Source organism: Equus przewalskii, chromosome 9, assembly GCF_037783145.1.
Source record: "Equus przewalskii isolate Varuska chromosome 9, EquPr2, whole genome shotgun sequence".
In the NCBI taxonomy this organism is placed as follows: domain Eukaryota; kingdom Metazoa; phylum Chordata; class Mammalia; order Perissodactyla; family Equidae; genus Equus; species Equus przewalskii.
This window is the reverse complement of record NC_091839.1, coordinates 80,853,034-80,925,122: the sequence shown is the minus strand read 5'-3', so window position 1 is coordinate 80,925,122 and position 72,089 is coordinate 80,853,034. Positions and strand designations below refer to the sequence as shown.

The following is a 72,089-nucleotide window of genomic DNA, read 5'->3' as shown; positions in this document are numbered from 1 at the left end:
TCTTCCTTTCCCCCCACACCAAACCCCCAGTACGTAGTTGTGTAGGGTCATAAGTTCTTCTAGTTCTGTGTGAGCCACCACCACAGCATGGCTACTGACAGATGAGTGGTGTGGTTCTGTGCCCAGGGAGCAAACCTGAGCCACCAAAGTGGAGCGCACTGAACTTTAACTGCTAGGCCATCAGGGCTGGCTCAGAAACACTTATTTTCAAATAACATTTGTTTATTGTTTTCAAACTACTGTTCCATGGAATATATATTGGGAATTATTGCTCTACAGGATCCCAAACTCAAATGCGTATAGGTACATTGTGTGATACCTATGTATGATACAGATTCTGTGTAAGAAAATACGTATTAATCTGCTCACACCTGCCAGTAACATTGCTTTTTAATCATGTGCAGGACAAACAAAATGATCAATAGGATATATCTTTATTCTATAAGGGCACAGCCCTTAGGCATCGGTTTGCAACCGTTGATAGATAGACTTATATGTGGTGGAAGTGACATCAGTGTTTTGAAACTCATTACACAGGGAAGGTAATTTGGAGAAGCTGCTTCTCCTGACGTGAATGATACCATATGCAGCTACCTCCTCAGGGAACAGTCAGGACAGGACACAGGTAAGGTGCAATCAGAAGGGGTACAGCAAATGTGCTTGTGCTTTTGCCATTACAGAGCAGGTTCTGTGTGATTTCCAGGATGTTTCCCAAACTTTCATGTACAGACAAATTACCTGGCATCCTGCTAAAATGCAGATTCTGATTCAGTAAATCTGGGTGGTACCCAGCGCTGGTGATCTGTGGGGTCAGGGTTCAGGAAGGGACTTCTTGCATTGCACAAGTTCAGTGAAATTCAATGACCTGCTGACTAGAAGAATTTGTATGTTCACAAGATCCCCAGGCAACTCACATGTACATTCAAGTCTGAGAAGCACTGCTCTAGAGCTGATTTCCAGGAGCCCATGTTCTTAGGGCCTTGGAAAGTCAGGCCAGCTGTACTGAATAATCTCCACCAACAGTGAAATACAGTCCGAGTGTCTTTGAATAAATAAGAAAAAAAGAAGAGAGGCATATCTGCACTTCTAAAACTCTGTTAAAGGAGCATTGCTTCATCCTGACAAGTCCAGAAATTATTTGTGAGGCAACCCTAGCCTAATGTCTAACGAATCCACATTTGTATCCAGGAGAATGAATAGCAAGAGCTCAGAGGTCAGTTATAAAAACTTCTGTTATCAAGGATTGACAAAAATAACTACATAGTAGTTATAGCCACAAAATATCATTTCAAGAATGCTAAGTTTCAATGGAAATATTCCCATTAATGAACACTGTCAGGATCACAAACAGTGAGTAATCGTAAAGCCACAGCATACAGCTGTGGCACATCCGTTGGGGAGGTCGCAGGAGGTGGCAATCAAAATCTTGGTACTCTCTCTGTCAAAGATCACAGAACAGGGACACACATTCTGAAAGGCTTACAGATATTATACAAGGCACATGTATGTCAAACAGAAACCGTGTGAAGATATTTGATAAATATTTGGTAAGTGAGCTCAAGAATATCAGACTTATGTTCTGAATAAAAGAGTTGTAATTTGGGTGATTGTTGTCCTACTTTTTTGGGGTGACATTCCTCAGCCTCAGGAATGCCACATCTTGACATTTTGATTTTGGGGGGTGTTGAAAGAGGGGTTGGGAAGGGTATTGTGTTTGTAAACCAAGTATTAAAAATCAGCAAGAGATGTTTGGGACACCATGCTAAGACTCTGGGGTGGGGGGAAAGTCACCTTCTTATTGATAAGAATACTGAGAGTTCAAGAATGGAACCAAGAAAATTGAGCTTTGGAGAAGTAGTCACTTATGGACAATAAACAAAGGCAGCCACTCAAATGAAAAAGAGCAGCACAATTTCATTTAGCTCAGAGTCAGGCCAGGCAGAGTGGTGCCCTTAGAAGCCACTTGAGCCCGAGAGCTCTCCCTGGGCACTGCAGGAAGGGAGAGATTGGTATACACCCTTTGTTCACAGACCCAGCTTCCTGAATCACCCAACTCTTTCCTTCCCTTTCTCCTCACTTATTTTCTCCATCCCCTGGCTTCAGGACTGGCTCCCCCTCCATCACAGTTACGTGTTTCTCCTCTGTCTTAGAGCACATTCTACCTCTTCTGGCTGTGAGCCTCACCACTCATGATCCCAGTTTTACTTCTTTTCTTCAGTGAACTCATGACCTTCTCTGGGCAATGCCTCTTTATTTGGCCAGCCCCAGGATCATTTGGTGCTTATCCTCTGGTCCACCTTTGTAGGCAGGGTCAACGCACTCCAGGTCTGATCAGAAAAGACCACATTGAAGAACCTGACCATTATCCTTAGTTGACCCTGAGCTCTTAGGCTGCAGCTTTTTGTGTATATTTTCAGCTGTGTTTCTCTTGACTCCATCACTAGTTCATTTCTTATGTGGGGAAGGTCTTCTTTTACTTTTTTAACTCTCGTGGAAAGTAAAAATCCTATATTTACCAAATACTTCATGTATTTTGATGGTTGAGTGACTCTTAGGAAATATATATAAGATTATATATATTTATATAAGAAACATATATTGAATGCCAACCATATGCCCAGATTGATCATAGTTGCATAGACTTTGGCTGATAATTTCTCTAAAATAGCAAGAGATCACTCATTCATTGTGAACCAACATATATCCACCACTTGTATACACATTGTGTACATTTCTTACCTGGATCACAATCAGACAGGCAGCTAGCTAACTTGAGGCCCATCAGCGCGGCTTTCTTTCGCAGTTCAGATGACCTGCTTTATGCTGTATTCATTCTATAAAACAAAGCCACCATAAAACAGTTCGTAACTTAGCTGAACTAAAACTATTGAACCTCGTTCATAAAATAAAATAATGTCTGCAGCTTTAAATAGATATCTGTTCAAAAATAGCTAATCATTTTTATACACATATTAAAAATTTCAAAACTTTCAGAGTCAAAAGATTTTCACCCTTAAAATATAAAATTCCGTATACAAGAAGGTTTTTCCCTCTTAGTCAATACATAAGTCATACAATCTCCTATAACTTCAGTTTATTTTTAAGCTGAAGCCAGTATTAAACTTTGTGTAAGAGCAGAGCCTTACGCAGCTCTACCTGGTCTGAACACGTGAGTGAAGGAAGACAGCTTGATAAGGTGCATTGCTCACTAAGCAAAGCCGCACGTTTACCTACTGTAATCATATTCCTAGTTACCAAATAATTAGAAGGCATAGTTAGGATGAAAAAAACCCACGCTAAGATTGTCTTTGAAGTCACCTTTTCCCTTGTTAATATTCAGTTTTAGTTGGTTATTTACAGCTCGCCTGGAAGCTTTTGGACTCTTGAAAACATTTCTTCTGGCCTTTGAAGCATTGTGCCAATACGTCTGCCCACCATGATGTAAAAAGATTTTCATCCTGGAAGTTCCCTCCTCCCCCAACCTGGTCTTGCTCTGCTAGCATCTTCCATTTTTCATCCCAAAGAAAACCACAGATATTGGAGAAATCAAAATAACAAAACCCTCGTCTTTTAAGCATTTACTGTATGCAGACACACGCGTTATCGCATTGAAAGCGCAACACAAAAGCTCTAGGCAAGGTTTTCACCATTGTCGGTAAAAATAAACCGAGACTCAGAGACGTTAGCCGCTTTATCCAAAATTGCACGATTAGTAAGTGGTGAAGCATGTCGAGCTCATATCTGACTCCGAGCTGCAATTACTTAATAAGAAGAACAACAAGAACAACAAATATTCACGGAGTGCTGTCTGCCAGCTTCGTTACGAAGCACGCCCCAAGACCATCTCAATCCTCAAGCAGCAGCGTGAGGTAGAGACTTTTCAAATCCCAATTTCGTGGATGAGGAGCTGAGGTGTAGAGAAGTGAAATAGGCTGTGGGAGTCTACACTGCTGATGAGGGATAGCACAGAGATTTAAATCAGGCTGGTCTGCATCTAGCGGCTGCCTGCTTAATCACAATACTCAGTTAGGGGTACCTATTTTAAGAATGTATCTTAAATCATGCAGCCACCAAGACTACTCTTATTGGTACAATTCATATATATGTTATGTATTGTGAAAAAATTAGTGTATTTGTGTCAGTGTTTATTTGCATTTATTTAGCCCATATCCGTGTCAGGAATGCTGGGTTTTGTGGATACAGAAACACCACCTCTCATCAAGAAGCTCCCAGTGGAGGTGGAAAAGACACATGCTAAAAGATGCTGTTGGAGTAGGTAAGCGAGAATGGCTCTCTCTTCCTACAGCAGCACAGAAATGCTTTCTAGAAGAGATGAAGTTTAAATAATAGGTAAGGAATGAGGCAAAACTGTCGAGCCACCCATATTTGGTGTGGAGTACTCTAGGCAGCGGAAGCCCGTGTGAGAAGATATGCTGGCCTGACAGAGGAATGACGGTTGTCTCACTGTCACTCAAGTGAGAGTGTGTATGACACTGACGCAAGAAATGGGCAGGTAAGCAGTGTCCGACCTCAACTGGTCTTCATCATTTTTAAATTAACAAATATTTATTCAGTATCTGCTACATATCAGGAACTGTACCAATCACTTAGATGGTGGGAAAGACAGTTCTGGCCCTCTAGCCAGGGACTGGGTTATTTGCTCCTCTGAGGATTTTAAATTGAGAGGCACTGAATGAATTCAAGCAGGATGATAGGATTGCTTCATGCTTGGCAGGAATTATTCCTGAAGAGTGGTCTGTGTTGGAAAATCTGGCAAAAATTTGAACAATTACTTACATATCTCATGATTTCTATTACTTCTATTATTTCTTTTCTCTTACTTAATTTCCGTATAATTTTATTCTCATTGTCTAGCTTGTAAGGCGGAAGTCTAGAACATTGATTTTAAAGCTTTCTTCTTTTCTAACAAAAGCACGTAAACCCTGCTTTAGCTGCATGTCACAAATTAATGTTTTTTATTATCTTTCAGTACAAAATTAGCATCATCATTTTTATTTGGCCCATAAGTTATTTAGAAGTGTGTTGCCTAATTTCCGAATGTTGGATATTTTCTAGTTACATTTCTTTCACTGATTTTTACTTTAAGGCACTTGTGGTCAGAAAAAACACTCTGCATGACTTTAATCTTTGATATTTATTGAGTTTTGTATTGTACCCCGACATATGCTGATCCTGATGAATGTTCCATAGGTACTTGAAAGAATTTATATCTGTATTTGTTGATTCCATCAAGTTGGTTGACAGTATTTTTCAAACCTTACATATCTTTACTGAGTATTTTGTCTTCTTGTTCTATCACTTACTTAGAAGTGGTGTTAGCATCAACAACTGCATCATTCAGAGTTTTCCAGAGAAACAGAACCACATGCTAGGATATATATATATATGTATACAAAGATAAGAAAGTTATTTTAAGGATTTGGCTCATGTACTTTTAGGGGATGGCAAGTTTGAATTGTAGGGCAAACCAGTAGGCTGGAAACTCAGGCAGGAGTTAATGCTTCAGTCATAAGGCAGAATGCGTTTTTCTCTGGAAAACTTCAGTTTTTGTTTCTAAGATCTTCAACCATTGGATGAGCCCCACCCACATTATCAAGAGTAATGTCCTTTATTTAAAGTCAACTGATTGTGTATATTAACTACACCCACAAAATACTTTCACAGCAACACCCAAATTAATGTTTGATTAAATATCTGAATACTGCAGCCTGGCCAAGATGACACATAAAACTAACCATCACATCAACTGTGAATGGAAAGTTGTCTATTTCTCTCTTTGTCATACAGTTTTTTCTCCATGCATTTTGAAGCTCTGTAACTAAATAAGTATACACTTGGGTTTGGTGCTTATTATGTGTTTTTGATAAATTGATCCATTTATCATTATGAAATGCCTTTCTTTATCTCTGGCAATATTCCTTGTCTTGAAACCTTTGTCTGATGTTTATGTAATCACAGCAGCTTTGAAAAGCTCACCTTTTCTTATGGTATATTTTTTCCACCCTTTTGCTTTCAATCTGTCTGTGTCTTTTTATTTAAAAGTGTTTTTTCTAAAGAATTAGATGGGCTTTCCTTTTTCGTACATTCTGATCATCTCTGTCTTTTAGTTCAAGTATTCAGTTCATTTATACTTTTTGCCTTCAACTTTTAGGCTATTTTTGTTGAACATAGAATTCTAGATTAATTTTTTTACTTTTAGTGCTTTAAATATATTATTTCACAGTCTTCTGGCCTGTAAATTTGGTCACCATTCATTGTTTTTCTTTGTAATGTGTCTTTTTCCTCTAGTCACTTTAAAAACGTATTCATTATTTTTGGTTTTTGGCTTAAGAATGTTGTACCTAGAATTGGTTTCCGTTATGTTTGTCCTTCTTGGGGTTTCCATCAGTAACAGGTAGAATTCTTCTAAGGAAGGTATTGCACAAATCCAGCATATCAAACAGAAGATGGTGTGGAAGATGTTCCTGGTCCAGACACTCTGCAAGTCCAGGTTTATTTTACCAGAAGGTGAGGGACTCGTGTGCTCAAGAGGTCTGTGGGAGCACCAGGCTATAACTCTCTTAAATGACAGTGGCTGGTAACTTCTGGAAAACAAATTCTCATTTTGGAAAATAAAAGACCAAATTTTAAGAATGCATTGATCTCTTGTATTACCATCAGGAAAATGTAAGGTCAGACAAGTAATTTAAATAAATAATTTTCACATCTGACATCCTTTTGGGGATTTTGCTTGTTTGGGTTGTCACAGGTCCATCCCTTGGAGCTGGTGAGAACAAAGCATTATACTTTCCATGACCATAGTAGGTTGTTCTAGTCAAAATATCCAATAACTGGTGCAGCCATGTCCAAGCCACCAGCAGGGACCGGCCATCGGCGGTCGACAGCCCTAGGAGGACCTCTGTGGTGTGTGGAAAGAAAGAGGAGACTCAATGGGGGTGGAAAAGACCTTAAAAGGCGTGTCCTTTTCTACCTCTGATTTTGGATTCCTTTCTAATAAATATCTACTCTGTTTTTCAAAAACCTAATGGGGAAAAAACCTCACAGATCATGTCAGGAGCTTAATTTTTAAAATTCATACTTTTAAATAATTATTGATCACATCTTGACAACTTTCCTTTTGAGATTGCTAATCAATCTAAGGGATTTCAAGCTGAAATAACAATATTCTTTAATTTTGCCAGAAATGCTAATTAGTTTATTTTAAAAATCTTGACATGGATCCAGTCTGGAAGGACTGAAGCCAAAGGGAACATCCTGTGAAGGCTGGATGAGCAGTCCGTTTACATCTGGATGTTCTGATTGAATTTGAATGGTGTGTTCCTGCGTCCCAGGAGGAAAGAGCTAAGTTCATGTCTCTGCTGGTTCGTATCCAAACAAAAAAGAAAATAAATATTAACTTTGGCATATAAATTTATTAAAATTATGTATTTAGGTATTTTTCTTTACAGGAAATGCTGATTTCGAAATGCAGTTTTCTAAATAATAGTAAGAAAAATAAAACTATAAAATAATCTTTGTATTTTCCTTGTACATTTTAAGACTATCCCTTGCAATAATTAATGGGCACTGACATACTCAACGGCTGCAACTCAATGAATCAATATTTGTAGTATTTGCTTTTACAAATAAATGGGATGATTTTCCATGCCAATAAATTCAAGCCATAGATAATTATTTTTATAACTTAAAAATTTCACATTGTTTGTTACTTTGCTGTGTATCAAAATGGTATTTTATCACATGAAAGTTACAACACAAATGAGATGGTACAGTAGGCATCATTTTTTAAAAAGTGTTTCAAATATTAAGCAATTTGCTTACTGCAAAATTCTAATTGGTTAAAAAAAACTAAAATAGAAAATTCAGGTTCCTTTTATGTAATGATTATGGTAACTCTATTCCTGCAGTTGAGAGCTGGAGCATGAAAGACGCAAAATAGTGAATTTCAGCATTCGTGTATTTACTCATTTATCCCCTCAGTTGTTCTTAGCATGTGTTTAAGCTGCAGACGAGGCAGTAAACACAACAAATGCATTCTCAGCCTTCCAGGAGCCATCAGAGTTGCTTCGGGGATAGATAACTAACAAATTGTGCAATTAATTGCGTAATTAGAATTGTGGTGAGTGAAATTAGGCAGAAGTACACAGTACGAAGGAACTTCCAGCTTCTCTGGGGAAACGACGTCACTGAAGGACAAGTGGGAGTGGGATGGGGGGTGGCATACACGCGGAGGGAAGACTGCATGACGGGCAGTGCGAGACTAGAAGGAGCCCCTTAGCCTAGGGGATTTACAGGTCTGCAGGAATGCAGCTCAGCGAGGGACAGGGGGATGTCAGAGGGGAGGCTTGGAAGTCAGCAGTAGCCAGATCACACACATCACTGTGTGTCTTACTAGGGATCTTGGTCTTCATCTTAAGAGCAACACGCTGGTGGTTATTAAGGAAACTCAAGTAGGAAGAAGAAGGGTAAAATCTTGCTTTTAAAAATCATCCAATTGGCAACGTAGTGGACAACACATTGACTGATTCATAGTAGATAAGGGAGACCACGTAAGAGTCTTTTCCGGAAATTCAGCCCACAAAAGGGGGAGAAGGTTGACTAGGGATGGCGGGAATAGAGATAAGAGCAATCCAATTTAGGAAGCAGAATCAACAGGAAGTGGAGATTGATTAAATATGGGGGTTAAGGAGATTCAGTAAAGAATGATGCCCAGGGTGCTGATGTGTACGACTAGTGGATATCGTGCATTTGCTGAGAGAGGCAACGCTGGAAGAGGCTCGCAATTTTCTTTTTTGAGTAATGGGGACAGGAGAAGAGACAGGATGAGGAATTTGGATTTTGGCATACCGAGTTTGATGTACCCATGAAACGCTCAGTGGACAGTGAGTAAGCAGCTTCAGTGCCCAGAACTAGGAGGAGGCGTAAATCTGAAAGAAGGTAAGTGAAGCCATAGGGTAGGTAAGATTGTCTCAGCAGGGTTTCTCAGCAGAACTTCTGCAGAATCCCGGGGTCTGTGAGCTGTCAACAAGGCGCCTATGTGAAAGAATGATTGAAAAGGTAAGAAATAGCTGGTTTTGAACTTCATGCGCTGCACCATGTGATGGGCTGTGACTGAGCACTCCAATTACCAATTTCTTTAGAGATTTTCAGCCCCATGAAGCAGGGGGCAGCAGATAGTATTCATCGGAATGAGTCCATTCTTAGATTTGATGCCAGGTAGGAGAGGCCTTTGATGTCAGATAAGAGCTGCTGCTGCACAAAGCAGAAGACTGCAGGGGATGTCAACCTCTTCCTCTCAAATTACCTTCCCCTTCTCCCTTTATGCGAAGCCAGCTGATATCAGGAAGCAAATAAGCTTTACTGACGTAGCAGAAAATCAGAGGGAAATTTTCATTCTAAAGAAGACACTTAGACACACAGACAGTAATCTGGCCCCTGCCGCTGGCTGTTGTACTAACTGCTGCAAAATGTGGATTATGTAAATTGTACTGTGAGGTTTTTGCGTTTCTAGAAATTTTCTCACTTGGGTATTGTGCCTTTCTGTTTTATATTTTATTTGCATTTGTGTTGCACAAATACATCTGATGGTCTGCTGCACTGGTTCCTGAAGATGAGGTAGGAGGTGGAAAAGGAGTTTTCCAGGCTTGCGCCCATGGACAGTTTTGACAAGGTTGATGATGAGGCATTAGGATCTTCTGAGTCAATTCACCGCACCAGGGCAGCAAGCGACCCAAGGAAAATTCGCCTTCCCAATGAAAGCTACTTAACGCGTCTTTCATCCTGGCTGTTCTATCCATCGGGCACAGTCTGTGACAAACAACTGGTAAGGCAGCAATAACTCCAGCCAAACTGAAAAGACACTGACAAACCACAGCCATTTGATAAGCAAACATGCTGATTATTTTAAAAAGCGATTTGACTCTCAAACAAACAGGATAAAGATTTTGGTTAAAAAAAAGTCACATTCAATAAAAAGGCTCAGAAAGCAAGTGATTTAGGAGTTACTAGGAGCATACTTTATAATCTAGAAAAGGAAAAGTTGCATAGTTGGTGAGAACTTAATAATGACAGCAGGTAAAATTATAGTTAGTAAAATGTGAGGGTGGGATTCTGTACAAGAAATTGAAATAGTTCCACTCTCAACCAATGTGATGTATTGGCATATTGACGATATGCCACATGATGCTAAAGAGCTTTTGTATAAAAAACAGGGAAACAACAGCTTCTCTATCCAGCTTGATGAATAAACAAATTTCTCCAATAAATGTCATGCTGTAGAATTTATAAGATTTGTAAGTGATAGTGAAATTTAAGAAATTTTTTTCCTGCTACAAAATGCTGCCCCAAACAAGTAATGACCAAGAGACATTTGGTGTTCATGTTTATATCTGAAAACAGAAGTTCTATTTTGAAAAGAACCACATCGGCATCTGTGTTGATGGTGTCCCAAGAAAATCCACATTCACACTGAGATCACAATATACTGATATCTTTCCAGACAGTAACTGATGTAAAAAACTCTTGACTATGAAATGAAAATATGTCTGGATAATACTATAAAAATGTGTATTGACCAGAGACCAGTTCACTGAAGATAGCTTTAAGATAGTATGGAAATCTGAAAGGACACCTGTATCTTCTACATACAGAAAGCCAGCAGCTTAACAGAGACCCTCCTCAGCAGGGTGTCTGAGCTGAATGGGAATTACAGGGGCGCCTTCCAGATATTAGACCAGATCTGCTGACGCTTTGAAGATGAAGACTGGCTCCAGAAAGTAGCCCACTGAGCAGACATTTTTCATCACATTATCCAGTTGAACGTGTTTTTCTAAAATCCAGGAAAATTTGTTTCACTTCAAGTGACAAGATTCCTGAATTTAAAAGAAATCAAACCTTTAGTAAAATATATTACCAAAGGAAATTTTGAAATATTTCACCTGTTACTTGGGTTTGAGAGAGAGGAGGGATATGAGCAAGTCTCAAGCCATATTGAGAACCATCTAGGGGCCTTCGGACTCACACTGAAAGTGTCTCAATCCAAGTGTATGACTGCGTGAGGGACCCTTCATCTAGATTTCCTTCTCAATGTGAGAACTTGACTTTGAGAGAAGAGGAGGAACTTTCGGCTGAAGTTTGCTTAAGGACTCAGGATGACCATTAGAGCTCTGCCCCTAGAGGATTTCCAGATTTCTGTGGAAGGAGAGCATCCTGCTCGTAGAGCGAAGCAGTGGACGCCTTGCTGTGGTTTCAACTTCTTTCATTTATAAGTATTTCTTATTTAACCAGCATCAAAAACAAGGACAGAAATTATCTGATTACAGTTGAAAGTGAAATACATGTATGCTTATCTCGCAGATTTCACCCAGAATTGTGTATTTTTGCAGCAGAAAACATGCACAGCTTTCATATTACACACATAAATTTCATTCTTAATTTCCTGTTCAAACAATTTTCTTATCCAAACATAGACCTTTAAAAGATCGAGAAAGTAACACATCTGCATAATAATATTGTAACTACTAGGCCTGTGTTTGAGCCTAATCACGTCACTCAGTAGGAAAATATTTTGCCAAAGACTTTGGCTTTTATTTATATCCTAAGCTATTTTTTATTTATACTGCTTCAGCTAATAATTTCAGGAGGTTTACTCTTCAGCATTGACCATAAATCTTTGTGTTGTAAATAACAATTAAAATCAAATTACAAACTTTATTTAAACTAAATTGATCAAATCTACCTTTAAAAAAGTAAATCGCTTTTTGGCTTAAACCAGTTATTTTATAGAAATGCATGCTGTTTGCCTCATGAATTTTAAAAATTTATGAACATAAAATAAGGAAATTCTTTTAAAGGTAAGCAAAGTTTAATACCCTTTATTTTTCCAATAGAGGTAATCTAAAAAGTCATTTTTAGTCATAAAAAGGGGGAAAACATTCTTGCCATACACTATTCAGTGTATATTACATATGGAGCATATATCACATCTCATTAGCATCTTGTATAGTAGAAATTTGGGATAAGACTTTTAGATCTTCTCGGATGATGTTTGAAAATATCAAGTAGAAAACTTCAACAAAAAAAAAAAAAGAAAAAAACTAAAGTTTCCTCTCTCACCATTCAAGCTGATATCCTTAGTGAGAAGCAAAATCATGTAAAATGAGTAGGCTGGTAATAAATTGGCCAAAATAAACATATCCATAGAAAACTATCATTCTCTCCTCAAAAGAGCAGTAACATTATTATTGGTTTATTATGTCTACAACTTAGTGATCATGGTAACATACCAGGAGCTGTAAAAATAATAATTTTTATGTAGGGATTCTCTAAGACCAGAAAACTATTGAATGAGGTTGGTCTAAGGCAAACAGAAGAGGCCTGGGACTGAAGCTTCAGGTGCAATGTTTGCAGATCAGATGGATGAGGATTCGCTGGTAAAGGAGAATGAGGGGCAACCGGAGAGGCGGCAGAAAATCTAAGAGGATCCAGGATCATGGCGCCAAGGCAGCAGAGATTTCCACTAGGATGGAATGATCAGCTTTATTATGCTTTGATAAGAGGCCAAGTGATATGAAACCTTAATAACACGTGCTGGACTTAGCATCGTGGGGGACTGGAATTGGCCACATCAAGCAAGATGTGTCTCTTTGGCATGAGGATTATTTTGGGCTGGTTACTTTTAAAACCTGCAGACATGAGAGAAACTCTGAAAAGTAGAAGTTACGCTTGGTAAGAGACATTTACATTTGTGAAGGAAATCTCTGTCTGTAGAGGTGTCTCCCTCTCTGTGCCAGGAAGAAGGGGGGGATGACATTATCTCTAGAAACTCTCATCAATGCGGAAGGCAAGGACTTAAATCTGCATAATAAACTTACTCTTGTTTACTGCACTTTTCTGGTAATCTCCCATAACTGACAGCCCCACCCCCAACATCCTCCTTTGTAGATAAAGATGGCATTTAAGATGAGAAGCTCTGCCATTTTGGCAAGTTGCTGTTTTCCTCTTCCACGTCTCCATGTTATAAAGCTTTGTTAAATCTTCTCCTGTTATTCTTTCTCATGCAAATTTAATTTGTAGCCAGGCCAGAAGGACCTAGAGAGGGTAGAGGAAATGTCTTCCTCCCTGACAGCATCCACGGGAGAAGTGACTGATGACTTTAGTTCACCCTTTCAGAGGAAGGTTAATTAGTAAATGTGAGCTAAGGAAATGGGGCCGTTGAGTGAAGACAACCGTTTTCTTTCTCTGTTATTACCTGTATGCAGGTAAAGAGAGGGAGAGTTAGGGTGGTCACCAGAGGGATTGAAGAGACTTTTTTAAATGAACAGACTTGTGTGTGTTTAAATGCTCATAGGAAGGATTCATTAGAAAGAGAGAGGCAATGATACAGAAGGGAAGAAGGCTAATGAAGAGAAGATCAGAAGGAGATGGGATTCTGAGCACGGTAAGAGGGCTGGCCTTAAGGCAAAGAAGGTCCCCACCTCTCCCACAATGGGAGAAGGAGGCAACAGTGGGTACAGAGGCAGGTAAGCTTGGAATGGGGAAGGAGTGTTAGGTATACCAGACTGGAACCCAATCTTTTTAACTTGTAATTGTGTACTCTCTCCATTACACAACAGTGCCTGATAACGGTCTCAATACAAGGTTGACAGAAGGGAAGCTACATTGTAGACAAGAAACTATATTGTGACTTTAAATGACCTCTGATTTACTAACCCAGACATGCTCTGGGTGGCCCCTCCCAGATTTTAGGAGATTTTGTGGCCCCTCCCAGCTGCTATAAGTTGATAACTTTGTTCTTTTGAGTTCCTTAGGAATGTGATGACCCTGGGGCAGACAGTCTATGCTGATAGCCATCATAAATGATAACTGAAAGATCAGAGTAAAGGGTGTTGCTCCAGTCTCTGATGCACACCCAGTAAAACAAAAGACTCTCAGGAGCTAAGACCAGACATCTGCCCCCAGCTGGAGACCGGATGCCTCCCCCACCTGGAGACCAGCCCCTTACATAACTGGCCTGTCGTCTTTGTTCCGTAAGGTGTTCTTTCAGACATTAGTCGGCCATCTTCCCCCTTGCCAGCAAGCTGTAATGAAAAGTCCTTTCTATCCTACCATGTTGCCTCTTGACTACTGGCTTGTCTTGAGGCAGGCAGACGACCCCCGTCTTGGGCGGTAACATGCCTAGGTGTAAACCAAAACAAAGCTTTTGCATTTAAAATAACAGCATTTTACAATATCGCTACCCCTCTCCTTGCTTTCCCTCCTTACCCCTACACCCTCCCCTGCTCGCCCTACCTCCAAGGACCAAGAACAAGGAACTCTTTTAAGGTCACAGAGTCAACAATCAAAGCCCTTCATGGACTCCTGGAGTGGTGAACATATTTGCCGGGAATCATAGCCACAATCAGGCTGTGAATAAGAACAGAATCCGTACACCACTGCTGTCATCAGGCATTAAATCAAAACAGAAAAAAAACCCTCTGAATTCAAGCACATACATGTCGCTCCCCATTCTAGCGCCATTTAACTTCCTGCACCGCGTCGGTGTGTATTGTGAATGCTTTGAGATTTAGGAGGTTTCTACGAAGGGAGATGATTTGTGCGTTTGAAGGAGGGTAGGTAAGGATTCTGGAAGTTAAAGAATAACTGCTTCCTCCAAATAGGAAGAAAACCTGAGCCACCATTCAACTCCTCATTTTAATTTTGACTCTGAATTAGCTTTTAAAATGACAGCAAAGTGGACAAATCAGTAATTCTGTGTGGTAAAGCCTAGGGACTAAGAAATCATTTGTTACAAATTCCTCTAAAGGATACCATGTATCAGGAAAACAGTTCCATTATACAGAAGTAATTTTGACCTATAGAATTTTAGATTTCCATGGTCACAAAATTTCTAACTAGGTATAAATAAAACTTCTACAGGCATTCATTTGTGTATACATATAAAAGTTTATATTTGATTGAAAGCTCTTTAAAAGAGATCTTGTTTTTGAATAAGTTGAACTGTGTCAAATTTTTTATTTTTCAGGCTAAAAAGAGATGGACTATCTGGCCTGGCCCTGTGCTTGGCCAACTACTTAAAGTCCTGGGCACTCCACTTCAGCCACCTGGCTTCACAGGTTCAGATCCTGGGCACGGACCTACTCCACTCACCAGTGTAGGGGAGGAAGACATTTCCTCTACCCTCTCTGGGTTCTTCTGGCTGGAGAACAAATTAACTTCACATGAGACAGAATAGCAGGAGAAAATTAAACAAAGCTTTATAACATGTATACATGGGAGAGGTCAGGCAAGCTGAGCAACTCGCCAAAATGGCTGAAGCCCCCACCTTAAATATCATATCCAGCTAACGACAAAGGAGGATGTTGGGGGTGAGGGGGCCAGTTACAGGAGGTTAACCAGAAACAGGAATAAGATTATTATGCAGATTTAAGTCCTTGCCTTTGGCATTGATTAAGAGTTTCCAGAGATAAGGTCATCCCCTTTCTTCTTCCTGGTACAGAGAGGGAGATGTCTTTACAGATGGAGATCTCCTTTACAATGTAAATGTTTCTTAACAAAGGGCAAGCAAATTCCGCTCCTCAGAGCCTCCCTCCCCATCCCAGTTTATCAAAGCAACGAGCCCCAAATAATCATGCCAAAGAGACATATCCTGGGGGGGCCAATTCCAGGCCCCCACACTAGCCATGTTTTGGAGGTGTCCCACCTACAAAATAGAGGAAAACTGGCACAGATGTTAGCTCAGTGCAAATCTTCCTTGGGGGAGAAAAAGGATTATCAACAGTTGCATACAATTCATCCTAATATCACGAGCCTTGGCACATGATAGGCATTCGATAAATTCTTCTTAAATGAACAGATGAACCTGGGAATTCAAACACGTGTTCTACCCCATCTGGAAAATGCATCATAGAAAAGGATGTCATCAGCAAGTCAACTTCAAATATGCAATGAGACAGTGTATGATTGCAAATTAACTACTATACAAACACAAAAACTTATCATTTTCAGAAGAGTTCTTGACAGTTTCTGGTAGTGTCAACGAAAATCAACTCAGGAGAGTCCAGAATAATCACTTGGTTGGCATTATAGAAATGCTAGTGCTGTCAGGGTCAATGAAACATTAGCCAAAGGGAGAAAAATGCATGCTTAAGGGTTTACCTTCAATTACTGAAAGTAACTTCATTTTTTCCCCAAATTCATTTTCAAATGGAATGAAAATAAAACCCTAGGAAAAGTCCATGAACCCTAAAATAAACAAAATTTAACTTTCCATGAGGAAATGTTGAATTTAAATTTGAATCTTTTTGTACACCTTCTGGCAATTTTTGCATTAGACATACTTAGTAGGAGTTGCAGTTTTCAAGTGATTTTGGAATTTGGACCTTGGACAAGCTCGGGATCTAAACTGCGGAGCACCACCTGTGCCACACGCAGGCCCGCTCACCGTCACATTGCCTTAATTGATGTTTTTGTAGCAAGTATCACTATGCAAAATAAATGTTTGTTGAAGAAAGGGGTGAATTTCCTCATTCCAAAAAATATTTATTGAGCCCCTATTGTGTAAAAATAATTACCTCTATTGCTTAATCTTAAACGTTTCTAACAGATGATCACTCCACCTCAGGATGTAGGCAATCTTCCATCCTCTTGATCTCAGTGTGTTGAAAATATAAACTGCATTATGTGATAAAAGCCGATTGTATCAGTCACATATTTTGACAAAGCCATCATAAATTACGAATTTTCAACGAAAAATTAAAAAGCCCAGAGTGCTCCTTTTCGTGAACAAGACCATGCAGAGGTGGCTCAGTGACACCTCTCACTCGTCACTTCCGCATCTGGGCCCCAAAAAATATTGCCCGCACTGTGCCGTATGCTGCACCTGCCACATCTTGTGTGAGCCTCACTAAAGTCCTTCGTGATAAGGACTATGATTTACCCCATTTCACTCAGGAAGAAATTGAAGCTCAGAAAGAAAGATGAAGCAACTTTGCCCAGGGGACATGGCTAGTAGGTGACAGAACTGTAATTCTTACTCACACTGCATGCCAATCCCTTGCCTTTAATCGTTACATCATACGGCCTCTCACTAAGGAATAAAAGCACTGCCCTTCTTCAAAAACTTGATGAAATCCTGTCTTCACAGAGGCCACCAGCACCAGGAGAGCTGGCAGGCCATCTCAGGGAGGCCGGGAAAGTCATGGCCCCCCTCCCTTCCCTAAGAGAGATATGTTTAAATCATTTAAAAAATACCTTTTCCCCTGTAGGCTCGCCCTCCTTCTGGCGATCTGGAGTCTTACACCGTGTTTAAGGGCCCCTGAGGTTTGCCCACGTCCCTACCCCGCGCCCAGACCGTTCTCTCCGCCTCAGCTGTGGTCTCAGTAGTTCCCTTCAACCAGAACGACTGTACCTTCTCGCCATCAAAAACATGGCTTTGTGCCTTTTCTCCTCGACTCTCCTCGAGACCCTCCTTCCCAGGGGAGGGATTCCTAAAGGCCTTCCCTGACTCATGACAAAACCCTGTTTGCTCATCACTCTTGGGGGCACTGCATGCTCCGGGGCTGCTAAAGCGGGATCTGTCTTGGTTTTCCTCCCCTGGAAGGCCGGATTTCTCTCTACCCTATGAAACTGGAGCCCCTGGAAGTAAACGTTCTGCAGGAAGTGTGTTCCCGGTAGTTACCCACTGAGCCCAGACTGAATTTTGGCAAGTGATTATGTCATTCTGCTGACGAGGTCACCAAATCCCTTCCCGCTCCGGCGTTTGCTTCTGCTGCCGCCCCACAGCCGGTGTCACCTCCCCAACCAGGAAGCACGTGGCGGTCCCTCGCCCTCCCGCTGCCCTGCAGGAAATGCCTGGCTTCCGGGCTTCCCGGCTGCCCTGGCTGGGAAAGCCAGGGGAGGAGACTGAGGAGGAGCTGACTCCAAACCCAGATGGCAGATGGCGGGGGGCCTTCTGTCCCGCCAGGCGCTGACTTTCTCCACTTGACCCCGCTGCTTCTCCTCCGGGTCAAGAGTGCGCCTAAGGAGAGACCTTGTACCAGCACACGTTCTACTAGTCCGTTTAGATGTGAAGTCTAATGTTAAGTGATACTAAATACTTTCACTTAAAATATTCATTTCTTCTTAAAATTCTTCAACTCCAAATTGTTACTATCCTCCTAAAATAATGAACTATTTTATAACCAAGAGGAAGATCTTTTCCATTTTTCCATTAAAAAAAGAACATAAAATTCCAACTTGCTTTAACTCCGTATCCACCAACAGAAATAAAGTGCTGACAGAAAGAAAACAAATTGACTTGGAGCCACAGAGGAAAGAGTAAACTAGCTAAAATTTAAATAAAATAGCTAATATTTATCAAGCATTCATTGCTGTATCAGTTCAGACCCCCAAGAAGCAGATGCCAAGAGAAGATTGGGTGGGACAGCCATGTGCTGAGGGAAGGACTTGTGACGGACAAGGGGGCAGGGGGCTGGCAGGACCTCCAGACCACATGGCAGATTCTCATCTTCTCTATTTAGACCTGAATGGAATTGTCTGAGTTTTGACAACTATAATATTTTATTTCTGATTAACCAAAAAAAAATAGCTGGTTAGTTTGCCATAAAAATTAGTAGTATCTGACATTAGCACATGAATTTGTTTTTATTGTAATTTTAAAACTAACATTAGCACTCAGAAAAATCACAGGATGGAAGCAAGTTTGAGTGGCTGGCACCCTCGAGGTCACCAAATCCAGCTTTTCACCCAGAAATGGTCGTTCAATTTTTCCCTGAATGTCACCCTTGGGAGGGAAACCGCTTCGTCACAAAGCAATCCAGTTTGTTACTGGTGAACTTTAATCACTGGAAAGTCCTCTTCTTTTTGTTTACTTTTATGTAGCCTTTAGGAAAAGCTTCCTATAGCTTTCCCGCTACAGCTTCAAGAAGAGATATCAGAAGAAAGTTGCTGGGAGCCTCCAGTTTCTCTGGCCTGGGATAATGAACCACAGCTCATCTCACCATTTCTTCCATAACATTGTTGCCAGAATCATAACCACTTCAGTCACCCCCCTCCAGATGTGCTATTCATCTTTCAATATCCTTCCAAATATATGGCAGCCAGAACTTGATTGTCTAGCCAAATGGAGGGACGAATCTTGAATGTCATGGGATGATTAGTCTCTGTACTTCCCTTAATGAATTAGATTTGGGGCATCATATGGCACAGCATTGCTTCATGTGAATTGTACTCAATGAAAGCCTCTAAACTATAGAACTGTAAAATTAAATCCAGAGAGAACCTGAAAGATGACCTTATTCCAATATCCTTTTCTCAGAAAAGGAAATTAAGAATCTAAAAGATTTTGTGCCAAAAGTCACACATTTAAATTTGTGGCAGAGGCAAGATTAAGTTTAAAAAGATCTAATGCAATGCTTCATTTTATCTTTTTAATTTTATTCCCATGCAAAGTGCTACTGAGCTTTGTTTTCTCTCCCCATCCCCCACTGAAGTCATCAGGCTCTTAAGCTAAGTGCAATATTTTACATTTATCCTTTCGCATGTGATATTTATGGCTTTGTAGGCTCCGTAAAATCTGTCGTCATTGGAGCCTTTTTTAAGATTAACTGAAGAAAATTGGAGAATGGCCTAGTGAAAGGCCCTGAATCCTTCTGTTAAAATGGTTCTCTGGTTCGAAATGCTGTTTAGTCCCACTGACCTCTCAAGGGCAGCCCCTTCTTCTGCTCTGCCTGGGCCAGTCCTGCTGCCTCGCCTAATTTCTTAGTCTGATAGCAAAACACCTGCTCGGTTAGATAACACATCTCACCAACTTCTTAAACACTCACCAAACTTGTCTTCATCCCAGGTAAGCGTGCCACCTTAGAAAGAACTTCTGCTAACCTCTGAGTCCTTAAGCATTAACCCCACCTGCTCACTCCCTTCATTTGGGGTCTCAGCCTGCATTCTGACAAACAGCCTCTCCTAGCAGTGATTGGTCACACCATTTCATTTGTTCTCTCTACCTTCCCAGAGGGCTGAGCCTCACCCCTCATAGAATCTGAGAGTTGGCGCCATCATTTCATCTGTTCTTCTCCACCTCTTATGTCCATCTACATTTTTTCAATTATTTGTAACACGTGTACTCTATGTAAAGCCCACATTAGCTGTCACCTTATTCATTTAGTACCTTGTTTTGTCCAGTTAAAGCTATTGTTAAAGCCTACCCGTTTCTTCCAGTTACTGTACAAATGTACAGTGAATCCAAGAAAAGCAATGCTCCGAAGACAAGTGCATGATGTATGCATCTTAACTGCATAAATTATAGATCTTTTGCGTTCAGCTGCATGTATTGACTTGCAAAGTCTTTCCTAATTCTCCTGCTGTAGTCCCTGGCTCCAAGATACTGACTGGAAGCACTCTATAACCACATGGCCTACAGAGCCTATATATTCAGCTGTCGTTACACAGGTCTCAGTTGCTAACTCAGTAATTTCATTTTACCTTCAGTATTGTTGTTGTTGTTGTTCTAGTTTCTGTCCCTCTTTACATTTGTGGCCTCCCACGAAAAGTAATATGGGGATTAAATTATTTCATATTTTGTGACAACTATGGTCAAGGAGAAAAAGGAAAACTACCTAGATAACCCTCCTCGGCGAGGAGCTCATTGTCCCTGCCTGTCCATCAAGGATTAGGAGGGAACAAAGCTTTGAATGAAGAGCGAATCATTTGAAGTTTGCCGTTACCTCCTGGTAGCCACAATGAACCATGGCAAGTTGAAATCTTATCTATTTAGGTCTCTTTCTTTCACTTACCCAATCATCCATCTATCCATCCAAAAGCGAACAAGCAAAAATATTCCAGGAGCCATTTCGATGGGCTCAGCTGTTTGATCTAGTTAATTCAAGGGAATATCAGGGTGATAGAACCTTTTAGATGCTCTGAAATTTAGCATAAATTCACAGGAGAACGTATGAGAGTTTTGTACTTGGTTTCAGAAAAGGAGATTCCTATGAAAACTTTGAATTACTGGAGCCTGATGTAGCAATCCCAGCTCAACGCACTCTGCTCTCGGTTGACACTGCCTGAGATGCCCTGAGACACCCTGAGACGCCCTGTGAGGAGTCCTCATCTTGACTTAGTTGATCCTCCAGATAGAAGCTAGGCTACCCCACACTAATGCTCTCCAGGAATTATGAAAAAATGTTCCACCAGTCTGAGGGAAGTCAACCAAACATGCCAAACCCAGGAAATATTGAGGCACTTGCCACTAGACTAATTCTGAGATCTCAAATCTATTTAATAATTTACTCTTTGCGACAACTCAAGGCAGCCTAGTCCAGGGCAGGAGCTGAGCTGCCTGCGTTCAAATCCTGGCCCCGCCACTTACAAGTAGTGTAATTATGTGCAAATTTCTCAATATTTCTCTGTCTCAGTTTGTCTACCTATAAAACAAGGATGGTAATAATACCTAATTATCGAGAGGATTAGTAAGTTAATACATGTAGAAAACAAATAATATATGGTAAATGTTACATGTTAGTTATTAATATAATTTAACCTCAACTTTCTAATCATGAAAATGATAATATAAACATACTCCATTCTGTTTAAACTCCACAGCTTGTGAATCCTGAATAGAAATACTGATCTACTGTCCACATGGTTTTGGTTTACGATTTCTTGATGTATCTGACCCCAGACCATATTCACTGTGACAAATCAAAGGATGTTCTCCTGTTGTTGAAACTCTGCCGTCAGGCCAGTGAAGGCGTGAAGTGGCTGAAGCTGCCGTTACATGAACACAACGTTTATTGCTGCGTGTAACCTTGTAGGCATATAAATGCCTCTTCTTTCAAGGTCCAAGTCTCCAACTTCAGTGCTAAATGGAGAACTGAGGCAATTCTACAAGCTTGGCAGAATAGTGAAGGGCAAATGAGAGAGAGGCGAGAACATGGTTTTAATTAGCCTATTAATTCTTCCAGTATTTTCCCTCACTTGAGCATGGAGGCCATTCTGCACAGACTAAACAAACATTCACCTACCCATAATAGCAATTAAGAGAAACATTTTAAACATGTTGGATTATACTAAAAACCTAAAAGCAAACAAACAACAATCCCAACTACCACCTTGAACCTACCAGTACTCCTTTATCCTGAAGGATCCCAAGTGATATAAAAACCTACAGTAGTGAGGCCAGCCTGGTGGCATAGTGGTTAAGTTTGTGCACTCTGCTTTGGTGGCCCAGGTTTCACAGGTTCAGATCCTGGATAAAGACCTATGCACCGCTCATCATGCCATGCTGTGGCAGTATCCCATAGACAAAATAGAGGAAGATTGCCATAGATGTCAGCTCAGCAACAATCTTCCTCAATCAAAAAGAAGATTGGGAACAGATGTTAGCTCAGGGCCAGTCTTCCTCACACACACACACACAAAATCTACAGCAGAGAGCTCACAAGAACCACAACAGAAAGGAAACAGCTGGTTAGCAGCTGCCCAGTCATACCAGAGGCCAGTTTTCATGAAAATGAAAAATAACACGTTCAATTAGAGCCTATAAGCTAAACTTTTCATCCCTGGTTATTTTGTGGCTAAACAGGAAGGTTCTCCCATGTTTTGTTCCCTTCACACTTGGGCCCCATCCTAGACGAAAAAGGCAAAGACAAGACAGGAATTTAATCATGTTATCTGCCTTCTAAATCTAAATTCAAAACTCATAATCATTCAAAGTCAGTATGCACGGCAGATCACGCGACAGAGTGTTTTGTCCAAGGAAACCCAAAGAAAGCATGTTAATTATAACTTGTGTTTACACAGCACCTAACTTAAGAGGAGTTCAAAGCAAATGCACGTGTGGAAAAGGTCAAGCAGGAAAGACGTGGAGCTTCTTTTCCATTCCTCGTCATCCACAGAAGGTGGGGTTTCCTTTCCTGTTTAAGTTTAGACATCATCAGAAAAGTCAAACCACAAGAGAATGAGGAAAGTTGTGCTGTAATGTGGTTGACATTTGTGTCTCTGTGCCCAGCATAACCCTTTGGTGGAAAGTCTGAATCAGCTTCTCGGAGAACCTTCTTTATTATGTTACATAATTAGAAGCTTTTATTGCTAAAAAAAATCTTAGCACTCTTGATAAAGCTCAGCTTGATACCTAAATAGCCAAATAAATCATTAGTATGATCTAAAAGGCTGCTAATGACAATTCTTTAAATCCTGAAAGTGCCAAATAGAATGAGTTAGAGCCCATTCTTGTTTCTTTCTGTTAAGAAGGGACAATCATAATGTAGAGCGTAAGTCTGTAGAAATATATTGATTGATCACTGATTTTTGCTAGGCACTTTGAGAAATATAAAAGTAGATCTCAAAATTCAAGAAGCCATTCAGATGTAGTAGAGAGATATAGTTTGTATAACCAGAATATAAGGCTATAGCACCATTTGAGTTTACCAAAAAAGAAACTTTGGTTCTATGGTGGGAGAGGTCAGTTATATCTACAGCCTTGAAGGGCAATCATTATTCGACAGAGATGGGGAAGAGAATTGGAAAAAACTTTCAAGGAAGATAGAATGATAATAAGACAAGACCATGCAGTGGAAAACGTGTGGCGTACAGAGGGAGCAGTGAGTTACACAATGTTACGTGTCAGTTATAGCTCAGTAAAGCTGGGGAAAAAGGAGCAGCGAGTGGCCCAGTGTAGTTCAAGACATGAGGAAAATGATGACAAGGAGTATAATACTGAACTTGAAAGTGAGGATGTGAATCCCAGCTCTGCGACAGCAATCTCGTGACATTGAGTAAGTTATGCAAACTCTTCAAGTCTCAGTTTCCTCTTCAGTAAAACAGAGCTAATAATAGTTCACACCTCATATGACTTCATATGAAAATTAAGTGGGATAATCCCTCTCACGCTGACAAAGGCTAGAAGTATCTTATATTCATCTTTATATGACCAGAAACAAGTACAGTGCTTGAAACAGAGTGAGTGGTCAATAAATATCAGCTTCCGTGATTATTATGAATTTTTAGGTAGAACTAATTAGATCTAGACCACAACGGCCTTGACTATCAGATAAAGGAGTTTGGGTGTATATAGTGAGAAATAGAGAGACACTGGTAGACTTTGTGATCAGAACATTAGCTAAATTAGTCTAGAAAATAAATTGTATGGAGCTTGAGTTAGGACTACCATTGAGGAAGCTAAAGAGAGCCTCATCCAGCTTGGGGCCTGTGAGCACGGAAGGAGGAGAAAGACTGGAGAGACATCGTGGAGGACTCAGGAACAAATCTAAGCAAGTTGTAGAATATTCTCCATATCTTCATGAAAACATACAGAAGGGCTGAACTCAGAAATGACTTAAACTTAACATCAGACTGACCCCTGGGATAATAAAATAAACTCTAGGGCTTGAATAACCTTAAGATAGAAATTCCAGATAAATTAGACATTTACTGGCAGGACGCTTCCCTCTTAACCAAGAAAAAGTCAGGAAAATAGGCTATTTCTATGACTTACATCTAAATCTAAGTCCTAAGGGAGACATTTATTTGATAAAGTATTATGAGTGCTGACTGGGTAGCCATACTGCCCAGATCCAATCCTGGCTCCAGAACTTTCCACATGTGGAGCGAGTCACTTGACCCCTGCACGCCTCTGCACCTCAGACTGCTGTGTCTGTAAGGTACTCACACCAACTGGTATCTAATTAATACCAGTACCTATTTCAGGAAGTTTTGTCAGGATTAATGAGTTAGTACACCTTAAACACTCAGAACTGTGCCTGGCAAATAATTTACCACTGACAAATGTGAGTCACTTTCATTCCTGAGCTATTCCTATTTGATCTAGGCTGAGATTTACTGAGATTTCACAGGGATCAATCCCAAAAGCTATGCCCCTTTCCCGATGACTTGCGATGGTTGGCCCGTATGCAATGATGAGCCACTATCTCAGTGAGGACGATCAATTTTCCACTTCTCCTCACCCACCACCAAGGTTTGACAATTCTGCATACAATTTGATGTATTCCTCCTCCTTGCATGCATCCTGCACAGCCACATCATACAGTGTAGGATTCTAGGGAGCAAGCATTATGGCTTCAGACCAACCCTCATTTGGGTTCAAAAATATCAAATACTTTCACTACTTGTATGATTTAAAAATGTGAGATTTTCAAATATGAGTCACAGAAACAAAATCCGTATTGAAAGTTCATCCTGTATAGAGATTTAAAAGAAAATGAACCAACCTTGTGTTATCTTCTTGGATAATGCATTTAAAAATAATACAAAGTGTTCTGCTATTTATCATCACATAGTAGACACTTACTGCTATATTTTTATACAGTTATATATATATATATATAAAATATAAATATATATCTATATTTATATTTTAGAATATAAATATATTTATAAAAATATAAAACAGAGAACGAGCTTGTAAATAATGAAATATATTATCAGTACAAAATTACTATATAAAATATAAAAAGTATATTAATTCAAGTATTTTGTATTATCATTCTAATATACGAACTTTCCATTGCTTGTTATGGGCCTTTTCAAGCCTTTGGTGATTAAATTACTGCTTAATGGTGGACCAGCCATTCTAAAAATTCACTAGCTTGAAACTGTTTCTTGGATCAATTCAGCATCTGCTGAAATTTCAACTACCATGAATTACTAATGTAGTGTCACCACAGACATGCCAAATCAATTAATTCCTTCACATACTATTGGGCATAAACTAAGTGTACTGGAAATCCCTATTTCTTGATATCTGAAAAAAAGGAAGGAAGAATGAGCTATAGACTAAAAACACATTCAGAAGGCTTAAGGGGGAAGCATTGCAAGTAACCACAACTCCGATTCGTAGGAAACTACCTTATGCCATTAAACATTCTCCTTTAAAGTAAAATAGAGTTAAATATGTCTCAGCCTGCACCATACTGATCAGGAAGTGACCATCATAAATGCCTAGGGAGACCCACTGGACCTTTCCAGAAAGTAAACTCCAGTTTCGTGCATTGCTATTCTGCAAGTCAAACAAAAAGACCGTTCGTGATGATTTTATAAAAGCACATCTGTCTGGATAAAGCAAACCACATTTTTCTGTCACTCTATGATGTTGAGCGACATGATTTAGCATTCACATCTGTTATCCTCTTGTTCTTCTCCTTTATCAGCAAACGAAAAGAAAAGATGAAAGAAGAGCGTTGATCTTTAACCAAAGGGAACAGGAAAATACTCCCCATTTTGCTCATCAATACCAGCGAACATACTGCCCAGCTCTGCACTCCAGAGGCCTTCCAATTACCTGCAGGCTGAAGGACAGCACCAACCTTCACATTCCTCCCGACAGAGCTTCCCGGGTGCAGTGCATCTCATCACCTCCCGGAAACAGGGTGTGTGTGTTAGGTTTGCAGAGTCCGTTTGATCCATCTTGTACTTCAATGTAGGGAATAAGCAGGAAGCAGGAAACTTCATGGCTAAGAACTCTAAGAACTCAAGCACGCAGTTAGAATGTCCCCCTTACTGAATGTCTGATGCTGGGCAAGCTCCTTCTCTAAACTTCAGCTCTTCCATCTGTAAAATAGATGCGAGCAAAGGGTTTAGCACAATCCCAGTACAACAGAAGCTTCAACTAAGAGTAAACAGTAAGACTATTATCACAGCTTATTTTCCTCTGAGTGAAAAGAGAAATATAGCATTATCAGTTGCACGTAGTCCAGAGTGGCAAATCCGTCAGCAGCAAAGGCACGAATAGTGAGCATATGTGTGTGGGGGGATAAGGGCCTTTGGGTTAGTCACTGTCAGGTAGAGCAGACAGCACCAGAGAGGGACAGAAGGCCAAGGTCCAATGTTTAGGAGCGGAGAACAAGACCTATCGTTATTGTGCAGCCATTATTTTTCTAATCAAGCAATAAATGATCAAAGCAATTCCAGCACTGGGTGTGGAGGATGCCATGGATGAAGAAGAGATTGAAGCCTAGTGCTCAGTTAGAAATCAACTGTAATAATTGAAGCTACAGAAGCTTAGAACCTGAGCTAAGACAGTGAAAGGAATTTAGCAAAATGCAAAAATCTTGATATCTTGATGCAACTCCAACGCTCAAGTTGTTAGTAGATTCTGGATTCTTACCCTCAAGCCTATGAGGAACGTTGGTCTTTGGTATACAGAGAAAGGAAAAAAAGCACTGCCCATAGTGAAGTTCATTTTAGCTAGAGTTACGATCCCAAAAAAGATTTCCCAATATTAACTAACTTAACAGTCAAAGACCAATACTCAATTGTTGGATGAAAGAACGAGGTAATAAAATGATGTTTTAGTTATATATTCTATATACATAAATGAAGTGAGAATAATAATGGTACCTACCTTATCATGTTATTGTAAGGATTAAATAAACTAATATGTGTAGAATGTCAATGCCTGACACACTAAGTAGTTTTACTTGGCCATAGTAGTTGCGATAGCATTGTTTAAAATGTTATGAACCAGATAAGCCCGTATCTAAAAAGTAAGAGAAAGATCAGCAAGTTACCATGGATTTCATCTTAGCACTCCATCCAGATCTTTAGTGTTATTTATTTAACATATGATTCTTAGGAAGCTTTGAAAAATATCTTATAACTGAGTAAAACTGACAGACGAAAAGAATGCTAAACATGAAAACTAATGGACACCGAGGAAGAAGATAGGAAAGCTAAAAAGCAAACACCCTGGGAAAGAAAGCTGATGCTTATTAGGGCTGGTTACTTAATATCTATTAATTCATTTAATCCTCCATATTTTTATTCCCAAATTTATCACAAAGGAGGCATTAAACTGCAAACTAGACACAGCTGAAACTGATTTTGGGCAGTAAAAGACAAACTGGAGAAATTCTTCTAGAACTCAGACCACAAGGGTAAAGAGACTGAAAATATATACACGAGGCCAGATCCAAAGAAGCAATCAATGTATAACAGGAATTCCAGAGAGAGCGGGATGAGAATAAATATTCAAATAAATAGTAGAAAAAATATTTCTTGATGTAGCAAAGAAACGCTTTGGTCTAAAAACTGAGAATGCATATTGCATTTTAGATGGACTTAGTGAAAACAGAGCCACTTACATGAACCCAGAAATAATATTTTTCAGGGGCTGAAGTTCTGGTAGTAAGTGTGGGCCTGGGCTACTAATAAGTGGCAGATGGGCCACTGACCAGTAATCATTTGTGTTGCACTGATGCACTCAAACTGTCTCATGTTCTTCTTGGAATGAGTCAGAGCAGTAGAATGTATGTGTGTGTGTTTGCGCGCACACACACACACACGTTTGTGTACCCAGAGAAAACAAAGACCCAGGGAGGGGGAGGAATACGACTCATTTTCAAACTTGTTGTTAAGCAATGAAACCATTTCTTCAGAAAAGCTCTTATCTGTAAGCTCAGTACCTAAGTAAGATTGATGTAGAGCATTTTTGGTTGAACCTGGTGGGGTGAACTGAACTCTGCTCAATTCTGATTAAGGACTTGCTGCGGAAACAACAACAGATTAAACTGAAGAGCATTTTCTTTCTCCCAGCTGTAAGCAGTTCAAGGCTGTTAGGATCAGGGACCCAGGCTCTTTGTGTCTTATTGTTCTGCCAGCCCCAAGATTCTGCTCACATACACAGGGTACCAGATGTCTTACCACCACATCCACAGTCTACGCAGCAGAATGGAAGGACAAGCCCCAGAGGTTGCCCACACTACTGCTACTCACAACTCATTGACCAAGCGTAGTCACATGGCCAAATCTCACTGCAGAGATGTAACCTTTAGCTGGGCAGCCACATGCCGAAATAAAGATTCTATAGAGCAAGGTGAAAATCGACTTGGAGGACAACTACCATTCTCTAACACAGTCATCTGTCAACCTTTCCCCGAAAGAGCTTGAGGGGCTTCTGTGAATGTGCCCAAGGCATGTTATGGAACCTTCCGTGGCTCAAAGAGAACACTTCATCCAACAATGGAGGAAAACACAATCCCAGAGAATGTTCCACGTGCATTTGAATGATGGTGTTTTCTGCCATTGTTGGGCCATAAGTATAAATGTTGGGCCATTATGTGAAATTGTAAGTAATTGAAATAGAGACGGATTTATGTTCTCTAACCAAAATGGAATTAAGCTATGTATCAAAAGAGAGGAATATGTGGAAAATTCCAAATATTTAGAAATTAAATGACACACTTCGAAACAACCCAGGATCAAGGAGAAATCAGAAAGGAAATTAGAAAATATTTTTAACTAAATGATAATGAAAACGCAGCATATCAACATTTATCTGATTCAGCTGTAACAGTGCTTAGACGAAAATGTATAGTTTTAAGTGTTTACATTAGAAAAGAAAAAGTTCTAAAATTCACAATCTAAACTTCCACCATGAGCTACTAGACAAAAGAAGAACCTGTTAAAATTAGAGAAAAGGAAAAAATAAATACATGAGCAAATCAATCAATGAAATAGGAAATACACAATGAAACCAAAAGCAAGTTTCTTAAAAACCATCCATATAGTTGATAAATATCTAGCTAGACTTATCAAGAAAAAAAGAAAAGACATACAAATTATTAATACCATGAACAAAAGAGGAACATCACTGTATGTTTTACAGACATTAAAAGGATAAAATGGAATATTATGCATAAGTTTATTCAGATGAAATAGAAATATTTCTAAAAAACAAATTATCAAAAATGAAAAAACAAGAAATAAACAATCGGAATAGTCCTTAATCTATTAAATTAGGTGAGGTTTTAATCATATTCTGCTCACAGAGGAAACTTTAGGCAGAGGTGGCTTCATTGGTGAATTATATCAAATATTTAAGAAATAAATATTACCAATTTACATAGATTTGTTCAGAAAATAAAGCAGGATGGAAAACGTCTCAACTCGTTTTAGAAGATTGGCATTTCTCTGACACCAAAAACAGAAAGGCATTACCAAAACAATTTTAGCAAGGAAAATAAAACTACAGATCAATCTCCTCATGAGTGTAGTTGCAAATATTCAGAACAGAACACCGCCAAATTGAGTGCAGCATTATAAAGAAAGGTTAATACATCATGACTAAATGGAGTTTATTGCAGGATTTCAAGGTTGAATAACATTTGAAAAATCAATAAAATGTAATTCATCATATAAACAGAATAAGTGAAAAAATCCATATGATCATCTCAGTTGGTACAAAAACCAACACTCTTTTTTGTAATAAAAACTCACAGTGAACCAAGAATAGAAAGGAACTTTCTCAATCGGTAAGGTATCTCTGAAAGTCCTACAGCTAACATACTTAATGCGGAAATATCAAATGCTCCCTCTACCCCAGACCATAATTGGGAACAAGAAATGATGTCTGCTTTCAGTATTTCTACTCAATATTATACTGGAAGTCCAAACCAGTTCAATAAGAGAAGAAAAAGAAATAAAAGACATGCATATTGGAAAGACAAAAGTAAAATTAATTTTTTTTTCACAGAGGAGATGATCACAAACACAGAAAATCCCAAGGAATCTACAAAAAAAATCATAGAATTAATAAGTGAATTTATCAAGGCAGTAGGATATAATCAATATATAAGAATTATTTGTGTTCCTACTTACTATCAAGAAACAATCGCAAAATAAAAACTTTCAAATGCTATTTATAATAGCATCAAAAAACATGAAATTCTTGGGGATGAATTTAATAAAATATGTGCCAGACCTGTACAAGCAAAACAATAAACCATTGCAGCAATAAATTAATGAAAAATTAACTGAATGGAGACATATACTATGTTCATAGATGGGAAGACTCAATGTTGTTAAGAGGCCAGTTCTTTCCTAAAAGGTATATAGTTCAATGCAATCCCAATCAAACTGCAGAGAGCTTTATGATAAAAATAGACAACCTGGTCCTGAGATTAAAATAGAAATGCTGAGGACTTAAAATAGCCTAAACTAAATTTTTTTTTTTAAAAAAAGAACACATTTTAAGTATTTAATTCTCTGATTTCAAGACTTATTATAAAGCTACAGTGATCAAGACAGTGTAGTACTGGCTTAAGGACAGACATAAAGATTTGTGGAATGAAATGGTTCATAAATAGACCCATACATACATGGCCAGTTGATTTTCAACAAAAGTTGCAAAGTAATTCAATGAAGAAAGAATAGTCATTTCAACAAATGGTACTAGAACAGCTGGATATTCATATGGGAAAAGAACTGAGCCTCAACTCATTTCACACCACTAGTAAAAATTTATTTGAAATGGATCACAGACCCCACTGTAAATGCTAAAACTATAAAATTTAAAGAAGAAAATAGAGAAAAGCTTCGCAATCCTTTGTTAGGCAAAGATTTACTAGGCAGAACACAAAAAGGAAAAAAAATGACGAATTATATTTCTTCAATTATAATTAGTCTGCTCTTCCAAAAACACTGTTAAGAAAGTGAAAAGGCAAGTCACACACTGGGAGAAATTTCACATTACATACATCTGACAAAGAACTTGTATCCAGAATATATAAGGAACCCTCATAGTGAGAAATCTTAACAGTAACAGCATAAACCATCGGAACAGACACTTCACTAAAGAAGACATATGAATGGCCAAAAAAGCAAATGAAATATGTTCAACAGCATTAGTCATTAGGGAAATGTAAATTAAAATTACAATGGTATATCATTACATGTACACACTGGAATGACCAAAATGAAAAAGACTGACAATACCAAGTGTTAGTGAGGATGGAGAACAAGTGGAACTCATGTACCTTTTGGGGGGAGAGCAAATGGTACGCTCACTTTGGTTATCAATTTGGCATTTTCTTGGGAGTGAGCTCAGAAATTCATGAACAGCTCTGTGGAGCCCCTTTCCCAAACTCCTTCCTCTGTGCCATCTCCCTGCTGCTTCCGGGTTCCCTGAGGCTCCCCTTTCTAGTCCTCCAGCAAAAGATTGGAGCTTTGCTTACGCATCTCTGCCACCCACTTCCTGTGACTGCATCTATACCTGGACCAAGAGGTGGGAAGACAGAGAGGGAAAAACAGCAACAAGAGTTTGCCCCGCCCTCTTGGTACCCTACTTCCTCCTTTCGAAGATGAACACTCCCTTTCCTCAGAGTTTGAGGCCACGGGGAGCCTTCACCGCCTTCCTTATCATGAGCAGGGGACCACATTCCTTCTCCTGGAGTCTGAACAGACAACTTCTGGAGCCCTTGCTGTCCACTCCAATGTGCACTTACAGAGTTTGGTTGCCTTGAATCTAAGCCAGAGGATTCGAGGACAAAATAGTGAACTCACCACCCATTTAGTGGTACTTCAAATTCTGGTCTTCTTCTCCTCCACATCTGCTACTATTTATTTTTTCAGAATCCTCAAGTAATGGCTCTATGCATTCTTTCAGGGTTTATAGCTGGATTCCCTGGGAGAGACAGAATAGAATGTACTCTAAACGACTCTCACCATAGTTACCCTCATCTCAGCACTTACAAAATATGGCAACGAAGAACTGTGCTTCTATTAAGGATTTTAGCATTGTTATATAAGCTGAATTTTCATCTCAGAGAATAGAAACAATCTGGATATTCACCAAGCACAAACATGTGCAACAGCAATGAAACTGTCTGGAAACGACACACCCCAGCCAATAAATATTTAATGAAGGATTACAAGTAGACTATCACGGGGAAGGATTCATCAGGAGTTCACATAATTTTTTTAATTGTTGAAATTTGGTTTAATGGCCAAAATATAGTAAGTGACTTTGTTATATATTCAGTAACAATTATTTTCACAGTGGACCTTGTTTGTGCAGTAAACTCTTAAACTGGTGGCATTGGTGTATAGAATGTGCAGTGTTTAATGTCATTGCTTTGTCAATAAATGCCTGTAGGCGCCTCTTTCACACATCACAAGTTATTTTGAATTCCAGAACAAGATTTCTGAGAAAGAGGTGGAAGAGATTTGAGGAAGAACCTGCTCAAAACCATCTTCCAACTTAGGAGCCAGACAGGACTGAAATTCTCCCAATGGAGAGTCATTTCTTTTGACTCACCCGCCCCTCCTCTTGGTCCATAATGCAAAATCCATGAGGCAGAGGGACGGGACACCCACTGCTCCCTCCCCAGACTCCCACTTTGGAACGAGGTATCCATCCCACCCACCTGCTGAGCTGGTTCCCAAAGCTCCGCCACTCTTGGCAGCCCACTGCCATCCAAGACCAATCAGTGGTGGGGGCCGGGGCGGAGGATGGGGTACAAAGACCTGCCTCAATTCAAGAAAATTCTGAAGAGTTTTTGCTTTATGGAAGGAAATTACCGCTACCCAGAGTACTAAATCACCTTGGAGAAGGCCGAATGGGATGAAATGCAAATCTTGATTCAGTAATTTACCTGCACATGATGTGTCTAAAGCAGTCATCAGAAAACCACAGGAATATTTATTTTCAAGGATGTCTGTGGCGTCATTATACATAACAGTGAAAAATGCGAAAACGAAATAAAAGTCCAAGAAGTGTGTGTTGGGGGGCGTTGCTTATTAAATAAGTTATGGAAAACTCATAGGATGGCTGTTCCATTAAAGACCACATCATATGCTATTAAGAGAAAAAAAGTTAAACATATACGATCACAATTGCATTAAAGATGCCTATTTATGGATATATATTTTTAAGATAACAGCGATTTGCTTTCTGGTGAAAATATGGATGATTTTTTTCTTTATATTTTCTGATTCTATAAATGTTTACACTGAAACTGCATTGCTTTCTAATCAGAAAAATCATGATTTCATAAAAATTAGTTTGACCAGTACATACGTACACCAAATTTCTTAACTAATAAAAATAACTAAAATGAAAGATTAAAACATATGCTTTCTAGAGGTTCATTATGCTTTTAGCTGTCTTTTACATGTCAAGGAAGGGCATAGAAACAATTACTCAGTCAAGATAATGAACTTGTAGAATATTTCAATGATTTGTACACATTTATTAAGAAAATGCTCCTTGGGGCTGGCCCCGTGGCCGAGTGGTTAAGTTCCCACGCTCCGCTGCAGGCTGCCCAGTGTTTCGTTAGTTCGAATCCTGGGCATGGACATGGCACTGCTCATCAAACCACACTGAGGCAGCATCCCACATGCCACAACTAGAAGGACCCACAATGAAGAATATACAACTATGTACCGGGGGGCTTTGGGGAGAAAAAGGAAAAAATAAAATCTTTAAAAAAAAAAAAGAAAATGCTCCTCATTTTGTGGAGCTCAGTGGAAACTAGCTGTATTTTAAAATTGAATCCTCAAAAAATGTGGTCAGTCTGCATGGCTTCTTTTTTTTAAAGATTGACACCTAAGCTAACATCTGTTGCCAATCTTTTTTTTTGTTTTTCTTCTTCTTCTCCCCAAAGCCCCCTAGTACACGGCTGCACACTCCAGTTGCAGGTCCTTCTGGTTGTGCTATGTGGGACGCCACCTCAGCATGGCCCGGGGAGTGGTGCCATGTCCAGACCCAGGACCTGAGCCGGTGAAACCCCAGGCTGCCGAAGTGGAGCATGTGAACTTACCCCTCGGCCCGCCCCCCAGTCTGTGTGCATTTTTGAGTTCAAAAGAATTTCTTTGGTGGATAGAGCAGTTTGACACTCATAATTTTAAATATAGAATAATAAGTATACCAGATAATCTATAACAAGTATAGGTTAGAAATATATAAGGACAGTGGCCAGGAACTGATTCTCTGTGAGATTATCCTGTATATGATTGAATAAGCAAATATAAGTAAATATACACTTAAGAGTTGTACACAGGAAGTGCAAATGAAGTATCGATAAACGAAAAATGTGCAGAGATAGATGTGCGTTCTTTGAACTGAGGACAAGACACTGCAGATGACAAAATAAAATAAACGAAAAGCAAATATTGTACAGGACTTATGATGATGATCATTACTTAATAGATTTGAACTTACTAGGCCAGTATCTATATATCATCTATGTTTGCAGGATGTTCTTCAATACACCAAAGTGAATTTTGCTTCAAGTTTAGTAAAAGAATCAAAGACGATGAAAAGACAAAAACAATAGTGGCTTTTTTTAACCAAATAATATCTTGTATCCTCATATACAACTGTTTTTGTTGTTTTTACTAAGGAAATGAATTGCCACACCAAAATGGGAAAAAAAAAGCATAGTGAAGAATATAAATGGCAACGTGACAGCCAGATTCAGGAAGGGACAGGAAACAGTCATTGAAAGAAAGGGTTGGTCCTCATTTCACTGAGACCCACAGAAGCTGAAAAGTTACTGATTCTATTATCCCTAACCTCAGCGGTGTGGCTCTCAAGGTCATTCTCTTTAGTAGGAAAGGCAGGACAGGGACTGTGGAAGTAGCTGTGGGTCACACAGAACAGACTCTTCAGAAAAATGGATTGAGTGTGGTTGGGCAGTGGCCCAGGAGACAAAGAGATGCCGCACATATGATTGTAAAGCCCATCTTGGAAAACGTGATTTTCCTCTATCTTAGGACAATGACAATGCATTTGTATTTCAAATATTTTTTAATTGGCTTAACTAGAAAAATTTGGCCCATGGCTGAAAAATCATATCTAAGTTAGGAAAAGGATTCCATCTCATCCAGTTTTATATGAAAGCAGTTTTGTAGAGCACCACAGACATCAGCAGATCAGAGCCACCTTTACATCCATGATAATTTTGAGAAGTTAGTAAATCCAAGTTAATGACAAAAATTGCTTTCCATTACTACAGGTGTGCTAACGAGAGTGTAGCTGTTTCCAGGTTGCTGGTGACTTCCAAACCAGCCGGCCCCTTGACTGGCCTTCTATAGAGTGTTTCCCCTTTTTTTCTCTAATGGTTGCAGATATATAAATACCCAGGGAAGCCTACCATACCAAAAAAGGAAAAAATAAACATGGAAAGGAAATAGAAGTTGTCAGTGAGATTTTAGACTGGGAGATGGGGAAGTTGCATACAGACCAAAGGCTCAGCTCCAGAATTTGCTCCAGAATGTAGTACAATTAAGTTCCTACAGAAGCAGAGCCCCATGAGAGCTCCACCCGGGGCAAGGCCACACAAAGAGCTGCTTTGTTTATTTTGGTATGTTTTACTTTGAGTTTTCTGCTAATTAAAAATTAGCAGAAGATGAAATATTACAAAAATAGCTTCACAATGAGTCTGAAGTACTGGAAGTGCCAAGAGCTGAGAGTATGTTTTGACCCATGAATGACTTGATCCTTTATTTAGAAAGGGACCAAGCATAAGGTGTCAGATGTTCCTCTGCGTCGTACTCTCCATTCACAGTGAAATAAAATATGGTCAAAGGGATGGTTTGAGGATCAGAGGCTCACAAGCCCTTCTTTACAGGGAAGTATAATCAACTTTTCTGTGACACCACACTAGGGAGATGCTCTGAAAAGTACGCACTGCATAGTGACCTTAAAATAGCAGCAAGAAGCAGCTGACTGGATTAATCCACTGGTAACCAGCCCAGCACCTGCCTGGGGTTCTGGAGTTACGAGGTGAGTATAAACACGAAACTGTCCGTGAAACTGTTCCAGCCTAGAGAGCATTTTAAGGGAATTTCTCCAAAAAACATTTTTAAGATTCTGTGAGAGAACAGAATGAAGAGCTCAAATAACATTTAGTTGAGAGTTTTAGTCCATTAGTAATAACAAATTTATTTATTTTATTTTTGGTGAGGAAGATTGTCCCTGAGCTAACATCTGTGCCAATCTTCCTCTGCTTTTTGTACGTGGGACACCTCCACAGCATGGCTGGATTAGAGGTGTGCGTGTCCGTGCCCAGGATCCCAACCTGTGAACCTTGGGCTGCTGAAGGGGAGAGTGCAAACTTAACCAGTGTGCCACCAGGCCAGTCCTCACATCAACATATTTTTTAAAAGCCAAAATTAAAAGAATGATTTTTTCCAGCTTTATTTAGGTATGATTGATAAATAAAAATTGTACATATTTGGGTTGGACAATGTGATAATTTTAAGGTGTACAACATGATGATTTATACATTGTGAAATGATTAGTACAATCAAGTTAATTAAAATATCCATTACCTCATATAGTTGCCTTTGTGTGTGTGTGTGTGTGTGGTGAGAACACTTAAGATCTACTCACTTAGCAAATTTCAAGCATACAATACAGTGTTATTAACTATAATCATCCTGCTGTACAGTAGATCCCCAGAACTTATTCATCTTTTAACTGAAAGTTTGTGTTCTTTGACCAATATTTCCCTGTTTTCCCCACTCACAGCCCCACCATTCTACTCTCCGGTTCTGTGACTTAGACTTTTTCAGATTTTGCATGTAAGTGAGATCAGTATTTGTCTTTCTGTGTCTGACTTATTTCAGTCAGCATACTGCCCTCCAGGTTAATCCATGTTATTGCAAATGGCAGAGTTTCCTTCTTTTTCTGGCTGAATAATATTCCACTGTGTATGCATATTACATTTTCTTTATCCGTTCACCCATTAACAGACATTGAGGCTGTTTCCATCTTTTGGACATTGTGAATAATGCTACAGAGAACATGAGAGTGCAGATATCTCTTTAAGATACTGATTTCATTTCCTTTGGATATATATATGATGTATACACCCAGAAGTCAGATTGCTGGATCACATGGTAGTTCTATTGTTAATTCTTTGAGGAAACTCCATACTGTTTTCCATAATGGCTATTCCAATTTACATTCCCCAAACAGTGGACAAGGGTTCCCTTTTCTCCACATCCTCACCAACACCTATTTCTTGTCTTTTTGATAATAGCCATCCTAACAGGTGTGAGGTGATATCTCATTGGGATTTTAATTTGTATTTCTCTGATGATTAGTCATGTTGAGCACTTTTTCATATACCTGCTGGCTATTCATATGTCTTCTTTGGAAAATTGTCTGTTCAGGTCCTTTGCCCATTTTTTAATCAAGCTACTTGGTTTTCTTGCTATTGAGTTGGATGAGTTCCCTACATATTTTTGATATTAACCCCTTATCAGATACATGGTTTACAAACATTTTCTCCCATTCCATAGATTGTCTTTTTATTTTGTTGATTATTTCCTTTGCTGCACAGAAGTTTTTTAGTTTGATGTAGTCCTACTTGTTTGTTTTTGCTTTTGTTGCCTATGCTTTTGATGTCATATCCAAAAAATCATTGCCAAGATAGATGTCAAAGAGCTTACCACCTGTGTTTTCTTCCAGGAGTTTTACAGTTTCAGGTCTTGCGTTTAAGTCTTTAATTCATTTCGAGTTAATTGTTGTATATGGCGTAAGATAAGGGTCCAAATTCATTCTTTTGCATGTGGCTATCCAGTCTTCCCAACGCCATTTATTGAAGAGACTGTCCTTTCCCCATTGTGTATTCTTGGTGCCCTTGTCAAAGATTAGTTTACCATACATGCAGGGGTTTATTTCTGGGCTCTCGATTGTGTTCAGTTGGGCTATGTGTCTGTTTTTATGCCAATACTATACCGTTTTCCTTACTATAGCTTTGCCATACAGTTTGAAATCAGAAAGTGTGATGCCTCCAGCTGTCTTTCCTTCTCAAGGTTGCTTTGACTGTTTGGGTCTTTTGTTGTTCTTCAACTTCTTCCACTAATGTCTTATAGTTTTCAAAGAATGATTTTTGAAATTATTTCACTGTATCATTATCAGCAAGGTCATTGGAAGTGGATTTCCACTTACGACAAAAAAAACGTCTTCAACCTTTGCTTAATTATTTATCACAAATGGTGTACTTGCGACATTTTCTCTGACACCTAATTGATACTTTTAAGAAGTAACTCTAGATCCCCTATAATGCAAAGACTCTTGGGCATCATAGGAGTGAGATTTCTGCCACTTCTATCCTCAGGACATAGGTAGTAGGCAACACATAAGCCCCTTGCAACACCGGGTGACCACTTGCTCCTCTAGTAGGAGAATTAGTCTGGACAATGCCTTAGCCCCACTGCCTCTCCTCCAGGGTAAGAAATTATCTGAAACTTTGCTACCTAGTGGTGGACTGGAATGAATACATAAAACACATTACCAGGGTATATGGCTGCATTTATTTTGTAAATATTGTCTGGTATTACATAAGTATTGTATAAACAGTAATGTCAGGTCTTCAAATACATTTCATCTTTATGTTAAGGTTAAATATGAGCAATCGTTTAGTTAATAACATTAATTAATAATTAGTAACATATTAGAATAGCATCGTGCTATAGATTACCTAGATTTTTCTACTAGTCCCTGAACATAGTTTATGCTTTTCCACAGCTCTACCTTTGTTTGTGTGATTTCAGTGCCTTGGTTCACAAAAGGCAAAGGAAATTATAATTTCAACCACCCTCATCCCCATTCCACTATTTGGTAATTGTGTTCTGTGGGAAACTGAAGTTTAGTAAACATGTGAGAAGGCCCTGATTATGATAATAATCACTAAAAGAATTTAGTAAATGCCAGGATTTCTAGATCCTTTCTGTACAGTATCTCATTTAATTTTTTTTATTTAATTGCAGTAACATTGGATTATAACATTATATAGCTTTCGGATGCACATCATAATATATTTTGAATTCTGTGTAGATTGTATCATGTTCACCACCCAAAAACTAATTATAGTCCATCCCCTCACATGTGAGCCTCATCACTCCTTTTGCCCTCCCCACTTCCCCTATAAGGATGCTCACAGATATTGGGAGAAGACTGGATGAACACAGTGAGCTCATCAGCAAAGAACTGGAAGATATAAAAAAAAATCAGAAATGAAGAATACAGTACTGGAAATGAAAAATTCACTAGAGGGACTCAATAGCAGAGTAGAGGATGCAGAAGAACAGATCAGCAAGCTAGATAAAAGACTAGAGGAAATCACCCAAGCGGAACAGAAAAAAGAAAAAAGAATTAGACAGAATGAGAACAGTATAAGGGAACTCTGGGACAGTATCAAGCACACTAACATTCGGATTATAGGTGCGCTAGAAGGAGAAGAGAGAGACAACGGAGCAGAAAATTTATTTGAAGGAATAATAGATGAAAATTTTCCTAATCTAAGGAAGGAAACAGACATTCAAGTACAGGAAGCACAGAGAGCTCCAAACAAGATAAGCCCAAAGAGGCCCACACCAAGACACATTATAATTAAAATGTCCAAAATTAAAGATAAAGAGAGAATCCTAAAAGCAGCAAGAGACAGGCCACAAGTGACATACAAAGGGAAACCCATAAGGCTATCAGCAGACTTCTCAGGCGAGACCCTACAGGAGAGAAGAGAATGGCATGATGTATTTAAAGTGCTAAAAGGAAAAAATGCTACAGCCAAGAATACTCTATCCATCAAGGTTGTCATTCAGAATGGAAGGAGAGCTAAAGAGCTCTTCATTTAATCTTTATAATACCTTAAGATGTAGGTTTTGCTTATATCCTCATTCCACAGATGAGGAAACTGAGGCACACAATAAACTATCTTGCTCAAGGTCATCCAAGAAGTACTTGGTAAAGCTCAGAGTGATACTCTAGTAGATTCCAGGGCCTGTGAACCTAACCACATCACTCTATGGCCTCTTCCATGTGTTGGGGGGCTGGCATCGCACAAATGCTGGAGCTGTCTTCAACAGATCAGTTTTTCTATCTTCTCAGTGAGAATTCTTCTTAGTCCTGCCCCTTTCACACTGCTATAGAGCTGAACAACGACCCCTTTGAGGCAAGTTATGTGGGCACTGCTTCTACAGACTGAAATCCTTCGTATGTTGAGTAAGTCTTGGAAAAACAATGAAACTTCATATATGCTAGATAATCCACGTCTTTTGTTATATTTTATGTATTTTGCTTGCAAGGAAGGAGACACTAATCATTTGGTATTTCATATTTTTTATCATAAAATCTCATATGGTCAGAAACCCAGTGAAGAGTTTAAACAAAACAAATACCACCATCCTTCAACTCAGAGATAACCTGTGTTAACGTCACAGGTTCTGTGATTCCACATAGGTTTTACATAAATCAGAGATATAGAAAGATATAGACTCCCATGTCACTTACAGATGACCAAAACATACTAGTAAGTATATGAAAAAAATTCATTCTGTGTAAAATGGAAAATACACAAATTAATATACTGAGATACTATTTTTTGCCAGTAATGTTAATAAAATAATATACAATTCAGTATGAGTGAAATTTGACAGTACAAGGATTATTTTAAATTGGTGAAAATATAAATTAGTACAATGTCATTTATAGGAGTTTCTCCTATGGAAATTATCGGAGGTGCATGTGAAGACACACGCACAAAGATGCTCATTTCAGTCTTATTTTAAACAATAGCAAAGATCCAGAAACATTTTAAGTGTCTTAAATGTCTAATGACAGAGGAGTGGTTAAAAAAATCTGGTAGATACAGATAGTGGGATCTAATGCAGCAATTATCATTTATTTTATTTTTTGTTTCTTAGGACGTCATAAGACCCTTATGAAACAGATGTTGAATCAGACTCTTCTCTTAAAATGTGTGCTTTTTCCAGACTCCCTGACGCCTCTGCTAATAGATCCTTGAGAGTCCAATGCAGGTTTTTAGGCATGCCTCCGTCCACAGGGAGGGCGCACACCATTGGAAGCCCCATCCACCACCCTCACTCCTAAGAGTTATAATTGAACTAAGCAAATGTTTTCAATAAACATATAGAATCTATAGAAATTTAGTTCACTTCAAAAGAATACAATGCACTACACAAAGATCAATTCGAAGTCAAGAATATCATTATGGTTTGTTATGAAAATAAAGAACCTTTAAGCCTATAATGCTACAGTGGTCACATTACAGGTCTTTAATATAACTTTTAAAGTTACAAATATACCATTTATTAAAACCTGCTATAGAAGAAAAACACGTAGCAATTTGCACACACACCCTCCACTCTAGTCTTGTAAAATTGCTAAGTAAAACTTTCATGCTGTTCTGAGGGCTCACTGGTTAGAATTTGCCATTATTGGACATATTCATACACAGACTGCTGTTTTGAGATCAATCATTTCCAATAAGAGTAGTTTCATGGAAGTCTTTTAAAATACTATGAATTACTTCCCCGGTTTAAGGCACGTACAAACATAGAGAACCACGAGGGAGAGGAGGCAGCCTGGTGAGGTAGAAAGTGCTTGGGAGAAGGAATGGGGGGGGAAAAGCAGGACCAGGAGTGGAGATGGGCGCACCAGCTCTTGGGTGGGCCTTGGGAACCCTCGGAGTGTCAATTTCCTCGTCCAGCAAACGGTGGTCTACTCAGCCCGGGGGACGACTGCTGTGCTGACCAAATGTGACAAGGATGTGAAAGCATGCTGTGTGATTACACCTGCCAGGTGTCAACCTCACTGACCTACAGCAGCTACTCTGAATCAGCTACAGCTACTCTGAATCTGTTTCTTCATGGACACGTTATAGACGTGGAACAAATCTAAGATTTCTCAAAATTACTTTTGCAATAGAACTCACTTTTCAAGTGAAATCTCATACAGAACTTTGAAATCAGAACCTGTGGAACACTGATCTCTCATCTGCAAAGTCTGTCATTTAAATTATGGATTTTTCCAACAAAAATTGAAGAATTCTTCATTACCTGCTTGCCTGCCTCCACCCCCAGTAGTCTCTCATTGTTTCAAAAAATAAAATAAAATCAGCTGCTGCTGCTTTTCTTTAAAATACATATATATGTGTATATATATATTAAGGCTAGTTAAGTTCTAAATTAATTTTCTTACTTGGTACTCAAAAGCAGAAAATATTCAGTGGATCCTCAAAGTATATAATAAATGAGATGATTCTTGGAAAGTTTTATTTTTAACTAGTACTCATTAGTTTATTAAATGTCTGCATTAAAAAGGACACATTCTACATAGCTTTGGTTGATTAATGAGTCTCATGCTAAGAGGAGGGTCCTTCATCAATGTTATGTGACAGATGCAAAGTATATTGAGAAACAGGAATGTTTTCTGACTCCTAACGATGTTCGATTCATCCTATGAGAGTCAATTTTTTAATTAAGCATGAAAGCAAGCATGGCAAATGTGGTATCCCTTCCACAGTGGCCTTCGCCACCTCCAGAATGACTTTACCATAAACCCGGAGATAGTTCCTCCCTCCGCAGAACCCAGCAGGCACTATTTTTATGGAAACCATAGCTGGGTGTGCAAGTGCATATAACAGTATAAAAGTACTATAGTTTATTATAAAAATACTAATACTCCTCTTTCTGTACATTTGAATTTCTCCTACTAATTTTATTGAGTCATGTCCCTTTGCTTGAAAGGGAACAGGCTATCAGCTGTGACGTGACGGGACAACACAGTCCAGTCCTTTAAAAACTGCAGCTCTTCTCCATGGAAGGTTTGGAATTCTCAATGCCGTGTATCATTACCAGTATATTTTCCCCCAAGATTATTATAATGAAATCTTCAATATCATTTTTTTAAAATAGAAATAGATTTTCAGTCTTTTTATAGTTATAAAAAAGGCCCTTTATGAAAATACAAATAAATAACAGTAAGAAAATAAAATCACCCGTAGTCCTCTACTTAGAAATACCTTGATCCATACCTTTCTGCATACTTAATGCACATATAACCATATGTATGATTGAAACAGGCCCCTGCTTTCACTTAATCAATATAACATGGATTTCTTTCATGACGATAAATATAAACATCATTACCTTACTGGTTCTCTAGTAACACAATGTGTGGACATACCAACATATATTTTCACCAATTTTATACCAACGGAATTTAGAACATTTCCAAATGTTTACTATTACAAACAATCAATGATCAATATCCTCATACTCAGAGATGATATTCAAAACATATAACAGGCCCATGTATCAATCCATCAAAAGTGATGCCAGCTACCAGTAAAAGTATGACCTTACATGTACAACTCGCCCTACATTAGCCGAGTGTATACTTACGCAGCTTTCCATGTTTGACTATTTTTCTGCAATAAATCCTTAAAAATGTAATTGTTGGGTCAAAAATACACCCTTTAAAAAGAACTCTGAAGCATACTCTCAAAGTGTCTCTCAGCTCATAGTCCATTTGCACTCCCACAGGCAGCAGTAGGTGGGAGTGCCCATTTTCCAACACGGAATAGTATAAGCTCTGAAAAGATCTCTACAAGCCAACGTGCAAGAGATGATGTCTAGTCGATTGCATTAATGACCCCAAATCTTTGCTCCTGCCTGTAGTCATGTCCTTTACCATGTGGCTTTGCAATCCCTCCTATTGAAAGATAAAAGAAATTTCACTGCTCCACGATTCTGAGCTTGGTCAGGTCATTTGTGTGGTTCAGGGATGCGATGGTGGATATGACACAAGCAGAGGCTTAATAAACACTTGCCCAGCTGGGCTTGCACTCTTGCACTTTTGCAGAACTATCCCAGCTAAACTCTCCCAGGCAAGCCCCGCCGAGGGACAGGCCCCAGCTACACACAGAACCAGAAGCAAGCCCAGCAGAGACCATCCTAGTGCAGGAAACCCAGCCAACCAAAGGACCTGTAAGTTCTGATAACAAAGCATTGTTTTTGTCATTCAGTTTTGGGAATGTTTGTTACACAGAAATGGTTAACTGATACAATAACTACTCTAATTTCATTTTATTTGGCTAACTTTTATGTTTGTTGGACCTTTACGTTTCTTCTTTTATGGTTCTGCTCATGTCACCCATCATTCTGGTTAGGGTGGTTGCCTTGTTATTACTGGTTTGTAATAGCTCCTTAAACAGTAATAGTATATCTCATTATTATACATGTTGTAATATTTTTGTAATTTATTATTCATCTTCTAACCTTGTATGCTGATTTTAGCCAACAAAGATTTTAGTTCATGTAGTGAAATCTGTCTATATTTTCCTTCGTTAATTTTACCTTTGGTGACCTCCTTGGAGAGCTCTTCCTCCTACCTCAAGATTTAAAAAATATTGATCTATATTTTCTTTTAAGACTTATATTGTTTCTGTTAAATATTTATCATCTCTGGAATATATTTTGGTATAAAGGTATGAGGTAAAGAATCTAACATTATTTTTTTAAACAGACAGTTGTTTCAACACCATTTACTGAATAATTTATCTTTGTTCCATCAATTTGAAATAAATGTGCCTCATGTAGTAAATTTTCCCAAAATGCTTGAATTTTTCCTAGACGTTCTGTATCATTGATTCATTAATATATGTCTATTCAAGTGACTCAGTGGTTTATATTTTATCAATTTGATACAATTTTAAATCTTGGTGAGAAAGTCCACATCTATCACTCCTTTTACCACAAAAATTTGTGTAGGGCATTTTAGAGGCTTTTTCTTCCAAATTAAATTTAGAAGTATTTGTCAGAATTTTCAAAAAATATCATTTGCATCTGATTAATTTACAGAAAATTATTTTATGATACTTAGTCTTTTCATGTAGAGACATGGCGTATCTTTTACATAATTCAAGTATTGTTAAACCTCATCACTAATCTTTTGGAGTTTTTCATCATACAGGTTTTTATCTCTTTACTTAAATTTGTTCCTAAGCAGTAAATAATTTTTGTTGTTACTACAAAAGGACTCCTTTTCATTAGAATTTCTAACTGGACATTCCTTCTATTAAAAATATATTGAGTTTGTAACTAGTCATTTTCTTAAACTGTCAATTTTAGTAAATTTTCAATTGATTCTCTTGAGTAGACAACTGTATAACCTTTGAGAAACTTCTCTGAAGTAAATAACATTATACATAGATCAGAAAGGAAATGTTTTTGTTTTAAAATGTGGAATACTTTATTTCATACTTTATATATTCTGCAAAACTTTTATTCAGAAACTGAAAGCAGAGATTACATCAAGGATTTTCAGTATCTTCTTAGTTGTAAATTTTCAAAATATTCTTTATGATTCTTTTTCATGAAAAAATCATACTCAAATCATCAAACCTATTTGAACTGAGAGGACTGACTATTTACAAAGTAGATGAAGTTTTTGGTGAAAAATGTTACAAATCAGTAAAATTCTGTTTTAGATAGTAAAGCCTGCTGGTGAATACTGAAATCTCTTCTTCTGGAAGCCTTAAGAACTCTGCTCTCTCAATCAAGAGCTTCTAGCTTACATGCCTGCCGGCGTCTCCCTCTAGGTGCTAGTGGACAACTAAAAATCCAGATCCGCTCAACTGTCAGCCCCAATGTTAAAAGAGAGCAAGGTGCAGATTGCAGGAGGAACGTAAGCAAATGGGTAAAATATCCTCCAAGTCGTATTTTTTATTTTGTTCTAATTGTTACTATAGTTTATAAGAAAAATGATTGTATATATATTTTAGGTGTTGTTATTTAATAAAATGCTAAGAATTTGTAAAATTATGCTTTAAACCTCTAAAACTAAATTTAAATAATGAAATAAAGGAGAATATCAGAGACTGATTTCTACCACTTTTTTTTCCTGTACAGAATTAAAACTGTTTTCACCTTAGCTACACACCATCCATAATAGTAACATTGTAATAAAAATGAGTGAGATATATAAAAATCTGAACTCCTTTTAGATAATCCATGTTTACCTGAAAAGTTCTACAGAGAATTTCCATAATTGAACAGTATATTTCATTGGCTCCAGAGCATAGTTTAAAAAATTTTTTAACTTCTTTGAAATCAGAATGCATCTTTTTTTTGTTTCAAAAGGAAGATTAGCCCTGAGCTAACTGCTGCCAGTCCTCCTCTTTTTTGCTGAGGAAGCCTGGCCCTGAGCTAACATCCATGCCCATCTTCCTCTACTTTATATGTGGGACGCCTGCCACAGCGTGGTGTGTCAAGCGGTGCCATGTTGGCACCCGGGATCCCAACCAGTGAACCCCGGGCCACCGAAGCAGAACGTGTGCACCCACCCGCTGTGCCACCGGGCCGGCCCCCAGAATGCATCTTATAATAAATGTTACGTCATTGTTTAATTGGAGGCATTCTTTATACCTTAGTGATACATGAAATAATTGTGTATCTTACAGTCAATGGTGTCTAAGATGAGATGGACTGTCATGCATTAAGCACAATAGAGGAGTTCAATAGTTTAAAAGTTATTATACAACATTTTATAAAGGATCCCTTTGGAAAAAAGTCAGTGGATTGTAATGTTTCAGGGATTTTACCTCTTCCAAAAATTAATTGATAGCTAGGCACTATCACCCCTATGACTGCTCACACGCCCAAAATCTCACACAATTTCATGAATTTTATACAATGACAGCATTTCTTCCTGAATCCCGGGAATAGTGGTGCTTTATATCAGCATCAGCTGTAAGGACTTTAAGACCATGGAGGCCGAAGATCGCGTCCTTAAAGATCTGCAGGAGATTCTAAGACTCGATCAGGACCGACACCGCCTTCCCACTAGACGGAACTCTGGTTCTTGGATTATCTGCGTTAAAATCACGTGTTGTTTCTGTAACGTGCAGATTCCCAGACCCCACGTTAGAGACAATGAATCCGAGTCTGTGGTGGGGGTGACCTCTGCATTAGTAATGTCTAAAAGCTCTCTCTCCTTGCTACTCCAATTGTGGCCCACAGACCAGCAGTATCAACGTCACCTGGGAGCTTGTCATAAACGCAGATTCTCAGGTGCCATCCCAGCCCTTCTGAATCACAATCTGCATTTTAATAACCTCCGGAATGAGTCAGAGGCACGTTGAGGTGTGCGAAGCAGGGAGCCAAGAGCCTGACACGCGGTGGGCTTGAGGAGGACATGAGGTAACACAGCTTCCAGGTCTGCCATTTCATAACAGAAATTATTATTCTAAGTGTTTCTTTCTTTAAAAACAAATATTTTGCAGTTAAAGAGAAAAAGAAAGAGTTACCTTGTACCCTGAGACGGAATTTATCATCAAGAGACAAAAGGAGGAAGCGGAAGTCCCCCCAAAAAGGGAAACATCTCTCACCAAAATCTTAATTTCTCTTAAAACATTAAAAGGAGATTTTGAGACTGGAAACGGCTAATTTGCTACATCCACTAGGATACTCCCTTAATTATCTTTATCAGAAGATATTTCTCAATATTCATGAATTACCAATAGATTTACAACCTGGATCACTTACCCTTGCTGAGTTATAAGGACACAATTATCTTTCTCTTTGTCCACCAGTTTCTATGAGTTAAAGACCTAAAGTGTGTTATCTTGTCCTTTCTCCCATCAAAAACACCACAAAATGTTCTCAGGCTTCAGAAAAAGCATGGCTAAGAATACTACAAAAAGAGAGAGACTAGAGCAGCAGCATCATTGAGGGACTGTGTGTGCGTGGCGTTTTCTTTCTCCACAGGCTCAGGAGTCCTGTCCTGCACTAATGATTTCTGATTTTATTTTTAAGTTTTTTGTTTGTTTGTTCATTGTTTTTCATCGTGGGAAGGCAAACTAAACTTACAAGATTACTTTGCTAAGCACCAGCATTTTAGAGGAGTTTGACTTTGTTCTGTATCTGGAAAGATAAACTGACCTACGACCTTTTGCACGATCTGTAACTCTCCAGAGCCTGTCAGAAAACCACAGAAACAACCACAGTTACGCACATCAGCACCAGAGTAAAACCACGTGAGCTACAAGGTGGAAATAAACAGGCTTGGGCCAGTGCCGCTGGAATGCACTTGTGATGGAAACATCCAGAAGAGTGGCCCTCCAGATAGCGCCCATGAACAGCACACAGCATTTAACCTGCGCGTGAGGAAGCATATTTTCTCAGCAAGGTGTGCCAATAAGAAGGTGGGCTCCATGTCATCTGTGTCATCTTTATTGTATTATTTCTCTTTCGGGGTTTAATAGAGGATTAACTATGAACTCTGAACTGATCATTAACAGAATTAACATATTAGCTATCAAACTGGCCACAGCTGTATTCCTAAGCTTCTCTGGCTCACCTACAGACCAGTCTCCTGTTTACTATGCAAGATTGCCAACTCTGTTGTTTCTGCCATCTTTGTGAGTACTTAATAAAAACCAGTGTTACCAAACTCTGTGTAGGTGACCCATTTGCGAGGATGGAACGGGGGCCTATCCAACAGAAGGGGGAGGCTAGGTAATCTCTTGGTTATTTTGTCTAGAGAAAGTAATCTGTGATTCGTACAATCTCTTTCTGAAACAGCCTGCTTGTTGGTCCTTGGCTGGCGGCTCTATCAGCTGCTCTGCCTGGGATGCTCTTTGACAAGAGGTCCCTGCTAGGTGCTCGGGTCTCCTCTGACTGCCAACTCCATAGGAGCCCAGGGCCCTCCCTATCATAGGACTCAGCCTCGAATGCTCATCACTATCTGATAAATACAGATTTTAAATTTTGAGTACATCTAGCTTTCCCCATGAGAGCATTTGCTCCAAAAGGGCAGGGATCCTGTCTGCCTTGTGACTAACTGTCTTTCCAGAACCAGAAGTGAGCTTGGCCCATTGACCGCTTTCAGTTACTCTTCATTGAGTAAAAGAATGAGCATGATAGCCAAAGGAATCAACTGTTAGAAATATCTAATCATCTGATGTGTCAAATATCAATATTAACTTGCAATGAGAAAGGTGAGGTCAGGTAGAATAATTTGTCTAAAATTAAAACATGAGCATTTGTAAAATCTGTCGTGTTAGATTCTTTAGATTAGAACAAGTTTATTATCTTGCATTGCTTCTTTTCATCTCTCCTCACAGGAAGAAAGAAGTACCTCAGCCCCACCATTAAAAGTGGACCCTGTGGTCCTCACGCCTCAGCCAAGCCAGGGAGGAACACCCCATTAAAAGCGCTGGAAACGTTCCTATTCTTGCAAAATACTTACTTAATGTAAGTAATACAAGTACTTTCCAAACGAATGGGTTTTCAATTGAAATTTAAAAGCATTCTCATGTTTTGGGTGCTCACTTTATTGCCTTATAACCCTCTATAATTGTATCTATTTCCAAATTTACGTGATATTTATTTGATTCCAAAACAGATTGATTCACTGCACAACCTTTCAATGTAGAAGCTCTACGACTGTCAACTGCTCAGAATCTCTGGGGTAGCACGTCACGCTGTGTGAGTGTGAAGCGCGGCCTCCCAGAGAGGAATGAACCTTGCTGAGACAGAATTCTGAGTCCATTACCTTTCCTGTCAGTCTAGGCCCCAGAACCTCTCATTGAATACGTGGTGCAGTCCACAGGATCCAGGTATCCACGAATATCAGTATCTGAAAGTGTCCTATACCTTGAGAACTTGCAAATAACCAGAAAAAAAAAAATCTGTTGCAAAATGCTGAGTCCACACTAAAATTTCCTCTACCCACTCGTACTCTCTAAACTTGAAGGCATATGCAATAGGTTCTGACGACTTTCCAGTTCCTCCACAAAAGCTTTGGTGATGACCTTCGGTCAGTTTGGAAAGACAGTCTATGCAACAATTAAGAACACAGACGCTGGAGTAAGACATCTGGGTCTGAATGCAACCCAGCCAATTATTTGCTGTGGACCCTGAGAAAGTTGCTTGGTCTTTCTGAACATCAGTTCTCCAGGTGAGGGAAATACTCGTCCCGACCTCAAAGTGCTATCATGAGAATTAAACGTACCAAAGCAGGTAAACCGCTCGGCACAGTACTGGACGCATACTCAGAGAGAAAGAAATGTTAGCTGTTTCGTGGCCAATATTTTCCCAATCTGTAGTTTACCTTTGTAATCATATTGATTATATTAGTAATATGCTGAAATTTTCATTTTGTCATCTAATCTATACCCATACTTTACAAGTGCAGTTGCAGGGGCTTCCAGATAACTGAATTCCAGCTGAGGGCTCAATCTGATGTCATTGGGTCCTCCCTGTACCTTCTACCCCTTGTCACTCTTATCTCACTCCAAGGCATTGTCTCAGAAGCCCTGTTTTTCTCTCCACATTAGTCTTTGTTCACTTTCTGAATCATTAGGTAGTGAGTCTGTATTAGTTGACGTTCATGGGAGGTCCTGAATCCACCTCTACGCTCTCCACCCAGTTGTCACACTCAGTCTCTCCCATGGTCCGTCTGTCCCCTCACAGCAGGCAGGCCCCTCTGCTTCAGCCCCTGCATGAAACTGGCTTTCCATACTGTGCAAATGGAAAGGAGGTTTCATAGAATAAGACTTCTTTTGGTAGAAAGAGACATTTCCTGGTCGCCGTCAGAGTTGGAAACAGATTCTCCCAGCCCCCACTGCCCACAAGAGTGAATGTCAACCCTTCCTGTGGGACCCATCCGAGTGTCTATGTACCTGCCCTCAAGAACTTAGGATATTGCCATCGAATTACTACTTGCTTAACGTCATGAGATGTGTGTGATCACAGCTTTGATGACAAATAAGCATGAGCTCATTAGTAGTTTCCACAACTGCTAATACTTATGGCCAAGAGGCAAGAATTTTGCTTCTTATTTTCAAGAGTTTGTAAAAAGGTTAAGAATTCTCTGTTTTATAGTATGCGTTGGCATTATTAGCTGAGACAATATCAACAAGACTAATTTAAGTGTTTTAATCAGTTACAATTTCTATTAAGATAAATTTAGCAATCATATCTGTATAGTACCAGTCACTTGTGCTTAATACTGACCTTCCAGTACTGTATTTGCTTTGATGAGATTCCTCTAAAGTAATGCTTATATTTTTCTGATTACAAAAGTAATACATATTTGTTGTAGAAAAAAATTTTAAATATGCAAAAAGTACAGATAAGAAAATTTAAATAACCTGGGTTTCCTCTCCTCTCCCTCTTAGGCCACGCCCCCATCCAGCCACTGTCAATACTAAGTCTGAATTATCATACCACAAATTTGGGAGCAGACATTTTCTTTATTTTCTGGGTCACTGAACCTATTTTCTGTCTCAAGCCTTTTTGGTGGTAGAAACATAATATTAGCCAACACATAAAACACTTGGTTCATTCTAAACTTTTCCTTGGTAAAATCAGAACTTCCATACCTGCTTCTTTTTATCCAGGATTAGAGTTTCATTCCAGAGGCTGATGTAGGAACAAGGCATCGGGAAGGTTGTGGGATGTGCTGAGTGTCTGGTCTTTGGTCACCACGGCCCAGGACAAGTCTGACAGACGCTGCTGCTGGTGTCACCATCGCACCACGCTCTTCACACGGCCACCACAGGAAACTCCTGCCAGGAATCAACCCTAAACTGCCCCAGCCAAAAGGACAATACTATGTAGAATATTGTTTTTCCCATAAAAGAGCATCTTCACTTCAGTTAGCACACCTGAAGAAGGATGAGGTGCAGTTTGGGATAAAGTGAAGTGAACCAGATTTGCCTTCCAAGGAGGACCAGTGAGGGACCAGGATGAAGGAGACAGGCAAGAATAAAAAGCCAGGATAAGGGAGTGGAATTGAGATCGATGCTGTGAACGGTGGCTCTTGAAAGAGAGAAAATCAGCCCCTGACAGGCAGGATTGGCCTGGAACTATCAGCTAGACTTTGGTTTTGCTAGGACCTGCCACTCACAGCCAGGTCTCGATGTTCTCCTGTTAGACAGGAGTACTTTTACAGAACATCGACATCAGTCAAGGCCACTCTGTGATTGTAACGGATTAGGACAACATGTTTACTTCATAATTATGTCTGAAAACAGAAAAAAACACAAACATTGTCCAAGCCATAAAAATGACCAAGCTTCTCTTTAACGTCACTAATATGAGTGACTGCTACTTCTTCACCAGTTACAGATGTGGCCTCACTTTATTCCTCCTACCTTACAGAGATTGAAGATACCCAGTCACAGAATTATCCTTGCTTCCTGACAGCACCCAATCCAGAGCAAAGCCCTGCTGTCTTGAACTCTCTCCAAAATACCTGACAGCTGAAAATTCTGTAAGTCCTCTCCAATCACCTTTTACGGAGATGTCCCACAGTTCCCCATGTGGTATGTTCTCTCTGTCTGCAACAAACATTAAACCCAACTTATCCAGCCACAGGTGTGTGCCTGGTTGTCTTTGGCGATATGGTATCGATGCTATGCTCTGCTGGGGTTCCTGAGAAGTTTACACAATGCCTTCCAGACTTCTCCATCAGGAGGAAGGGGGCAGAAGGAGCTGTGCATGACTCAGACCAAGCAAGCTCCTGCCAGCTTCCTTGATGATGGAGGAGCCAAGAGGCAGAAATTGAAGGGAGCCAGATTGCCATCCTAGCTACCTCTAGAATCAAAGGTATGAGTCTCCTCTGCAATTCTCTTATCAGGGCTTGCCACAGCATTCGGACCCTCCACAGACACTTAATTAACACGGGATTCCCTTGGACACAAGAGCCGAGTGGTTGGGCTGCTTGCACTGCAGCCTGGGCCAGCCGGAGAGCCTTCTCTCGCTCTGCGCCTTACTCAAAGCTGGCAGCTTCTTAGGTCATCCAGTCAATAAATTCAGTGGTACCCTGATGTGTGGAAAACATTGCCTCCAAAATTTAAACAGCCCCACTAAACTTTGAAGGGTGCAACTTGTTCTTTACTTTAGTAAAGAGATCCATCTCTTCATGCCCAAGACTCCTGGATTCCAAAAAACGTAGTGAGGTGTCAGCCCCCTGTATTTTCAGGGGTACATGTACTCTAAGGCACCTAGCATACAAGCACATTTTCTTGTCCTATCATCACGATATCATCAATATAATGGATGAGTATAATGTCCTATGAAATGGTGAGACGGTCAATGCCCCAGAAACTAATGGAATCAACTGGTGAAAAACTGATTCTTTTGGTGTCTTTCATAGTTTGACGTAGGAAAAAGCAAGATCCCAATATGGAGATCATAATTGGAACAGTTGCTATAAATTGCCTGAAATTCCATTCAAAATAAGGCAAACACTCCAGAGTAATCTGTGAAGCAGCATTCAAACTATCCTCCTCGGAGTGGGTGTGCCCAAGGAAATCTCTTAGAAAATGTACCAATGACAATATCAGAGCAGCAAGGTTTGGCAAAAATAAAGCAAAATAAGTAAAAACGGCAACATTGATTTCAGATAAAGTAAATTTCATATAAAATACATCAGACTAAAGGAAGAATGTCAACATTTATGAAGAGGTATCATCGATAATAAAAATATAACAGTTATAAACCTTCTGCCTAAAGAATTTTCTTTAGCATTTTTTGTTGTACAAGTCCACTACTGACAAATTTCCTCAGTTGTGTGTGTGTGTGTGTGTGTGTGAAAAGTCATCATTTGCCTTTGTTTTAAAATATTTGTTTTAAAAATATTGTCAGTAGCATAGGGGCTGGCCCCGTGGCCAAGTGGTTAAGTTTGCGCGCTCCGCTCCAGGCGGCCCAGGGTTTCATTGGTTCGAATCCTGGGCACGGACATGGCACCGCTCATCAAACCACGCTGAGGCAGCATCCCACATGCCACAACTAGAAGGACCCACAACGAAGAATATACAACTATGTACCAGGGGGGTTTGGGGAGAAAAAAGGAAAAGAATTAAATCTTTAAAAAAAAAATATTGTCAGTAGCATAAAATTCAAGGTGTTTTTTTCTTTCAAAACTTCGAAGTTACCTTTTAGTTTGCATGATTTCTGACAAGAAATCTGTGATAATTCTTCTTTTTGTCACCCAACATAATGAGTCCTTTTTCCTCTGGTTTGTTTTTAAAGTTTCTGTTTATAATAAAATTTGGAAACGTATTTAGCTGTATTTTGTAGAATAGTTTTCTGCCCCCACCTTCACCCCCATCTGGGTCCCCAATTGTAAGTCTGCTACACGCTTGATGTTGTCCTTCGTGTCACTAGTGCTCTCTTCATTTGTCTCAGTCTTTTTTTCTCTCTCTGTGCTTTGTTTTAGATAGTTTGTATGTCTGAAAGTTCACTAATTTTTCCTCGACACCATCTAATCAGCTATTGACCCCATTCAACTCTATTTTCCGTTTCAGATATTGTATTTTTCAGCTTTAGAAGTTCCATTTGGGTTATTTCTCTCCTCATCATATTCGTTTTCCTCTACCTTCCTGAACATATGGAGCACATTTATAATTGCTATTTTAACATAGTTGTCTGCTAGTTTCATTATCTTTTTAGCTTCTTGGTCTATTTTCTGGACCTGTTTCTGTGTTCAGTGGCTTGTTATCTTATTTCCTGCTTCCTTGCATGCCTGGTTAGCTTCATTTAATGGCATTCATTGTGAATTTTATGTTGTTCTTTGCTGGGTTTTGTTGTATTCCTTCTAATAGCCTAGATTTTGTTCTGGCATGCAGTTAAGTCACTTGGAATCAGGTAAATCATTTTGAGGCTTGTTTTTCAGTTTACTGGTGTGTGTCAAGATCAGCCATTAGCATAGAGCCAATTTAACCCCACAACTAAGGTGAAAATTTTCTGAGCATTCCACCCCATGCCCTTTGTATCCCAAACGATTTCCACTTGGGTGGTGGAAACATGAACTGTCACCAGCCAATTGGAGTTCTGAGAATTGTTCTGCCTACCCTCTTTGTGATGTGCTCCCCTTCTCCCCAGCTGTCTCAGGTAGTTTCCTCTCATGCATTATGGAGACCAATATTCAACCACAGACTTGTGGAGGTCTCTGCAGGTGTCCAGAGCTCTGTCGCCGTGCTGCTCCCTCCTCCCTGGGACACGGTCCTGCAGCTTCGAGCTGACTGGGTCTTTGTGGGCTTGAACCTCTTTCTCTTCAATGCGGCATGCTCCCTGGTCTCTGACTGCACCCTCCCTAAGCTAAGCAGTAAACAGATGCAATTGTAGAACTGACTTTGTTTCTTTTCTCTGGAGGATCACAGGCCTGTGTCATCTTTTGTCCAATGTCTAAAAACCATTGTTTTATCCCTATACTGCCTGGTTTTCTATTTGCTTTAAGTGGGAAGTGCCTATTACTCTGTCTTGGATTGAAGTGGAAGGAACTCATAAAAAGTTTTTAAAATGTATTCCAAACTTCTATTTCCATTGATTTTATTTCAATGGTAAAATGCAAGAATAGTAATAAGCACAATATTTGAAGGCCAGGGAAATGAGATACATTGAGAAACAAGAGGACATGTTATACTTGGTAAATCATCCCTTCAAATACCTCAGGGTCTAGTAAAAACGTACATGGGTGTGTTGAATCTAATTTTAATTGCTTAAAGGAATGAGGATATTTCATAGTATTGTTTTTTTATTTAGTCACATGGTATTTTTCCTAACTCTGAATGCCTACTTATTAGGAAAAATTCTTTTTGAATCAGAAATAATAACTAATTCAAAGAGATTTAAAATGAGAAATACTGCCCTCATTATCTCTTCTCCTCCTAGAAGGAGAAAGAAATATCTAGGAACTCACTTTTGATCCATCTTCGTCATGGAATCAATTAACTGTTCCATCACGACAAAATGAAAGTCATTTACATAATATTGCTATGCCCTGTCTGGTTTCCAGTGCTCCTTTCATATTAAAATTGCTTTCTAAAGGCATTGCATAACTTCTGCCTCTTTGACTAGACTGGCAATTTCACACTTGTGAATTACCCAAACTTAAGACCCCAGAGACTTAAGTGCCTACATGTTCCCAAAGAGTCATTAAACTCTCGAGCATTTGCTCACAGTAACTCATCCTTCTTGCCAAGCCCTTGATGAGTAACTCACTCTGCTGATCCATCTCTGTATTTGTTCAAAGGTGAAAAGTGCTTTGAGAGGTGCTCAGCCCTATAAGTCTGTTTGCCAAAATAGTACCACAACTGATGATTTCGTAGTAATCACTACGGATGGATGGTCTTATTGTTGCTTTTGTATGGTTTTTAATGTGCCATAGCATTTCATTTTTCCCACAGAAGTCCCATATGCACAAGGTGGCCAATAATGTTTGTTCCTCTCCAATTGCAACTAATATAAAAATAAGGACAAAAGAAATCTTGCTCCTCAAAATTAAAAATTTGATGTGAACATAGAAAAATCTTATGAATTAAAAAAAAGTCCCAACATAATGAAAATCCTAGTCACAGAATTTTTAAAAAAGAAATAGAGCACTATAACCCTAATAGGTTTGTGCAAGTAAATATCATTTAAGTGTACTTCCAGAAATGACTGAAGTCATTAACAAAGAAATATGCCATCAACAAAACAGTTTGTTTTAAAGATGAGTTAAATACAACCACCATCACTTTTCAAATTCCCAAGCTTTCCTGTGATTTTGTGTAAATTATTACATTATCACATTACTTCTTCAAAGTGAGTGTCAACGCAAACTTCAATCTAAGTGAGCCACCCTAAATTATGAATTAGAGGTAATTTTACCATCAGAGTTTTTAAACCCTCGAAGACATTACTTTTTGAATATACAAGAAGGAAAAATACATAAAAAGATAAAATATTAATCCACCTTCCTAATTACAATAGAGAAATTATGTTGGAGTTCAACTTCCAGACTTTTCATTGATAATTTGAATGTACTTGAAATAGTTTAAATAGCTGTGAAATAATTTATTTGCCTATGTCACATAGAGCAGTAGCTCTGTGTCTCATCAGAAAAGCTGAAGCCACCAGAGGGCTCATAGGGCAACTGTTTGCATTGTTGGCCCATTTTCATTGACTTCCTATAAGGTGACTGCGTTCTGAAATCAGACAGTCCTGGGTTTGCACTACCGATATATGTTTACTACTATACCGAGAATACATTTGGCACGTAATTGGAGCTCCGTAAATAAATGAGTAAAGGAATGAATTGGGCAAGTAACACACCATCCTTTCCCATAAAATAGAGGCAGTATTAACTAATTCAAAAGTGATTTTAAAAAACTCACATATTATTGAACAAATAGCTAACTAGCCCATTCTGTACTCCCATAATTCCCTCTCTCTTTTCTCACACTCTATTGCTACCATGTCCCCCTCACTCTAAGCAGACAGACTTGTCTCAAATTTCATGTAGAAAATAGAAGCCATTGCATAAGCAGGCCCCCACCAACTGCAGCCGAAACGGTAAATGTAAGTACAGGCACCCCATCCTTGACTCCTCCTCCAGTCACAACAGAGGTGTCTCTCCTTTCTCCTGACCCTTCCTCCAGTGGGGCCCATTTCCTCCTGTCTTCCCAGGGACCACACTGGATCAGGCTCTCATCTCCTCCCTCTCTCACCTGTCTTCAACAAACGTCCCCCACTCTCTGTTCTTCTAATGGGATCTCTTGTATAAAACAAAATAAACCGTTCCTTGACACCACATTCCTCTCTGGGTGCTCTCTTCTCTCTGGCAGCCAGTACAGCTACACTTTTTGAACGAGTCACTTCTCCTTGCGTGTTCATGGAGAGGTCCCCCAAGGGTGCCCATTGGCCTCTCTTCCTGAAAGGAACTTACAAGGCAGAGGTCCATGAGATGAACAGTTCCTCTCTCTGTGGTTGGCCTCAGAGATGCAATGGGCTCTCATGCTATCCCTTCTCCATTATCCAGTAAAGATTCCAGTCATCTTCAGCTGTCACCTTAGAAAGCCTTAAGGTTTACCTGCTGGTTTGACCCAAACCTTCATTCTTGAGGGGTCTGAGGTCTTTCTAACTATAGCCTTCTCAGATCAGGGTTGCTGTCTGTGTCCATTCACGGTGACGGGTGGGCAATGGAAGGCCCAGGGGATCACCCAGTTCTGTGTGTATTTCTCCTGCTCCTGCTGTGGAAGTGCAGCCCCACATTCTCCTGCTGTCACCCTGCCAAGATGCTGACTTCTCTTCTCGCTTTCTGCTCCCTGGACACAGGAAGTACACAGTGCTCTGGCAGCAGCCATAGCTTATAACTCAGTGGGACCTTTTACTGTGTTCCCTAGCAAGAGAGTACCCTCTTTGGGGACACAGACTTTGTGATGATTAATCTTATGTGTCAACTTGACTGGGTCACTATGTGTCCCAGACTGACTTACACTAGGTGTCAACCAGATAATTGGTTAAACATCAACCTGAGTGTGTGTGTGAGGGTGTTTCTGGATGAGATTAACATTTGAACTGGTAGACTGAGTAAAGCAGATTGCCTTCCCCAGTGTGGGTGGGCCCCATCCAATCCACTCAAGGCCTGAAGAGAACACAAAGGCAGCAAACCCGAGAATTTGCTCTCTGTCTCATTGCCTTCAAGCTGGGACATCAGTCTTCTCCTGCCTTCAGACTCGGACTTTAACTGGAGCCTACACCACCAGCTCTCCTGGTTCTCAGGTCTTCAGACTGAGACTAGATCTATACCATTGCTCTCCTGAGTCTCCAGCTTGCCAAGGACAGATCACGGGACTTCTCACTAACCGTGTGAGCCAATTTAGACTTACAACCCAGCAGAGTCCAAAGTTGCAGGATGGGGAGCACACAAGCCCTCAGTGGGTCACTGAGAGAGGGCCCACTCCTGGTTCCACCTTTAGTAACCAGAACCATGAATTCTCCCTATTAGAGTCACAATGCCATATGGAGGTCTCTGATATAATGTATATACTACATCCCAAAGGATAGCACCCCATCCTTGCAGAATATTACATCCAAAATGGCGCTGCCACTGCACCTTTAGAAGACCTTTCCAACACTCTATGGAGCCACTGCTTCTAGATGGTACAGGCAATGATACAATCACTGGATCCCATGGTCATAGCCTCACCCCACACCTCCATCACTTGAATTGGGTCCCCTGTCTGATGCTGTGTTGTGTAGGATTCCATGCCCGTGGATCCAGTATTCGGGAAGCCCCAGGATAGTAGTGCTGGCTGAGTCCTTGTGAGCAGGAAAGACAAGCCCACACCATAATAGGTATCTACCCCAGAACGGACAGACCTCCGGCCCTTCCAGGAGGTAAGAGTTCCAATATGGTAGACTGGCTCCCAAGTGGTTATTTGGTCTCCTAGAGTAAGAAGGCCATTCCAGGTCTCAGCTCTGGTCTTGCTTACTGACAAATTGGACATTCAGAGGCAGCAATAGATACATAGGCTTTGTAAATGGGAGTCCCTGCTGTTGGGTCATGTATAGCCTCCATCTCTGCCACCATGGCCACTCTCTTCACGTTTCAGGGTGTCCAGGTCCCTATCCTGTCAGTTCCAGGTGACCGATCCTAAAGACTGGATGATGCCAAATGGCCAAGTCACTTTGCCTACGTGGTTATTTAGTGCCTCTTCCATGGTGTGTGCTTTCCGGTAGGCACTAACGTCTAGGAAAAAGTCCTCACTCCTTGTGAAGGCCCTTTTCCCTTAGTCTTTGTATGCCTTCCCCTGCTGTCACTCAGGCCACTGCTTCATCTGGGTTTCTAAGATCCATCTGAGCAGCAAGTTTGTTCCACGGCCTGGGGTCCTTGCCAGAGTGTTAAATCCTGTGTCCCAAGAAAGTACCCCCAAGTCCATAAGGTTTTTGTACACAGTCTTCCTCCCGGGGCCACTTGATTAAGCCTGTCAAAATCCAGTCATCAGGAACTCCCCTGGCTCCTACCAGTACATGTTAACTAATTCTGGCCACTTCTTTGGCGTGTTATTTCTTTCCTCTCTTGTTAGGCCCAGTACATCCCCAGAGGGGTTGTATTGGGCTTAACCTTAGTCACCAGCTTGACAACCAGGAGAGAGGGTGGGGGCATTCCGGAAGGAGACACGTGCTGCCTTCTCAGGGAGAGCTTCTGCAGCATCTTCCAAAAGGAAGAAGCAATAAGCCTTGCTGGGGAGAAAGGGTCACCCTCTGTAAGTTCTGAGGTTCAGGGGCCCTGTAGAGCCCAAAATCCCCAGGAACATTCTCCCAGATGTCTCCATCCCATGTATCACGGTTCCAAGACCTGCTTTGGCTGAGCATTTAAACGTCTCTGAGGCTCTGTGACTTTAACTACAAAATCCTGTGTCTGTTCCTCAGCTGGGTAGAAGATAAGGGCTTATTTGTAAGCTGCTAAAAAGTCCCTCTGGTGCTGAGAGTTAGCTCTTAACTACTTGTTAATCACCCCTCGGTTTCCCATTATCTCTTATAGAACATCAATACAACTTGGCAATAATCAGCCCTCTGGTTGTCTGCTTTCCCCAAACACAAGCGAAATCTTAAGTAATTGGGCTCCCACTGCACCAGGCCCCACATTCCTCTCAAGATGAGGTCCTCTTCACCATCTGGGCAAAGAGCAAGCCAGTCTCCAAATCCCATCGAGTGCCTGGTTTCTCAGACCCCTCCCTCCCAGCATCCTCTGTGCCAAGTTATGTCCTCTGAGAAGCAGGTATCAAAATAAGATTAGACATGCAGGAGATTCTTGGGGGAAATGTCTGTGAAGGATCAAGGAGAATGGAGCAAGACTAGGCAGCGAGAGGCTTCAGCCTGGATGCCAATCTGACACCTGTGAAAGGAGAGAGGGAAGGAAAGATTGGCTAAGAAATCCCCAGACCACAGCATAGTTGTGAGAAAGTTTCAACCAGGCCAGTGGGAATGGGAATTCCTAAGCAAAGGCTGCTCATTGGTACCAAGAATGAGCCCTAACACCCCTGCCATGCTCAGGCATTGGCGGGAACAACCCAGGAGAAGTGTGGCCTGAGCATTCACGGGAGTAGCAACTGGAGGCAATCCCCCTGCTCCCTATAGCTGGCTCTCTCCAAGGAGAGCGGAGCAGTGCACATCGGTGACCGCCACACTGGTGTGCTTGAACATCCTGAATGGTGAGAGGAACTCTGCAGTCCTGTCGGGGAGTTTGGGAATGATAAGTGCTCAGAAAACTGAACTTCCAAAGATGAATTTGCAGAGAAAATGAGATGCTGTGCAAGAAAGAAATGTGACCATATTTCATTATGGTTCAGAGGTGATTTATATTCGAATAATCATAACAAGTATGAAATTTAACCAAGAAAAATGTACCAGAATGATTTAATCAAACATTACATTGGAAGGATGGAAGAAGGAGGGCGTGAACAGAGAAGTGGGACATGCAATCGACCGAAATTTCTATCTTCTGGAGTAGGACGTCACCAGCTAATTTCTAGGAACAAAGATTTAAGAAAAAACAGTATAAGCAGTTTATCTAAAAATGTTAAAGCAAATAATAGAAGTGACAAGTAAAATGATTGAAAGTGGCGTCCAGGGAGCGGGCATCTGCCATGGGAAGAGGGCAGGCGGTGCACTGCTGTTTTTCTTTTTAAGCCTAGAGTCTTATTTGCCTTTTTAAACTCCATCGACATTTAACTGTATTTAAAATATTAAAATTATAAGGCGAATAAAGACTGTCCGGTACTTAGCTGTGAATTTGAATCAATGATTTATGCGCTTCTCAGATGTTCTGTATTGAAAGGATGTTAATACTGATGCTGAATACGCAGCTCGCAGGCGTTAAAGGGACGTGTCTTCACTCTCATTTATATTTCACTGGAAGTGTTCTGGCATGCAAAATTCAAGATATCATCTACCGTGTCGTTAAGAGATTCTAAAAGGAATGTTTTTAAGTCAGGCAGTGGGGAGTTTTATGGGATTTTTAGCTCGTTTTCTGATAATACTCGCTTGGCTCAGGATCCGCATGTGTCAGCTGTTATCAGCTGCCTGTGTGCGTCACTGAGCTCTCTCCGTGGCATTATCTGCAGCCAAGGGAAACACAGAGGAAGTCATCACAGCAGCTCCACACATTTCAATCAGTTAAAAAAAATCTGCTCCCCCACTGGCATTTTCACACATACCTTCAACAACAAGCCTATGATATTATGGCAATTTTTAAAATGCAGAGCAAAAACATTGCATATGGATCCTGATAACGGCTAATTCCACTTTATAAACAGAATTTGTACAAAGTCAACAATTCTGGGACACCCACTGGTCCCTAAATTTCTATTGACCTTTCCCACAACAGTGTCACACTTTTGCTCAGAGTCCTTCCACAGGCTTCCCTCTTTCTCCCAGACCTGATTCAGGGAAACCTCGTCTTCCAGGAGGTAAAACGGAAGCCCCTCCCCCACAAAAAACATGTCTTGTGAAAATCAATTGTGAACAGAAACGAGAAGCAATATTCATTACCATATATACCACGGATAAACTGTTCCATAACGTGAGGTGTTGGAATTTTTCCATTTATCTCCTATACCCGGTTACTTACTCCTGGGTCTCGGTAGGGAAGCAGCTGATCAATGTCAGTCACTGGTACTTACTCCCTATCCCTTTAGGGGACTGCAAGGACCCGGGGCTGGGCTGACAAGGGGCAGAGGAAATGGGAGGACCCTGGTTCTTACTCCACTGTGATTGGTCTTACTGTTCCTCCTTTGAGCGCAAGGTTGAGGCACACTGATCCTTCCCCATTGTCGGGGACCACGGCTGGAGCAGCCTGCAGGATTACACAGATGTCTCTTCCTGGTCCATCCTCTCAACTGACATCACCTCAACCGCGAGAACTCTGAGCGCTGCCCACAAGCTGCAGCTTCTAAGATTTCACCCTCACAAATGCCTCCCTGACAGTCCTCCGTGGGAGCAGCCAGCTCTTATTTCTTTTCCTTTATTTTTTCTGATAAATCTGTTCCACTAGAGCAGAGGTAGGGCATGGGGGAAATGGGTCCATCAAATTATTAATACCTTGACCTGCCACAGTTATCAAAATGTTTTCAGTCACTTGTCCAATTTTCCTTAAGGTAATGAAGAGTGTGGGTATCAATGCTCGTTGTCATGCCTGAAAGAATTACAGTAATCCTTTGCCAAGCATGCTCTTGAAAAGTTCTGAAGCTGGCAAAACAGTTGGTTGGCAATATTTTTTCATAGAAAATAAGAGGTTGAACGGGAGAAAAATAGGTTTAGCTAAATATATGTAATATTTAAAGGCAGAGTAAATAAAAGTTTGGAAGACATTTTGTCCAAAACAAATCATGTTTGTCGTTAAAAACCTGTTCTGATAAGAAATCTTCCATGAGCTCCTCTTTCAATTATTCTAGAACCACTGCTGTGCCCTTTGATCTGTGGAGGCAGATGTTCTTGTAAGCTGGAGCGTCCAGTTAAAAAGATTGAGAAGCATCACCTACTAGCTTGAAATTGAATGTATTCCATTTGCATTCTTCCTATGTGTAAACCCAAAGAGCCTGCCTTACACATGCCTCATAAAAGGCAACTGAAGGAAGAAATAGCAAAAAAAAAAAAAAAAAAGGAAAGACATGAAAAGAAATATATAAATTGCTCCACAACATTTGAGGTGTTAGAACCATCAAATTATTTTTTTGCATCAAACAATACATGACTGTGAGCCCCTACTCACCAAGGATGACAATAATTTCTACATCAGTAATAACTGATGTCCCCCATCCTCTTTTACAAAATGCTTATGCCTTTTTATAAGTTGTCAAGATGATTGAGAAGTATTATTTTCCAAGGCTAGTTTTCCATACATTTTTTGAAAGGATAAAATTTCAAAAATCTTTTCTCTCTGCATGACCCCCATAGACCTACACCGAGGTCTGAAGGAGAAAAAAGAAATCTCAGGGATTAGTATTCTTTTGCTGCATAAGGATCATCTGAAGCACCCATTAAAATACCAATTGTTGGCTGCCATCCCTGGAGATTATGATTTAATGGGTCTGGGGCAGGGCCCGGAAATTCTTATGTTGCATATTTATAAAGTTTAATAAGTGATTTCGATAGCCAGATTTGGAAACACGTATAAAGGACTGAACTAAACCTTACATATGTAAAAGATCTCAGACTTTAAAAATTTCTTATAAAAATTTAAATCGCTGTAAACGGACCCTAGAGATCTAAAAACTGTGGTTGGCAAGAGATTACCATAATTTTATGAGATATAATTTTATATATATGGCCCTCTGCTTTTTGTGATTGTGGTAAAATATACATAACATAAAATTCACCATTTTAACCATTTTTAAGTATACAGTTCAGTGACCTTAAGTACATTCACCTTGCTGTGCAGCCATCACCACCATCCAGCTCCAGAACTCTTCATCTTCCCCAGCTGAAACTCTGTCCCTATTAAACATTGCCTCCTTGCTACCTCCTCCCCTGGCCCCTGGCATCCACCATTCTACTTTCTGCCTCTGTGACTCTGACTCCTCTAGGAACCTCACATAGGTGGAATCATACAGTGTTTGTCTTCTTGTACTGGCTTATTTCATTCAGCATAATGTCTTCAAGATTTATGCATGCTGTAGCATGTGCTAGAATTTCCTTCCTTTTTAGGGCTGAATACTATTCCATAGTATGGATATAATACATTTTGTTTATCCAGCCATCCACTGATGGACACTTGGGTCGCTTCTACCTCTTGATTATTGTGAATAATGCTGCTATGAAAGTGTGTATACAAATATCCACTCAAATGCCTGCGTTCCATTCTTTTGGATATATACCCAGAAGTGGAATTTCTACAATTCTTACAGTACTCTTAATCATAGGGAGGAACGCTTGCATATATTTTATCCTAAAATTCTTGGGACATAAATTCAATTCTGATTTTCTAAAGTAACAAATGTAAGACTGACCTCTCATTTGCGAGTTGTCTCTTTACTTGCTCCTTCCTTTAAGAACTTCACATCTAAGTTCGTTTTTATTTTTCCGTCTTTCACACGCTCTGCCATGACAAGCTCACCATTCCCATGACTTCAGTTTTTTTCCCTTGCTCATGGTTTCCAAATTGACCATTGAGCCCTGGACTCTCTCCTCCATTTTCTACTGCCTGCTGAGCTGTATCTTCGTGGGTGGACGAGCTGTCTCTCAAGAACAGCGTTCCATTAGCCACGCCTTCTCTCTCTCGGATCTTCCACCTGTCTGGTTCTTCCCGCTCTTTCCTCATAGGTTATAAGTCTGCTTAAAAACAGAAATTCCTTCTATGTTTTAAAAAAAAAAAACACTCAAACCCACGTCCCTTTGAGAGGTCACATGCTTATTTCAAATGCTGAGCACAAGCAAGTACATGGACATGCACACGGAGACTTGCCCTTTGCGCTAATTAATGCACAGGATGGCGTGTTCACCTCCCGGTTTACTATAGCTAGGAGGCCTGGTAACCAGGGAAACAGTCCTAGTTTTCAACCAAGGCAGAAAATAAGAGGTCTTTCGGCTAAAGATTAAAAACAAAAGCAAGGCTGTATCGTTTCCCTCAGCCCTGTGCTACTTAGATAACTAGTATAATTCCAAACTCCATTACTTCCTTCGCCACTGCGCGCACTCATGCACACGCGCACACACACACACACCTTTCAAGGAGGCAGCCTGTCACAGACTTCCCCCCACGCCGAAGTACAGTAAATCCCTGGCCGGGCCCCCTTGTCCTGCCTGCTGCCAACTGCGGAAGCAGAGAATCACTTGTTCTAACTGACCAGTGGCCAAACGGCCTAAGGCTGTGTGAAGTCGCAGGCCTTCCAAGTACCAGCGATTGTAAAACATACTTCACAAAAAACTGCTGGAGTCTTCGAAGTCAGACTTTCGATTCAAAAGTTGCCTCCTCACCAGACAGTACTCACGAGGTGTCCGCTGGTCTCCATGGCTGTGGAGCTGGACGGTGGGAGTGCACCGGAGGGTCCAGACTGAGCTTCAGAGGAGGACCCGTCTTCAGCTAACACACACGAAACAGTCATTTGTGGGATGAAAGTAATAACTGTCTTATTAAAGTGGCAGGTGGTGGAGATTGTTTCTTTACTTCCAACAACATCGTAAGAGAAGAGGAAAACAGGACAAAGTTTAACGCCCGAATTCAAACAGCAAGCACAGCCCTGGGGGTTCGAACAGAAACCCTCCCCACACCGCCGCACGCCCAGCCCAGACACTCGTTTCCACACTTGCCTCACCTTTCCTGCTGAACTCCACCAAAAAAGCCTGGCTCTCTCTCCATTCTCTCTAACCACACCCATATTTCCATAGCAGCACTGGACCCATTCTGCCAAGAATTTAAAACATAACAGAAAAGTACTAATAAATCTATGAAATCAGTTTCTTTAATAAGCTATATTTTGGTGGTGGTGCAGTGAAACTGGCAGTTTCATACATTGCTAATTGCTGTCTAACAGTATATAATCATTTTCTAAAGAAATTTGGCTATATGTGTCAAACACCATAAAAAATGTTACATACTTAGCAATTATGCTTCCTAAGAATAAAATCCAAAATGGGTAAAAAATGACTATGTATAGATACATATATAAAAATACATATTTATGGTAGCAATATTTTAGCAGAAAAATGGGAGACTAAGCAACAAATGAGCAATGTTTAAGCAAATTACAGTGCTAATACTTGGCCTAGTACTGTGTCTACCATTGTAAGTGAGGTTGTAAAAATATAGTAAATGCAAAAATACACTTGATAGGCTACTGAATCCAAATAAACCAACTACAGCTGTGTAAGACTGTTTCTAAGACTAAAGCCTGTGAGGATGGGTAGCAAAATTTACCCAATGATGTGTTAAGCTTGTGACACTGTGCTCTTCCCTATATTTGAATGGTTTGTAATACTTTGGCATTATTTTTATGGTAAAAAATTGTCCGGCGTTTTTAAACAGTATCATATGGCCATAAAAAACCATTATTAAAACAGCTTTACAATGATTATGAATATATATTCTCTAATACATAGTAATTTTAGTTTCTTTTTAATGCATATGGATTATGTTTCTCATTTGGAATTCATCTAAAATGATTTAGTCTACAAAGCTAATGCATTTACTCCATTTAGTCTGCTAACCCGGCTCTTTCATAGTCTATTGCCCAAATGGATGTCTCCAATGTGTGCAAATACAATGGGTTTTCAAGCTCATTCAATTCCTAAACATGCACCCTGACTGCGGCTTGAAGTTTACATTATTTTATCTCAGATACTAATGAAATGCTTCTGACTGTGTAATTTTCAATGAGATCAAATGAAATTGTCGCAAATTATATGGTGATGCTTTTATCACTGTATTCGTGTGAGAATAAGTACCAGCAAGCAGTAGAAAATATAACAAATAAAGGAAGGCTAGAGCAGAGGCAAGAGATTTTGTTTCACGGATTATGTTCTGGACAAAGAAATGTGAAAGATGCAAATTGGCCGAGAAGCCCTTTTATCTGTTTAAAGGTAATAAAAAAGTTAGCATCATATCAGAACAAACACAGGCAACTTCTCATTCCCATTTGTGGATAATAATGTTAACGAACGACGAGTCCTGATTACAGGACTATGTGGGACCACGCAGATAAGGAGGAGTAAGTGTTCTCTGGGTGGCAATTTAGGGAGAAAAAGGAGCACCTGTCAAAGCAGAGACTCCCTCTCATCACCCACTAAAGCAGGAAGGGTGGACTGCCTCAGTCTAGTCGTTCATGAGGCGCCCGGAATATCATCATCACTGCATCTCCCTCCAGATTTAAAAAATTCCGGTGATATCCTGTGACATTGCTTCAGAGCCCTGGGGCACTTCAGTGTACAATTTGGGAACCTCAGGGCTAACCATGAGGGAAAACATTAAGTTAGATCCTTTTATTACGTATGTATAATATGAGTACATTTTTCCATGTGTGTGTACACTAAATGCACATATAATGTATATATATGTACACACATGCACGTATATAAACACACATACACAAATGTGTGCCATTTTTTTCTGCATGTGAATATACACTAGATAGATCAAGATATATGAGCCATATACCTTCAAATGCTTTAAAAATTACAAATTGATATACATCAAAATGATGATGATTATCTCTAAGTGGTGATTTATGGACGATTCTTATTTTCTTTATGCTTCCTATGTTGTTTTATGCTTCCTGTGAGGTTCTATTTTATAACCAATGAAGACACTGGAGTTCCATTGTGAACAAAACAAATTAAATTAAAAACTAAAAACATAGACCCAAGTTCCACCCAGCTTCTTCTTTCAGTGAGAAAAGCAAAGTTTTGAACTCACCCAACAAAAGGATTTTCCTGCTGAGAATGGCTTTGAGCCATGGTAAATAATGGTATTAGAGACAGATGGGGTGAAGGCAGTACCACTCTGTGGTCCTGCTAATTGCTGAGGAGAAACTCCCTCATTCATAAGAAATCAATCATAGCGAAAAAAAGGAACAAGCACAGGATCAAAGCAAAAATACTCTCAGAAAAAGACAGAAAAGATGTATGACCAAGAAAATAGACATCAGCCCACAACCCACACCTCAAGTACATTGCCATGAAGCTGGGGAAGATCCTGACGGTCCTCCTGGAAATCGGAGAACTTAATGAAACTGGCCTCTGCAAACGCTGGGAGAGCTGGGGGCGGGCGTGGGGAATGAAAGGAAAAATAGGACCATCACAAACATGAAAGTCACATTTGGAAGCAACGGAAAGGAGAATAGATAAAGCAAAACCGGGGTCATGAAGCGCAGGCTTGAGAACACGGAGCCCAGCCGAAGAGTTTAAAGGACCAGAGAGGAAATAGAAGCTACAGAAGACGAACGAAGGAAATCAAGTATACACTTGCTTGGTGTCTTTGCAAAAGAAAACAAGAGACTTTTATAGTCAGTATTGTCCAGGCACTAAGAGACCGACATCAGACATTTCGCATGGGGATGAATTCAGGAAATACGGTCCCACGAATATTTCTTAAAGAAACAAACTTCAGCCAGTCAATACAAGGAAGGAGAAGCTATGGCTAAAGTGATGGCCGTGAGCAATGAATCCATGTGAACCTGGAACTGAGATGGAATTCCTGTGGCAATGGCCGTCACAGGTCAGCCTGCAGACTCGTCAACTGGGCCAATGTGCAAGGGGCTACGACCCGTCCAGGTAGGAAGGTCATTGTGAAACAGGGTGAGGAGTCAGGGGGACAAATCGATAAATGTAGTTTAAAATAAATGATTCATTTACAGTCTAAATAAGACTCTGTGTATATTATTTTACCATATAAAAACACCCACTAGAAGCCTAAGAATATACATCCTTCAGAGAAAATAAATGGAAAGGTAATAACAGAAAAAGAATCATATGATAAAGCACAGAGTACTGAAAAGCTGAGTTTGTAACAAAGTGACACAGTAAAGTTGGAAATAAAAGAATAAGCACAGACTTACATGGCAAACATAAACCAAAAGAAAGCAGGATCATGGCAGTGGTTTAGGCAGCACTGAACACAAGTCAAAAAGCACCAAATGTGGCGGGGCGGGGGGGGGGGGGGGGCAGTTAGAACAATGACTGCAATCCACAATAAAGAGCTGACAGCCAGGTATATTTATGCACCAAATAATAAAATGTTCTTAAAACAAAAGCAAGAAATACAAAAAGAAACACACAGAAATGTAAATCAATGTGGGAGACTAATTCCTCTCTCTCTGTGATAGCAAATTAAGGGGAAGAAAAAAATAGTGATGAGCCAACCGACCTAACTAATAAGATAGAATGTTCATTTAAATCAGACTCCATATGCTTTTCAAGGGCACATAAGACATTTTCAAAACTGACTATGTATTAGGCCGCAAAAAACTAAGTTCCTGAAAGTAAAAATAATATAGAAGATATTTTCTCCTATAACAAACATGGAAATTAATCACAAAATTAGAAAAATCAAATAGCCTGCTATATGTAAATTTAAAATTTTTCTCTAATACAATTTTTTCATCAAAGAGAAAACTGTAAAGTGAAATTGCCAAGCATCTAAGTAATAGCAACGGTTCAAATACCACATATCAGACACAATAGGGTACAGCTTAAGCAAAGATACATTTACATACGTAAATACTTATAGATCTAAATAATTAAGAATTGAAATAGGTTCATAAGGCATTCAAATAAAGAAGTTGGGGGAAAAACACAAAATAAACAAAGGAAACAATGAGAATGAAAACAGAAAATAAAATAGAATTAAGAAATAAGTAGAAGAGGTTAGTATTTGGAAGAAAAAATAAAGTTCATAATCTATTAGCTAGACTAATAAAGAAATCTGAGAGAAGGCACAAATACATAAACAACAAATAAAATCAGAAGCAGGGTTTAGCCCAAGATCTTGCACATAAAAGTGCTCAGGAAGCATTTGCTGAATGGCTAAAGAAATTAATTGGGAGCAGTCCCTGCGGCCAAGTGATTGAGTTTGCGCACTCCGCTTCGGGGGCCCAGGGTTTCACTGGTCGGGATCCTGGGCACGGCCCTGGCACCGCTCATCGGGCCATGCTGAGGCCGCGTCCCACATGGCACAGCCAGAAGGAAGTACAAGTAGAATGTACAGCTATGTACTGGGGGACTTTGAGGAGAAGAAGAAAAAAAAAGAAGATTGGCAACAGATGTTAGCTTAGGTGCCAATCTTTAAGGGAAAAAAAGAAAGAAGTTAATTAATTAAGCTACTTCAGATAAAAAAAGTTTTTGATTGTCATATTTCATTCAGTTCTAAGATGCGCATTTTAACATCTTTGAAGTTGAGCCATCTTGCTGTTGACAGTATCTCACAGAGGCTGTGAGTGAATTTGATTATTTCACTGGGTGACTATAGCCCATCCACATTTCCCTCAACAACAATCATTTACAACCATTTCGGAAGAAATGTAAGTTCTGTTCTTTGGCTGAGCACCTTCCATTGTCGACTTCTAGTAAACCAAAGAGTGCCATCGTCAAACATGCAGAATGGCTATTAGATGAACTTAGGAAAAATCCAGAGGCAATCGAAGAGTTTTGTTTTAGAAAATGCTGTATCACCATCTCTCAGTTGGCAGAGAAACAGTCTCGTGTGGAAAAACATGACAGCAATGGTTTTTCCTCAAAAAATACATCAGAAGTCAGACACTGGTGTCCAGTTTCATGAATGTCTCCAGATCCTAAATCCTTTGTGGTCTCCAGTTTGTTTGATCTCTGTTGTAAAGTTCCCAAGGGGGCAGTGGTAGCGTGCCTCCCAGGACAAGAACCCAGACTGGCTCTTCCATCCTTCTCCTCCCATTCGACAGCCCAGCTCTGAGACTGGGCCCCGGGCCCGGCACTTGGTATCCTCCTACTGGATCCCGGAAACTGACCACCAGACCTTGGAATTTCCAAGTCTCAGCCAGTCCCTGTGTCTCCATGGCTGAGTCCCACTCTGCTGGTGGAATGGTCTAATATGACTTTGATGTCCATATGTCACACTGTTTTCCAGAATTATCGCTGGGGATGACAGTATCCTTTGAGTACCAGCCTTAGCCAGACCTCCTCCGTGATCTGGACTCCTCGATATCACACAAGACTAAATTCACTGGAAGACCTTTGGCAAGACATGAGTTTTGGCTCCAGCAAAACAAAACAGTAGG

General features: G+C 39.9%; 2 long non-coding RNA genes across 2 annotated transcripts; one reads left to right on the top strand and one right to left on the bottom strand.

The window, feature by feature from the left end:
- The first annotated feature begins 48,636 nt into the window (after positions 1-48,636).
- LOC139073435 (uncharacterized) lies at positions 48,637-52,950 on the top strand. Its single transcript, XR_011522172.1, has 4 exons — positions 48,637-48,773; positions 49,695-49,824; positions 49,976-50,530; positions 51,975-52,950. It is a non-coding gene; the product is annotated as an uncharacterized lncRNA (long non-coding RNA).
- Positions 52,951-61,745: 8,795 nt separating this feature from the next.
- On the bottom strand, positions 61,746-66,646 carry LOC139073434 (uncharacterized). Its single transcript, XR_011522171.1, has 2 exons — positions 66,336-66,646; positions 61,746-65,676 (listed from the first exon to the last, which is right to left on the bottom strand). It is a non-coding gene; the product is annotated as an uncharacterized lncRNA (long non-coding RNA).
- Between the last annotated feature and the right edge of the window lie 5,443 nt (positions 66,647-72,089).